Source organism: Cervus elaphus, chromosome 24 (genome assembly GCF_910594005.1).
Source record: "Cervus elaphus chromosome 24, mCerEla1.1, whole genome shotgun sequence".
Taxonomy (NCBI): Eukaryota; Metazoa; Chordata; class Mammalia; order Artiodactyla; family Cervidae; genus Cervus; species Cervus elaphus.
Window position 1 is genome coordinate 58,766,725 of NC_057838.1, and position 69,914 is coordinate 58,836,638.

Genomic DNA, 69,914 nt, shown 5'->3' on the forward strand with positions numbered 1-69,914 from the left:
GCTAAGCATAGTTAGGGGGTGGGAGGTGGGGTCAAGGTCTCTGAGTTGCCCTCCTGGCCTCTAGCTTCACTCTTGGCTCCACCCTCCCCAGGGAAGGTTTTATTTCTGGGTAATTTATCCCAACTTCATTGCCCTTTATACTGTGTCAGACTGCCTTTGGAAAATCATGGCTACCTGGGTTGAGGGCAGGAGATGGCCCCTGGAGGGGCAGAAAGCCTAAGCCCAGCTCTAGTCTTGGGCAAAAACCAGCCCCCCCCCAAAAAAAGGCAAAAAACCAGCCCGAGAACCTTGGGAGAAGCCCATCCTAGGAGGCACCTGCCCGCAACAGTGATCTTGGCCTTTAAGCCCCCTTGTGAGTGCTCATCTTCACCTGAAGCCTGCCTCTAGGGTGCTGCCTGCTGTGCATCACAGGTGGCCTCTCCAGCCCACCTCCTCTGAGCAGAAAGGTCTTCTCTCCCTCTGGCCCGCCCAGTGAGTCCCAGGGCTCCCCCAGCAGTCCTGGTTCAAGTTGGGGTAGAGAGAAGCGGATGCACCCCTGTGGTGGGTGGCTCCCACCCAGTGTGAGTAGTTAGCCCCCATGAACCTCACCGTTTTCTTCATGCCCTAATAACTCCTGATTGCCTGGATCTTATTGGTTAGACTGCTGTCTGGAGCTCTTTTCTGGGCAGCCAGTACTACTTTCTGGAGCTTCTGACAGTTTCCATCACAGCCCTTTCCTCACTGGGTGTGGACTTGGGTTTGGCACAGCTGTTGCATGTGCCAGAGGGAGAGGCCAGGGGCACAGGGACGGCCTCTAACCCGCCCCCCATCCACAGCTACCGGGTCTACTGCCTGCTGGGAGACGGGGAGCTGTCAGAGGGCTCCGTGTGGGAGGCCATGGCCTTCGCCAGCATCTACAAGCTGGACAACCTTGTCGCCATTCTTGACATCAACCGCCTGGGCCAGAGTGACCCTGCCCCGCTGCAGCACCAGATGGACGTCTACCAGAAGCGCTGCGAGGCCTTCGGGTATGTACGGGGCAGTGACCTGAAGACCCTCATAGCGAAGGAGACCTCTATGCCAGCAGCTTTGTAGGTGCAGGGGCTGAGCCGGAGGTTAAGCTGCGTTTTGATGCAGACTCACTTCAGGGTTTGACTCACATGGCATTTGGGCTTAAAGGGGCCGCCTTAGCCAGTGGCATGGATTTGTGGGCTGAGACGCAGCTCTGGGTTCCTGTATTTGCACATTGGTGTGATGGCTCTCAGAGCTTCCGCGTGATACGATCTCATACATCCTCACTTTGTTCTTGGGTGAGGAGGCAGGAGGTACACAGTGTAGACCAGGATCGCTCAGTACATCAGTCCACTGGTCACCAATGACCAGCCAGCCTGGGGAGGAGGAGTGTGCCCTTCTCCTAGGGAAATGGGAGATAGGCTTTCCAGATATCTCCCCTGGGCCTCGGATGGTTGTGAGTTCAGAGTCACCTGTTACAAAGCAAGGAGGTCTGTCTGGGTGGGTGGCATCCAGAGGGGCCCCCACCTTGATGTCCCTCCCCTGCCCCAGGTACAGGCTGCTCTGCAGTTGGGCTCAGAGCCCTGGGCCTCCACGGCCACCCTTCAGAGATGAACTGATGGCAGGGAAGGCAGGGGTGGAGTTGTAGTACCTGGTCACATAGATACAGGGCTGTTACCTCTTTTGTGACCTTACAGAGGGAGAAAATGAAGAGAGGAAAGATTTCTCTGGACGAAGAAAGAAACAGCTACAAAATGCTTCAGGGACAGACCTCCCCAAAAACCACATGGACGTGGGGACTTAGAGTATAACCCTGGCAGCGTCCTTGGGTCTGTGTCCATAACCTCGTGACTACAAAACCAGATTCCTTAAGTCCTGGCTCCATCACTTAACTTGGTTTTGTGATCTTGGGCAGGTTGCTCCACCTTCAGTATCTCAGTTTACTTGTCTATAAAATGGAAGCAATAATAGGCTTAAGTGAGTTAATAGGTGCTCAGCTCCGTGCTTTAGAGTGCGTGCTCAATAAGCGTGAGCTGCCACTTCTGTTACTATTAATCTGCCAAAAAGAATTCCAGAAGGGACTGGCTGAAAGAGAAAGTTTCCTTCTGGATGTTTGACAACATAGCTTATTTTATACAAGTTTCTAACACTGCGTCCAGCAGCCATGGAGAGGTCAGCTTAAATAAGAATTCATCAAAAATCTAATAGTAGATTCCAATCTCAGCGCATTGTCCCAAGAGCAGCTTTCAGTAGGAAATGAATAGCTCAGGAATGAAAGACAATAAGTACACTGGGCTTTGCTTTACTCAGAAGAGAGGAGGAAGGTCTGTCCAAAGGCAAACAAGAGGAAGTAAAACAATGTGAAAAAAGAAAATTAAACCCAAATTGGAAACAGGCAGGTTTGAGCCATCCCAGCTCCTCTAGGTCCTTTTTTGCAGTGAAAGGAGGGCAGGCCTTTCCCTAGGACCCTCGTCAGGGCCCTTGCCCCTCACACCCCTTCTCTGTTCCCAGTTGGAACGCTATCATCGTAGATGGACACAGCGTGGAGGAACTGTGCAAGGCCTTCGGGCAGGTGAAGAACCAGCCAACAGCCATCATCGCCAAGACCTTCAAGGGCCGAGGCATCACAGGTCTGTACATGAGCCTTCCACCCGCTGCCCTGCCCGGGACTGGGCCCTGCAGCTGACTTTAGAGCTGGAGGTTTCGGGGGTACCACTGGAGAGCCTGCCCCTTGCCCTGCTCAGCGGAGTGTACCCAGTCTGAGGAAGGAGATGTAGGAGACTCGGTGGGCAGGGTGGCTGAGCTGGGATTTAGGACCCTAGTTGGGTGGCCTATGGGGTCACGTATAGGCAGGAGGACTTTGAGAGGCCTCTGGGTAAGGAGAAAGGACACTTCCTGGCTGGCATTTGCAGAGAGACCTTGGCAGCTCCAGCTGTCTGCCCTGAGCCAAAGGGCTGATGCAGGGAGCCCCAGGAGAGCCTGGGGGGACCTAGATTCTCCCCTCAGAGGTGAGCAGGGTACCCCTCGTGCAATGGAAAAGTGATTCCAGAGGCTTGTGCAGGTGGGTCGCCCAGGAGGGTCTGTAAGATAGTTCCTGAGCCAGGCCTGAGAGCTCTACAGGCGTTAAGTCCCTCCCTAGCACCCAGCCATGGATTCCAGACCCTTGTTTGGGGCTAGGATGGCCACTGCCCATTGTAAAGAAGGGAAGATGGGGCTAGAAGTGGCCAGGAACTAGACTATGGAGTCTGGCATTAAGAGAGCTACCTGCGGATCCTGGGCGGGCTTCACTGTGGTCCCCAGCTGGTCCCCTACCCACCAGGGGTCACGTCCCTCTCTGCCTGCGTGGACTTGGGGCAATTGAGGACGTTTCACTGGAATCTGGGGAGAGCTGTACAGCCCTCTGAGCCTCTGGGAGAGGCCTCTGGGATACTCTCACAGAGCCTCAGTGCTGCTGACACTCACCCTTCAGGTGTTACCACTACAGCTTCTGTGGGCTGCCTGTGTCCTTGGCTTTCCCTGGGCTGTGGTGACATCTGAAGTGACCTCAGAGGAGAGGGGTACTAAGCCTCACTGGCCCTCCCACACAGCAAGGCACCATGGCAGGGGGTGACTTTCGGCAGTGCTGACCCTGCCCTGGTTCACAGCTTCCCTCCCAACTCCTTCAGCAGAGTGTGATTTCTGCAGCAGACCCCACTCTGCAAGCTTGGGGTGGGGAGGTGACGCAGAGAACGGGTTGGGCCAGCATGCCAGCAACATTCGTCCACCCACGCATGCCCCCTCCCACTGGGAGCTCCCCGAGGACTGGGCCCCCACTCAGTAGGGGCCTGCAGTTGAGCGCTGGTCAACACAGTCCTCTGTGGTGGTGGCCTGCCCTCACATGGAGGGCCGGGCCCCCCAAGCAGCTTCCTGGTCCCCTGGGAACTGTCACCTTATCTGTCCCTCTGTCTTCCTACATTGTACCTGTAGGGATAGAAGATAAGGAGTCTTGGCATGGGAAACCCCTCCCCAAAAATATGGCTGATCAGATCATCCAGGAAATCTACGGTCAGATCCAGAGCAAGAAGAAGATCCTGGCGACACCCCCACAAGAGGACGCCCCCTCAGTGGACATCACCAACATCCGAATGCCCACTCCACCCAGCTACAAAGTTGGGGACAAGGTACCCAATTGAGCCTCCAATTTTCTGGACTGGCTAGGCTGGGGTGGCAACAGTACTCTATTTTCCAGAGAGTGAGGCCAGGGGAGAGAAAAGAGATTAGTTCAAGTTGAGGAGGAACCCTGAGATGTTGCTCCTTGCAGTTCTTTCATGGGGACAGCCAGCTCTGGAGTTACTTACTTTTCTGTCCCTATATTTTTTCCTTTTCCTCCCTGGTGGAAGCTGTGGCCCAGGGGCTGAACAGGGCTCCAGGCCACATGCCTCCTAAGGTGCTCAGCCTACCCACTCTTTTCTCCCCCCAGATAGCTACCCGCAAGGCCTACGGACAGGCCCTGGCCAAGCTGGGCCATGCCAGTGACTGCATCATCGCCCTGGATGGGGACACCAAGAACTCCACCTTCTCAGAACTCTTCAAAAAGGAGCACCCGGACCGTTTCATTGAGTGTTACATTGCTGAGCAGAACATGGTAGGTAGAGCTGGGGTCTGTCGGGTGTGGGGGCAGGGCTGAAGCCCTCCCATTCCGTTGAGCAGCTGTATCGGCATGCTGGTCCTTGACCCAGCATGAACCCATGACCTCAAGTGACTGGTGGGAGAGGGGTGATGTGACACCCAAGGGCTGGATGAGTGGAAACAGGGGAGCTGAACAGGGGGTACTGCATGCCAGCCAGGCATTGTGGTGGATGGGCTTTCTCTGGGGGTAAAGGGCTCTGCGGATGGAAGGGAAGGCACGCCCAGGAGGCTGGTAGTTTTAGCAAAGGCTGCTGAACCTTTTTATGCACAAGGCTCTGGCCCCTGCCACCCTGCGGGATACAGAGATGAGAGAGTTTGGTGAACCTCTATCATGTGCATGGCTGTATTCACAACTCCATGTCAGGAACTGTGGTTGTTAAATAAGAAACAATGTTTTGTCCAGTGTTTCAAAATATCTGCTCCTCTCTGCAAAGGAGCCCAGCAGGGCCTGCAGGCCCCTAGGAGCTGGGAGCTTCCGCCCCCTGGTGGCCACTTGGCTCTATTGCACCCAACATTCTTCCTCTTAATACCTGAACTGGAAGTTGTCTCTGGCTTCTGGCCTTGGCAGCTGGAAGATCCAGACTAAACTGGTGAGGTGTGGAGAGGGTGGGGGCTGGGGAGGCCCCAGGTGTGCTGGGGAAGGAGGGCTCATGTCAGCTGGTGGATTTCATAGCTGGGGAGGTGGTGCCGATTTGGAACCGATGCCTGCACTCAGTGCTTCTAGGCCAGGATTTGGGGCCTGGAGCTTGCGGAGCTTAGGGTTGCAAGGGCTTGTCTTTGCAGAGGCCTTGGGGCAACAGGGAGATGGTGGAGGGGAACTTGCACAGGCCTGGGAAGGATGAATCATCCATGCCCAAGCTGACTAGCTTGCTCTGTGAAAGGCTTTACTGGCTGCTGGAAAAGTATTCCCCAGGAGAGTGATTTTTTTAAGAGAACTTTTGAAACAGTTATATCAGTTCAAAGGAGTCTGGAAAGAGACTGGAGTCCCTAGGTGCACAGGATCACTTGCATGAGAGAAGGAGAATTAATGGTTACTGGGATGATACAACCCTTGCCTCCCAGGAGGTGGTCCTGGGCTTCCTGGTCACCTCTCCCTAGGGGCTGACGCCGTCCGCTCTGTCCCCAGGTGAGCATTGCTGTGGGCTGTGCCACCCGCGACAGGACAGTGCCCTTCTGCAGCACCTTTGCAGCCTTCTTTACACGGGCCTTTGACCAGATTCGCATGGCAGCCATCTCCGAAAGCAACATCAACCTCTGCGGTTCCCACTGCGGCGTGTCCATCGGTGAGTGGAACTGGGGTGCTTACACCTGTGACGTCCTCAGACTTCTGGAGCAGGGTGTGGGGCCAGGATTCCATTACATGCGTGGGGTCTTACGTTGACATATCCTTTCCCACACCCTAGGAGAAGACGGGCCCTCCCAGATGGCCCTGGAAGATCTGGCCATGTTTCGGTCTATCCCCATGTCAACTGTCTTTTACCCAAGTGATGGGGTGGCTACGGAGAAGGCAGTAGAATTAGCAGCCAATACAAAGGTGGGTCATGTGACTTATTTCTTCAGCTGCAGCTAGTCCTTCCCTAGAGAGAGACAGGAGGGGAGGCCAGCATGCTGACCCAGAGCTGCTCATTTGCTGCCCCAGAATGGGTGTCTCCTGACTTTGCACTGGTGGTGTAGCTTGGAGGAGTTAGACCAGGAAAAATGAAATACACACCTCCCTTCCTGCTACATGGCAGACATTGCTAATTGATCACTGCACTCTTTGCCCATTGAGCATCCCAGCAGCTCCTGGGATACTCCAATCCAGCTCCCTGCCTCCATTCCAGCAGTTGAGGCTTATTTGCCCTCCCTGAGTTGGATTCTCCAAAACAGAATGAACTGAGTCCTGACCAAGAGCCACCTGCTGTTGACCAGACAGCCCCCACATGTTTCTGATTCCTCTGTCTGAGGACAGGGACCAAGGCACAGCGCTTGGGTAGGGGCAGCCCTTCCTTGAAGCTAGTCTACCTGACAGAGACTCTTCTGTCTAGGACTTGGGGCTGGCTCTCACAAAAGAGGAGAGGCACACGCTGCAGAGGACTCTGGTCCTTGAGATTAGATGTCCTACATCCTGAAATCCTTCATTATTCTGTTTCATTCCAGGGTATCTGCTTCATCCGAACCAGCCGCCCAGAAAATGCCATCATCTACAACAACAATGAAGATTTCCAAATCGGACAAGCCAAGGTTAGTTGCAGTTTATGCCCCAGTGAGGCCCCGTAGAGTGAACCCGAGGTCGGGACCCACCCCAGGCCCCCAGTCTCTGAGCCTCACTGGCCCCCATGTTGCCCTCAGGTGATCCTGAAGACCAAGGATGACCAGGTGACTGTGATTGGTGCTGGGGTGACCCTGCACGAGGCTTTGGCAGCTGCTGACCTGCTAAAGAGAGGTAAGGAGGGTGGGATGCACAAAGTCTTAGACACTGACTGCAGACCAGGCTTGGGGGTGAGGAAGAATCTCATCTAATTAAATGATGAGAATATCAATAAAAGCCAGACTTGGAGCCCTTATTGTGTGCCCAGCATGGTGACCAGATCAGAAGCTCTGGAGCCTGACCATAGGACTTGAATCTACTTAGCTGGCCTCTAAGTATGTTATTCAGCATCACTGTGCCTTACCTTACCTCAGGGCAGACTCTTGGAATGTCCCTCGGGCTTCCTCTTTAGCTTGAAAAGCATCTTTGATGGAGTTTCCTGACAGTTCAAATGCCAACATCCTGCAGCCCAGGGCAGGAGGGGGAGGGTGGGGTGCTCCTCATCTTCCTGGAGACCAGTTGATCCGAAATCAGGCCAGGGAGGCTCCCAGGTGGAGGGGTGGGTGTTGGAGGATATGGCATCACTGGTCAACAGCGGAGGGGGTGAGCTATTAGGGGTGGGTAGCTATGTGACAGGCTCCCTCCCAGGGTGCCCATCCAAGGCCCTTAAGGGCAGACCCACAGCACCCAGCTCCTTTGCCTTAGCCCACCCCTCTTCTTCTCCCCTCACAGAGAAGATCAACATTCGCGTGTTGGACCCTTTCACCATCAAGCCCCTGGATAAGAAGCTCATTCTTGACAGTGCCCGTGCTACCAAGGGCAGGATCCTCACTGTGGAGGACCACTACTATGAAGGTGAGAGCGCTCGGGGCACACGGCTGGACATCCAGCCCCAGGAGGGTAGCTGCAGCCCAGGAAACCCAGAGTAGCTGGCGCTTGGTTTCTTATTAGACCTCAGGCTTGGGCTGTGGACCAGTGAACTCAATGGCTGGAACGGCTCCTTGAATCCCTGCCCAATCCAGGAAAGCTGCAAGGGGGTTCCAGCCTTGCTAAGAGTACACGGTGGTTATTGTCCCCGAAGTTCTTGAACGTTAAGGCTGTTGTGGAGAATCAAACTGGGAAAGCAACACAAATATCAGACTTTTATGTGTGTGTGTTTGCTTTCAGTCGTGTCCGACTCTTTGCGAACCCAGGGACTGTAGCCCACCAGACTCCTCTGTTCATGGGGTTTTCCAGGCAGGAATACTGGAGTGGGTTGCCATTTCCTCCTTCAGGGGATCTTCCCGTCTTCACCCAGGTATCAAACCTGGGTCTCCTGCATTGTAGGCAGATTCTTCACCACTGAGCCACCTGGAGAAGGGAATGGCAACCCACTCCAGTCTTCTTGCCTGAAGAATTCAATGGACAGAGGAGCCTGGCGAGCTGCAGTCCCTGGGGTTGCAAAGAGTCGGACACGACTAAGTGACTAACACATCTGGGAAGCTTTCAGTAGTTCTTCACAAAGCCATCCTCCCCAAGTGTATGCTACCCTCTCCTCCGGGGCAGGCCCCTGGGGGAGAGACAGGCTTAGACCCTGAAGCCAAGTGCATACACTCATTGGTTGATGCCCAGAGAATGGTGTTAAAAGTGATTCAGAGGCCATATTTGGGCTTATGGGGAAAAAAAAAAAAGTGCTGTGATTGGTGACATCTGGTCTGGTTACAGGCGTGGGGCAGGGTGGAGTATATGCCCTTCCCCATCCTCAGGACTGATTTGGGGCTGGGCGGCAGCTAGGGGTGACCCGCCCACCACTCTCCCTGAGGCTGCGTCCCCTGACTTACCTCCTTTCCTCTGTCCAGGTGGCATAGGTGAGGCAGTGGCCTCCGCGGTCGTGGGAGAACCTGGCGTCACTGTCACCCGCCTGGCGGTCAGCCAGGTGCCGAGAAGCGGGAAACCGGCGGAGCTGCTGAAGATGTTCGGCATTGACAGGGACGCCATCGCACAGGCCGTGCGGGGCCTGGTGACCAGGGCCTAGGGAGAGCGTGGGGTATGGGGTGGGAGTGAGTTCTACACATTCCTGAGATCCTGGCCAAGGTGCTCAAAAGATGTACTGAGAGGAGTCATAAAATATATGTTTTGAGAAAAATGAATTGGCTCCTGAAATGTTTCTTCTTGGATGTGAATGCAGCCAGTGCTGGTTCGGAGGAAGAAGGGTAGAGAGAGAGGTGGGGAGCTTGGTTCTGGACCACGACCTGGGGAGGCCCCTCATCTGCCCCCCACTGTCAGCGCTGTTGCTGCCTCTCAGGCACCACCTTCCAGCCCAGAGGCAGAAACCCTCACCCTTGGCTGGCCTTACAATCCAAGCCCCGTCAACCCCAGAGAAGCAGAGGGATATAGGGCAGCTTGTCCTGGGGAAGAAGGTGCTTCTCAGGTTGGCATCAGAACTGCAGGTGGCAGAAAAAACAAAGAAGCTCTCACCCAGCCCCGCAGACCAGCTCTCCTCAATTCCAAGTGTGCAGAACTCCCTTCAACTTGTGAAAACGCCTTGCCTGTGGGGCTGGGGACTCTGCTGACCAGGAGCTTCTGCTCACACATAGCTCTGCAGGCCTGAGCTCCCAGGACCACCGCGGATTTCCCCCTTGCTCCCTGGGCTCAGCTGGGGTAGTCTTGGTTGTGCTTAGTCACTTGGTCATGCCCGACTCTTTGCGACCTTTTTGGGCTGTAGCTCACTAAGAGGGCTGGGTGCTCCCAGCCACTGGTGGGGTTCCCAGGAAATCCTTAGAGTCTTCAGGGAGATGAGACATCCGCAGGCATGTCCATTTGTCCACCCAACAATCTGGACAGTATGAACCAAGTCACACCCACATTGAGCAAGCTGCTGCTCACAGATACTCAGCCAGGTTTGGCTGGGCCAGGGCCTGTGTGGCTAGCTTTGATACCAATTCCAGAAGGTGCCAGGAAGAGCAGGGGTAGAGAAGAGCCCTGGGCCAGGGCTTGTCTGCCTGCTGGCACCAACTAGAGGTGAACACGAGAAGAAGCCAAAGTCAGGGTGAATACCAGGGAGGCGGGCACCAGGTACCATAGAAAGCCCACATGGGTAGAGCGAGGAGGGGAACAGACAAGCCCTCTCTCCCTGCCTGCCCAGTGGGGTGGGGGAAGAAGACAGTTCTCAGCCAGCACTCTGGATCCTGACGTAACCATGACGCCCCTTTTATTGAATATAAACCATAGAAGAAGAGTAAGGAAATCTATGGTAGTCTGCAAAGCTGAGCCTGGGGATAGGGAGCTAGAGGGGTGGGTGCCACCTGGTGGTCATCCCTGGTATTGTGATGCTTGGTAGGGGCTGAAAATGGGAGTGGGTCAAGGCTTTGTCCCAGGACTGGGAGAGCAGCCAGTCAGGAAGGGTGAGGAGTGGGCAGTGAAGGTGACATGGCCTAACACCTGCAAGCCAGTGCTTTATGTGTACACGTCTATTTAGCCCTTGCAACGGGATTATCCCCATCTTTCAGATGACGTTCGAACTAAGGCAGTTACCCCAGCACGGTGAGTAAAGGGCAGAGCTGGGACTGGAACCACATCTCTGACTCCAGAAGCCCCGACATCTGCACCCTACTACCCCTTGGCCCCCTGGAGAAGGGTCTTGGGTCCTCCTGCAGGACCATGACCATGGGGAATGTGGAGAGAGTTGACTGAAGCTCAGATTCTGTCATCTGTCAGGAAAGCCACCTGTGGTTCTTGGGGCCTAAGGCCCATGCAGAGAAGTTTCCAGAAGCAAACGATGAGATTTGCCTGGTGGTCCAGTGGTTAAGAATCAGCCTGCCAATGCAAGGGACACAGGTTCATTCCCTAGCCTGAGAAGATCCCACATGCTTCAGACCCACTAAGCCCATGTGCCACAACTACTGAAGCCCATGTACCTAAAGTCCATGCTCTGCAACCAGGGAAGACACCACAGCTAGAGAAAGCCCTCTCAGCCAAGAAGACCCACCACAGCCAAAAATAAATAAATAAATATAAATATATTTAAACAGAAGGGGGGGAACAGAAATTCATCCACAGGTCACTGACCATCCCCCAACACACACTCAGGCAAAGGGTGGTGGAAACCCAGAGCCCCCATTCTTTTTCCAGGTCTCACTGCAAAAAAAAAGAGTAACAGAGTTTCCAACACTGGCAAATGTTTTTCCCCAGAAAAGGTCTTTCTGCCTCAGTCCTCAAAATACCAAGGGTGAGTTTATTAGTACATAAGTCATACATGGCCCATTTTTATATTGCTTTTAGATCTTAACATGCTGTTTTTTTTCACATATTTTCACAGGGGTAGGAGACAGCCGATCAGAGTTTTAACAAAACGTCCTATCCGTATGCAGCACCTTAAATTCAAGACGTTTGCACCTCTGCTCTTCCATGCCCAAAAGACTAAGAAAACCACCACCCAGTTAAGAACTGGATAAGAAGTTTTTTGCTATTGTTTTATACTGTTGCTCGCTCTCTCTCTCATTTTATAAATTTAATTTATTTATTTGGTTGCACCAGGTCTTAGTTGAGGCATGTGGGATCTAGTTCCCTGATCAGGGATTGAACTCTGGCCCCCTGCACTGGGAGTGTGGATTCTTAGCCACTGGATTTCCAGGGAAGTCCCTGGATGAGCAGGTCTATCCCCACAAGAGGTATTTGGAGACAAGCCAGGGCCTCTACACCTGCATGAGCCCAGGTTCACCAGGCCAAGGATGAGGAGGGTTGAAGTTTAGGCTCACCAGGAATTCCATTTTAGCTGATCCCGGGAACACAGACCTCAGCAACTAGCCTGTCTCCCCATCACCTCAGAGGTCCAAGTCACATCACTTTGTGGGAAGCAGGGGCCCACGTGGAGGAGGAGCCTGCATTCCCAAGGACAGGGTCAGGGAGGGGCTGACTCACGGACCAAGACCCTGGGCTACAGCAATCGCTCCCAGTAGTCACCGGGCACTGAGGTTTCAAGATGCATCCTGGGACAAACAGGAAGGTTTTGGGCAATTACTCACCCGCAATCCTTCCTACCCTGCCACCCCTGCCCGTGGGCCTGGACGGAATTCTCTCCCAGTAACTTCAGGCCTCACTGACTTCGCTTACTGTGGCTCAGATGCGCAGCCGTGTCTGACTCTTTGTGACCCAATGGACTGTAGCCCACCAGGCTCCTCTGTCCATGAGATTCTCCCGGCAAGAATACTGGAGTGGGGTGCCATTTCCTCTGCCAGTGGATCTTCCCGACCCAGGGATTTAACTCAGGTCTTTTATGTCTCCCAAACATACCACCTTCTGTCTTCATCCTGCTCCAGACCTCCGTCATCTCTTCTTACACAGAGCACAGTCAGTGAGGGTGCCTTCTGACCTCGGCCCCTGCCCCCAGCTCATTCTCTACACAGCAACTCAAGAAAAACCTTCTCGAACCTAACACAAGCACTTACAGGTCAAGCACATCCCCTCCATTATGACTCCCACTGGATGAAGACCAGCCTCCGGCTGAGCCCCTGAATGACCTCCTCCTGCCCTGCTCCAGCCTCACTGCAAACCATCTCCCCCTGGCTCTCCAGCCCCAGCCCAGCTTCCGTCACTTCCGCCATGGTCTCTCCCACTTCCTCTTCTGCCTGCCCCCTGCCGCGCATGCGCGCCCCCACCCCGGGCTGCGTCGTGCTGGACCGCTTAGTGCTGAGGAAAACACGAGGCAGTTTGACAATAGGAAGGAAAGGGGGACCCAAGAAGAGGAAGAGAAAGCTTTGGGCCGGGGGCGGGAATCAGAAAAGACTTCTGGGAGGAGATGGCACCGAAGCCAAGCCAAGCCTTCTTCGGGCGGACTGCGGGAGGGGCGGGGGCGGGGATGGGGGCGAGGGCCTCTCAGGAGGATGGCACAGCCAATTTGGGTGACAGCCCAGGCCTGGTGTGACTAGAGGGCACACGTCGGGGGGTGGGGATTCGGTAGGGGATGTGGGTAGGGGAAGAATGCACCCTTGAATGCTAGCTTCTCTAATTTAGATCTCAACTCTGCCCGAAAAGACTTCCAGTTTTACTTTAACAGGAAGAGGAACTTGTTTCCTTCTCCAACCAATATTTTATTGAATGCTTTCCATGGCCCCGGTCTTGTACAGAGAATCCAAAGCTGGACTGGCCCTAAATTGTGTCCTCCAGACCAGTGATTCCCCAAACTTGGCTAATGAACAGAATGGGAGATTGCCACACAAATCAAGTCCTAGGCCCAGAAAATCACCTGTGTGTGACTTTCCTTAGCAAAGGCAAGATGGGCTGAAATTCTCATAAAAGGATCCACTAAACCAAGAGAAAGCAAAACGTGCATAGAGTAGTTGAAATACAATTTTTTTTTTTTCTTTTTGGCCATGCCACATGGCTTGTGGGATCTTAGTAGTGAAAGGATGAAGTCCTAACCACTGGATTGCCAGGGAATAAATCCCTTGGAGTATAATATTTTTTTTTTCTTTTTTTTTTTTTCCCCCACACCCTGCCCCCTGCACCAGGAGTATAATATTAATTACACTTTTCCGTAGATTCCAAACCAAAAGGTCATCTTTCTGTTCACACCCTCTACAACAGTCAGCCCTAAAGGAAATCAACCCTGAACATGCACTGGAAGGACTGATGCTCAAGCTCCAATACTTTGGCCACCTGATGTGAAGAGTTGACTCATTAAAAAAGACCCTGATGCTGGGAAAGATTGAAGGCAGGAGGAGAAGGGGACAACAGAGGATGAGATGGTTAGATGGCATTACTGACTCAATGGACGTGAATTTGAGCAAACTCCGGGAAGTGGTGAAGGACAGGGAAGCCTGGTATATTGCAGTCCATGGGGTTGCAAAGAGACACAACTGAGTGAACAACGGCTGAGAAATCTGCAAGCAAGCCCAAACAACAGTCATAATTTCCAAGTCCACTCACCCTCTTACCCACCACCTTTGAAGATAATCAAGATATTCTGGTGGTGAAAACTATGTTCCTCCACGTTGTTGCCTCACCATCCATTATCTGTGCATTCTCTCCTCATCTCTCTTCCCTTCCACGCCCCTCCAGTTTCAAACATAGTAGAGTAACAGAAGGTCAGAGCATGAAGCAAGAGGAGAAGTTTTATATTTTATATTCTAAGCATTTAATATTTTAATCAGCAGTTGCCAGTAAATGACAGATAAGGTGCAGCCTTTCTTAAGTAAATATTTCTAAATTCTCATGCTTTGGAGGGTTACCTAGGAAATAGCCTTTGTTAGATCTCTGGTTGGGAGAAATCCCTCCTGGCCTCTTCTGTATTTCTTCCTTTTATAAAGCAATTATATTTATTACCTTCTCTCATGGTGATTTATTCTAGATTGTGAAATCCTTAAAACCTGGGTAATTTTCTGGCTCATCTTTTTCTCTGCATAGCCAGTAGCATGCTGTGTTGTGTACAGGGCAGATGTCACATGAATGGCTGTCCACCAAAGTGGGTAAATGAGAAATGAGTATCTGGGACTTCCCTGGCAGTCCAGTGGTTAATACAGGAGGTCCAACGTAGGGGGCGTGGGTTTGATCCCTAGTTGGGGAACTAAGGTCCCACATGCCATGGGATGTGGCCAAATTTTTTTTTAAAAATAAATAAATAGAAATGAATAGCAAAAGAGTACAAGTAACCTGAGAAAATTTCATTGAGGTGGTTGAGAAAGGTGCATGCAGATGCATTGCTAATTTCCTATAGTTCATTGTCTACAGAAGCAGTTTTCTTGCCTTGAATCCACCCTTATAGCAATAGTGACATTTTTATAAAGCAGTGTTAAATCACGTGACCTCTGGAACTAAGATGGCCTCCATTTGCAATTCTAGAAAACAGTTCACCAAAACTTCATTACTATACCAGGTCATCCATTCTGTTGTGCTTGGGATTCACTGAACTTCTTGGATCTTGTTTTCATCAAGTTTAGAAATTTTTCTGCCATTATTTCCTCCAATATTTTTTCTGTACCATCATCTCCTTATACTTCAGAGATTCCACTTATATACACATTAGATTGCTTGAAATTGTACCACGACCTACTGGTGCTATTAATTCCACCACCACCACCCCCCATCTCCCAGGTTTCATTTTGGATATTTTCTATTGGTATGTCTTCAGGTTTTTAACTATAATGTCTAATCTGCAGTGAATCCCAGCCAGCGTATTTTAAAATCTCAGACATCATTGTGTCATTGGGATCTTTTTAAATATCAAATATATATTCTGTTTATTTATTTTTTTTTTTTTGAACACAGGCTTTATTTTTTAAAAGCAGTTTTAGGTTCACAGCAAAACTTAGTGGAAGGGAGAGTTCCTATATACCCCCTGCCCCCACATGTGCATAGCCTCCTCTGCTGTTGACATTCCTGATCAGAGTGGTACATCTGTCACAACTGATGAGCCTATATTGACAAATCATTATCACCCAAAGTCCATGTTCACATTAAAATTCACTCTTGGTGTTATATATTCTATGAGTTTGAGTAAATGTATAATGACATGTATTAATATTAGTTTTTTATTCATTGCTTAAAAAATCCTCTGTCCTTTGCCTTTTCATCCTCTACTTCTTTTTTTTTTTTCATCCTCTACTTCTTGAAATATGAAAGAGTTATGATAATTGTTTCAGTGTCCTCGTCTGCAAATTCTAACATTTGTGTTGATCCTGGGTCCATTTCAATTGACTGATATTTTTCCTGTTTATTTTCATGCCTGGTCACTTTTGATTGGATGCCAGACATTGGGGGTTTTACCTGGTTGGGGGTTGGATGTTTTTACATTCCCATAATTATTCATAGGCTTTGTTCTAGGTACCTTCTGACTACTCCACATAATGACCCTGAATCATGAGGATTTCCAGTCTGGCTGCTGGGGAACAGGTACTGTTCCTGACAACAAGTGAGTTCTGAGGATTGCTCCCTCTCACCCACTCAGATGAGCCTTTCCTGCCTTGGGGTGTTTCTCACACGCATGTACTGCTGAGTACTCCAGAAGAATTTTCTGCAAACCTCCAGGCTTTTCTGTCTCATCTCCCATGGACTACATTGTGAATTCTAGCCACCTTGGCTTCCCTGAACTCCCAGTTTCATCTTCCCAGCTTGGGGACCCCACAGGGCACTCCCTTGGTTCCCCTCCTGGAGCCTCGGCCTGAGGACTGTCTTGAGGCAGTAAAGCTGGGCAACCATGGGGTTCACATCCCGTGTTTCACGTCTCTCGGGGAACACTGCCCTTTGTTGCCTCATGTCCAGAATCTTGAGAACTGATCTTATCTTGTTTTGATCTTATCTTGAATTGATCTTATCTTGTTTATGTTTTTAGGGTTTTTTTTCCTTCCTGCTCAGGCAGGAAAGAAGGTAAACACAGTCCCTTTTACTCTATCTTGGAAGGATAAAAGCAGGGTTCTACATCATTTATTTGTATGAAGTGTGGTCATTATATAAGATAGAATATCACACAGCCCTGAGAGGAATGCCTTAACCAGTCACAAGAGACTACATATTGCATGATTCTATTTATATGACGCATCCTGAAATAGGCAAATCTATATAGTCAGAAAGTAGATTAGTGGTTGCCAACAGCTGAGGATATGGGGGAAATGGGAGGCTGATGGCTAAAGGGTATGGGGTTTCTTTTTTGGGTGATGAAAGTGTTCTAAAATCAACTGTGGTAATGATTGTGTAACACTATGTGCATACTGAAAACCATTAAATTGTACACTTTGAGTGGAGGAATTGTATGGTGTATGAATTATATCTCAAAGCTCTCACAAGAAGGAAGGAAATACACTTGAACTACAGGGCTTAGTAAAGGTCAATTTTAAAAGTATGCGTGGGTGGGGGGGGGGTTAGAGGGGAAATCTGGGGGCAGAAGGATCCTCTGTGCATGGACTCTATTTATAATGACGTTTAAAAACATGCAAAACAATTGCCTGGGCGATGTTCAGGGTCGCCTATGGTACAGAGAAACGGTCCACACACCAAAACCAGCTGCTGGTTCCCTCTGGAAGAATGCAGAGGAAATGAGGAAGTTACCAGGGGCGATGTGCTACCCTTTTCTTTAAGAGCTTTCTTAAGAAGATGGCTTGTCAGATAAATCAGCCTCATTTGCACTGACTGTGCCCCTCCATCCCTGGGCAGGCCCAGCACCCCACCGGGAACACCAGCCCCATAGAGCCCGATTTCCTATCGCTGATGCAGAAAGAATGCCAGAGAGTTTTAAAAACAACTCTTGAGCTTGTTTCTGGCTTCCCTTGGGAAAACTCAACTAGCCCATCACTCTCGCCCATTCCGTGTCTGCCTAAACCTTCCCAAAGCCGCAGAAAAGCCTACCGAGCTGGTGCAGGTGGCCATCAGCAGAACCTCGGGAGCCCAGGGGGGTCGCTGCTACTGCGTCCAGGGTCCTCAGCCCTCTTTCTGCAGCCCGTCAAGCCGCCAAACCCTGGCCACGAGTTCTTGCATTAGCTCAGCTTCTGCCTCCAATGAGAAACGCCAGCATCATGATAAGCCCCACCTGGGAACCTCACACCCGCCGCTACCACACCAGGAGGGGCTTAAACCACTTCATCAAGCCCATCTTCTCACTCCAGCCAGCGCCCCTGCATGAGCCCTCACTTTCTATCCAGCCTCGCGCAGGAATCAGCCCTGCCGGTCCCCCAGTGCAGAGAGACAGACCACCTGCGGCCCAGGGCTGGGTGCAGGGCTGTGCTCAGGGGACCCCACTCAGCCTCGGGCTGGGGCTCCCAGGGCCCTGCCTGGCACCCAGGCCTTTGCCCTGCTAGTTCCCCTGCCTTGGACGGCTTCCCCGAACCCAGCCTGTCACCTACTCATTCTTTTTAACTTTTAAAAAACTGTGAATTATCACCTCTGTAAAGAAAAGTGCAAATGTACAGCGTAAAAAAGTCATGCAAAAGGGACAGCTGGGTAACCAGCAGTCAGGTCAAGAAACAGAACGCCTACCTGTTCTCTTAAAAAAAAAAAAAACTTAAAAAAATTATGAAACATTTTGAGCATGAAGCACAGAGAATAAAATAAGCATCTGCAGATCCTCCACTAAGCTCTGTGAACCTTTAATGGGCTTTTTGTACATGCCTCAGATGTTTTTAGTGAGGTAAAGCCTTACAGACAGAAAAGCCCAGCCCTTGGGTAGCCTCTGGAGTCTAGGCCTCCCCCACCTATTTCAGAGGAGCCAGCACCCCGGCCCCTGGGGGTCTGAGGATGCTTCACACAAAAGCTTGTTTTCCCGAGGTCATACAGCTCTGCGCTTTCCCATTTCATCACCCCACATGTATCCTTCCACATTTCCCCTTAATGTGGGCTTGAGGCTCTATCAGCGTTGAAGCTGGCAGCTCTGTCCACTGCGAAGGAAGATGAGCTATACCCACTGCGTGAACTCACTTCCATTTCTCCATTTAGTATTCTGTGTGGACATTCAGCTGTTTCCAACTTTGCACTTTACAATGTGCCCAGGAAAAATCTTGCCTGTGTGGTCATCAATACTGCGACCAAGACTTTCTCCAGCTAGAAGAAGGCTGGATCTTCAGCAGTCCCCAAAGGTGTCAAGTTGCCTTCTGGAGGAATGTGGCCAATTTCATTCCCACTCCTTGCTAACAGGGACCCACAGCTTCGCATCTCTGCAATACTCTATATTAGCAGACTTTATTTATTTATTTTTTTTACATTTTTAAAAAAGTTTTAATTGAAGTATAAATGACTTAAAATACTATGTTAGTTTCAGGTGTATAGAATAGTGGTTTGATATTTTTATACCTTACAAAATGGTCACCATGATAAATCTAGTTACCATCTGTCACCATGCAAAGTTATTATAGTATTACTGATTGTATTCCCTATACTGTACACTATATCCCCAGGTCTTACTTCCTTTAGAGCTGGAAGTTTGTTCTTCTTAATCCTCTTCATCTCTTTTGCCAAACCCTCTACCTGCTTCCATCCAGAGACCACTGGTTTGTTATCTGTCTCCATGGGTCTATTTATGTTTTCTGTTTGTTTGCCAGATACTCTGCCACAGGTAGAAAGCATGTAGTTCTCATCTTCTCAAAGTGGCTTCTTCCAGTGGAGGAGGAGGTTCTTTCCCTGGCTCACTCCACCCCCACAAGCAAAGGGAGTGTAACTTTGTTTCTTCACTCACTAGTCCCGCCTCCCCAGCCTGGGATGGAGATGCTAGAGCCAGCTGAGCTGAAGTCGCTCAGTCGTGTCCGACTCTTTGCGACCCCATGGACTGTAGCCCCCCAGGCTCCTTGGTCAGTGGGATTTTCCGGGCATGAATACTGGAGTGGGTTGCCATTTCCTTCTCCATATATCAGCAGACTTTAAAAGTGTTGCTGGTCCAACGACCAGACCGACTCTTTCTTTGGACCTCAGGATTAAACGTCTCCTCTTCCAGGAGGTCTTCCCAGTCCCTGCTGCCTTCGCAGGAAGAGCCGGCACCTCCTCTGTACACCCACAGCCCCAGCGGGCACCCTGACCGCCCCCCCTTCCCTAGTATTGTAATTGCTTACAGACCTGCCTCCCCCAGGAAACCACGAATCTGTTCCTCATTTGCACAGTTTTCCACCATCCTGCAGAATCCCTGATATACAGTCAGCGCTTACTAAATGCTCACAGAGTGAACTGATGAGTCTGGCCTTCATTTCAGAGTCCTGACCACAAATGTATTAAAGAAGCCTCCGGTGCAGGATCTGACCTTAGTAGCTGTTCGAGAAACATCAACCAAGCCTGTGTATGTCTGCATCTCAGATGCTATTTGGGGTCCCCCAGGAGACTCCAGCTCTGCCTCAGAAACATGCTGGGGAAGGTCATGAGGGTCAAGGGAAAGGTTTTCATGTGGCCCTGAGATGAAACAAGAGGAGGCGGAGAAGGGGTGCCCTCCAGGCATCGGCCGCTCTTCCTGCTGCTGTGGCAACTTTCAATGGAATTTTGTGACAGTGGGAATTACTACCTTTCATGTCACTTGGTTTTAGTTTGTGCCAAGAACTGGGGGTATTCTAATTTTCTTTTTCATAATTTAAAACCGCATGAAACCTACCTGCCACTCATGTCAGTTTTAGACTCTCATTTTCCTACTATAGAGCTGGCTGATGGCCCAAAGTCCAAGGTGAGGGAGGAGGGGATGGACCCTGTTGGAACCCACTCCTGACTCAAAATCCAGGGCTCTTCACTCCACTCCCATCCAGGAAATTTGTGTCACCTTTCTATAAGATTCCTGAACACTAGCCTGGGCCCAGCCATGCCTTGTACTTACAGCACTGTTGTGAGGCAGATGTGCTTGGAAACATGGAAGATGTTCATGGAGTTAAGAACAACATTCTTAGATTTCCTGAGCATTCACTGGGTGCCGGGCTGCAAGAAGAGTTTTCCAAGCTTTGGCCTGATAACAACCCTATAAAGCAGGTATGATTATGCACAATGATGAGGGAGGAAACTGAGGCTCAGAGAGGCCAAGTAACAGCGGAGGATGGGGCAGGCAGGCATAGAACCAGATCTGACTCCAAGTCTCCATCTCACAGTTTGTCAACAGCACCTCCACTTCCTGTCCCGTGCTAGGCTGAGTCTGAGTATGGGTCCAATATAAACAGGGGCATCTGCTATCCAGCCATTACAAACTTGAGCCAGGGTTTAAAGGCAATCTTTTTTTTTTTTCCTTTAAAAAAAAAATACCTTGTTTCCAGAGTACTCAAGAACAGTTAAGCTAACTAGACCCATTTTTAATAGAATGCAAGCATTTTGTGAAGTGAGTTACTTTTTAACTTGTCATTGATGCAAAATGCATCTAATTCGCTTAATTTTTTCTCAGCTCATGATTTAAACCCAGGAAATGGCTCAGAGAGGTTTTGCCGATACTATTGATGGCAAGTTTCCAATGGGCTGTGGCTGGCTACAGCTGTCTTGCTCTTGAGCCAGGTCCCAACCCTCAGCTGGGGCAGTGGACCAATGCCACCTGCCACCTGGAAGACATTGATTGCTGAGTTCCTGGGGTTTGGTCACCTGCTGCTGCTAATGCCACAAAGCAAGACTGGCAGCCACCCCCTGTTTTTACCTACTCTTTACTGTGTCCCCAGAGCAGGGGCAAGGGAACTCATATTAGTCATTCACACCTTAGTAAGGAATAAATTGGGGGAAATGGGATTCTAATTGGGTGATGGATGCTAGGGAATGGGGTTGAGGTTTGGGGCAGTCCAGAGACCCTCTTTATGCCAGGGGAGCTGTCTAGATGTGTAATCTCCCCATCTCTGACTCTCTGCAAAATGGTCCTCAAGCACCTTGTTGCTGGAATATTTCCTCAGAGTAATGATAGTAGGTGGGTTATAGCACTGAATATGTGTCTAGCACAAAATGGTCCTCCCTGGGCCTGAGAGCCTGCCTCCCACCAGAGGGCGCTATAGCCACCCCAGCTGCTGCAGGCTCCCTCCCCTGTGCCTCTTTGACCCACCAATCTTCTGCCTATGGTGGGCACTCCCACGGGGGTGCCAGGGTCCAGCAGTGGAACCTTCCTCACACAGGGGCTGAAAGGTACTGGTTGGTGACTTTGCCTTCCAGGGTGTGGCCGGCTCACAGCAGCATCTCCCTGCTCCAACAGGATGACCGGGCAAAATGTAGATTCCTGAATCTCAACCAAGTGACTCTCAGTCCTGGTGCCCATTGGATTGTGGGGCGATTTAGCAATACTGATGTGGGGTCCCCTCCAGAGACCACCTAGAACTAGACCCAGGGCGGCCTGGGCATCACGTTCCGGTGCACAGTCAGGGCTGATACCTGTTGGTTAGAATCTGGCATAAAGGACGTATCTTAGCAGGATGCGTTGCATGCTGTGAGAGCCACTGCCATGAAGGGATTGTGATCTGCGCAGCCCATTCATTCATCCTTCACTTTTGGGTGACCACATAAGCTGGCACATGGAACCACAGAGTGGAATCACTCTGAAATTATGGTTCTCTAACTTGCTTGTCTCGATCCCCTTGTCCTGTACCACTTTCCACATCAGGGAAGTATTTAACCACCACCCCACCCACCCCTAGCTGTTGAGGGTCCTGCTTGCTTCTGGTTTTCCCCAATTAATCCATGAGGTGGTGGGTATCCTGATCAGTTTCCAAGGGCCTCTAGGTGAGTCTCCTTTGGGTAACTGCTTGGGAAGGGGGACTGCTGAGTCATGGGGTGGGTGCATTTTAGGTTTTAACTGAAACTGCCAAGGTGTCCTCCTGCAATCTGGTCAGAAGGCCCAGGGGTTCCAATGTGCAACTGACAGGCTGCTGTCCTAAGCAACTTTCATCCCCTTGAAGGGAAGGGGTCACCAAGGCTGCTATTTACTAAGCATCTACTGTGTCTGGAGCCCACGGGATGCACTTACAGAAATCATCCTAGTCCACAAGCAGCATCATAGTTACAGGCATAACTTGGCGATATTACAAGTTTGGTTCCAGGACACCAAAATAAAGCATGAGTCACACAAAGGTTTTGGCTTCCCAGTGCACATAGAAGTTGTGTTTAGATTATCCTGTAGCCTATTAAGTATGCAATAGCATTCGGTCTGAAAAAAGTGTACAGTGGTGGTCCGGTGGTTAAGACTCCACACTTCCACTACAGGGGGCATGGGTTCTATCCCTTGTTGTGGAAGTAAGATCCCCCATGCCGTGCTTCAAGGCCAGAAGGTAAAATAATAACAAAATAATTTAAAAATTTAAAAATGTATATACCTCACTTACACAGTACTTTATTGCTAAAAAATGCTAGCCATCATCTGAGCCTTCAGCAACTCATAATCTTTTTGCTGGTGGAGGGTCTTGCCTCAATGTTGGTGGTCACTGACAGATCAAGGTGTTGGCAGCTTGAAGACTGAGGAAGCTGTGGCAATTTTTTTTTCAGCTGATCCCTTTTATTTAGAAACCCTGCACCTCTTTGCTTTGATGAAGTCACATAGCTTTTCTTCAACTTATTAAAAAAAAATTCTACCTAAAATAGCTGTATTTTTTAAATAACAAATATACTGCCAGCTTGTAGAGCTGGGGAACTGGGTGCTGTGTATCAACTTCCATTATCATTTCTCCCCAAATGCTGCTGCTACTGCCATTGGTGTCCATATGCTTCCTCTTGCTGAAGCTGTCAGTTCCTCAATTTCAGCATTTAATTTACGCATTACCCACTCCATTTCTTCTTGGCCTTTATTAGCATTTGATGATATCATACTTGCCATCAGCCCTTCAAGGTAATGGCTGAGACTGACTCCTTTCACGGTAATTATGGCTTTATGAGTCAAAATAGTTTTTCTGAGTCTTGAGGATGTGGTTTGTATGTAAGTCTCCCATCTATTCAAACCATATTTGTAAGTGAAATATTTGTAGATTTAAATTCCTTTGTTTTCTCTACAGGATCCACTACAGAATATTCTTGCACAGATGTTTTGGTCCTTGCTGCACCAATAATAGATTTCACAATGGAAGGCAGTCCCCACTCTGTGCTGAGAAGTCTATGACTGTGCAACTTTCCAGAGGGATCTATGTGTCTGTCCAGTACATCAACTCCAACCACACTCAGGTTCAAAGGGTTTGAACTGCAGCTGTTGTAACAGTTTCCCATGGGTGGTCAAAGTTGTGCTCCGAAGTCCAGATCGTCATGGTACTGGTGGCCAGCATGGTGTCAGGGCGGCCTAGTGGCAATTTCTTACAATAAGACAGCAATGAAGTTTGCTGTATCAAATGACTCTTCTGTTCATGAGCAATTTTTCTGTAGTACACAGTGCTGTTTGATAGCATTTTACTCACAGTAGAACTTCTTGCAAACTTGGAGTCGGTTCTCTCAAGCCCTGCCACTGCTTTATCAACTTCGTTTATGTAATATCATTCTAAATCCTTTCAACAATCTTCACAGCATCCTCACCAGGAGTAGATTCTGTTCCAAGAAACCACTTTTCTTTGCTTGTCCATAAGAAGTAATTCCTTGTTCATTTAAAGTTTTGTCATGAGATTACAGCAATTCAGTTACGTGTTCAGGCTCTACTTCTGGGGCTTCTGTGATTTCCACATTTGCAATGACTTCCTCCAGGGAAATCCTGAACCACTCAAAGTCATCCATGAGGGTTGGAATCAAATTCTTCCAAACTCCTGTTAATGTTGATGTTTTCTGACCTCTTCCCATGGATCACATGGCATCTAGAATGGTAAATCTTTTCCAGCAGGTTTTCAATTTTCAGATCCATCAGAGGAATCACTATCTGTGGCAGCTATAGCCTTATGAAAGGTATTTCTTTTTCCCTTTTAAATTTTATTTTGGTTGTGCTGGGTCCTTGTTGCTTAGTTGCAGTGCGCAGGGGCTTCTCTTTCACTGAGGTGTACAGGCTTCCCACTGCAGTCACTTTTCTTGTTGTGGAACACCGGCTCCAGGTACACGGGCTTCAGTAGTTGGAGCACACGGACTCAGTAATTGTGGCATGTGGGCTTAGTTGCTCCATGGCTTGTGGAATCTTCCTGGACCAGGGATTGAACCTGTGTCCCCTGCACTGGCAGGTGGATTCTTATCCTCTGTACCACCAGAGAAGTCCCTGAAAGGTAATTTTTAATAAGATAAGACTTGAAAGTCAAAATTACTCTTTGGTTCATAGGTGGGATGTTGTTTCAGTGGGAATGAAAGCAACATCAATCTCGTACATATCTATCAGAAGCCTTGAGTGACTAGGTACATTGTCAATAAGCAGTAATATTTTGAAAGGAATCTTTTTTTCTGAGCAGTAGGTTTCAACAATATGCTTCAAGTGTTCAGTAAACCATGTTGTAAATAGATGTGCTATCATCCAAGCTTTATTGTTCCATTTACAAAGTACAGGCAGAGTAGATTTAGCATCATTCTTACGGGCCCTAGGATTTTTGCAAACGTAAATGAGCACTGGCTTTGGCTTAATCTCACCAGCTGCAATAGCCCCTAATAAGAGTCAGCTTGTCCTTTGAAACTTTGAGGCCAGCCAACGACTTCTCTCTAGCTATGAATGTTCTCGATGGGATTTTCTTCCAAGATAAGGCTGTTTTATCTACAATGAAAACCAGTTGTTTAATGTAATCACTTTCAGTAATTATCTTGGTTCTCTTCTGGATAACTTGCAGCTTCTACAGCAGCCCTTGCTACTTCTCCTTGCACTTCTTTGGAGAAAGTTCTTTCCTGAAACCTTGTAAACCAACCTCTGCTAGTTTCAACCTTTTCTTTTGCAGCTTGCTCACCTCTGTCAGCCTTCACAGATCTGAAGACAGGACCTTACTCTGGGTTTCCCTGGCGGCTCAGATGGTAAAGAATCTGCCTGCAATGCAGGAGACCCGAGAATCCCATGGGCAGAGGAGCCAGGCAGGCTACAGTCTATGGAGTCCCAAAGAATCGGACATGACTGAACGACTGACTGTGAAAGTCGCTGCCGTGTCCGACTCTTTGCGACCCCATGGACTAGACAGTCCTTGGAATTCTTCAGACCAGAATACTAGAGTGGGTAGCCTTTCCCTTCTCTTGTGGATCTTTCCAACCCAGGGATCAAACCCAGGCCTCCTGCATTGCAGGAGGATTCTTTACCAGCTGAGCCACAAGGGAAGCAACTAACACTTTCCCTTTTTTTTCAGGGCCTTACTCTAGATTGGACTTCCCTGGTGGCTCAGATGGTAAAGCGTCTATCTACAATGCGGGAGACCCAGGTTGGATCCCAGGGTCAGGAAGATTCCCTGGAGGAGGAAATGGTAGCCCACTCCAATACTATTATCTGGAAAATCCCATGGACAGAGGAGCCTGGTAGGCTACAGTCCATGGGGTCTCAAAGAGTCGGACACGACTGAGCGACTCCACTTTACTTTACTTTACTGTAGATTAGGCTTTGGCTTAAAGGAATGCTATGGCTAGTTTGATGTTCTTTCCAGACCACTAACACTTTCTCCACATCAGCAGTAAGACTGTTTCACTTTATCATTTGTACAGTCACGGGATTAACACTTTTAATTTCCTTCAAGAACTCCTTTACATTCCCAACTTGGCTAACTGGCCAGAGGCCCAACTTTCAGCCTGTCTCAGCTTTCCACATGCCTTCCTCACTGACCTTAATCACTTCTAGCTTTAGATTTAAAGGAATGTGTGACTCTTTCCTTTCACTTGAACATTTAGAAGTGACTGAAGGGTTGTTAATTGGACTAATTTCAAAACTGTTGTGTCCTGGGACTTTCCTGGTGGTCCACTGGTTAAGAATCTGCCGTCCGATGCAGAGGACATGGGTTTGATCCCTGGCAGAGAACTAAGATCCCACATACCTGCAACGAAGCCTGCACGCTACAGCTACTGAGCCCGTGCAATGCAAAAAAACATCCTGAGTGTTGCAACCAAGACCCAGCGCAGCCAAAAATAAATAATATTTTTTTAAAAGAAAATATGTTTAAAAAACAACAACAACACAATTCTGTTGTGTCTCAGAGAATAGCGAGGCCAAGAAAAGGAAGAGAGATGGGGGAATAGCCAGTCAGTGGAGCAGTCAGAACACACATAGCATTACAGGTTAAGTTCTTATATGGGTGCAGTTTGTGGTACTGCAAAACAATTACGATAGTAACATCAGAGATCACTGATCACCATAACAGATATAATAATTATCTAAAAATCTGAAATATCCAGAACATCACCAAAATGTGACACAGAAACACAAAGTGAGCAACTGCCATTGGAGAAACAGCACTGATGGACTTGCTCCATGCACGGTTGCTGCAGACCTTACATTTGTAAAGAACATGATGTCACAGAGTGCACTAAAGTGAGGCGCAACCAAACACAGTCTGCCTCTATCCCCGATTTACAGGAGAGGAAACTGGAGCTCCAGGAGGCCGTCACATACTGAGGTCACACAGCTAGGGACGTGCAGGGTTTGAAACCAGGGGCATGTGACAGAGCCCTGCCCCTGCCCCCAGGACCTCCTGCATCTGTGTTAGTCTGCTCGGCATGAGTGTGAGGCCTGCTACACATTTGAGGTGGGACCAGAGCTTGCTGCTCTGCCAGCAAACCTACTTGACAAGTGGAGGGCTGTCTGCCTGTTTCCAGACCCCCGATCCCAGTGAAAGTGTGACTCTGGGCCCAGCCACTATAGGCATTTCTTGGGCCTCCAGGCAGGCCTGATGCCTGCCCAACTCTGGGAACAGGTCTGGAGCTGCACGGCTTTCCAGGCAGTTCTGCAGCATCTCCAGTAGCTTGCTCTTCTGTCTCCTAGGCTTCGCCCAGGACCACCGGGTACTCAGCATCAGTCTCCAGGGGGTCCCTCAGAGCCAGGATCTCCACGAGGCAGCAGGGAGTAATAGTGCCATTTTACAGATGAGGAACTGAGGCCCACCGAAGAAACTCATGGCCGTTACAGTGTGTGGGTGGCGGACTAAACACACACTCCCATTCTTCCTGCCACCCTCCACTGCCTCTGGCTGAAAAACTACTTATTCCCCCAGCCCACGCTGGAGGAAATGGGGTCTGGGTGCACGGCCCCACCTTGGAGCTACAGAAAGGTGGTGAGAGGCTCTGAATTCACACACCAACTGTATTTCTGTTCTAAACTCACTCTGAACCAACCCAAGGCTGTCTGGGGCCTGGGCAGCAGGGGTCCCTAGGCTCCTCCTCTGGGCCCTCGTAGCCCCAGCGTGCCCCAGCACAGCCCCTGTCACCCAATGTCTCCCCGACCTGATTGTGAGCCCAAGGGGACAAAGCCCCACTTCTGGACGCACAGCAGGGACTCAAGCGTTTCCTGAGAAGATGGCAGGTGGGGGGAGGGGGGAAGGGGACGCTTGGTCTCTCCAGGGAAGGTTCGACACCCCCCAGCCCCCTCCCTGGCCAGCACCAGCCCCCCTCCATATCCGACTCCTCTCCAGCTGTGGAAACTTGTACCTCAGCTCAGAAAATAAACTTGCTGGAAGCCAGCTGCTTGGCTGCCGGGGCCAGCCAATCAGGCTCTGGGGGGACCTCACCTACCACCAGGGACCAGGGCTGGGGGCGCTGGACCTGAAGGACTGGAGGGCGGGCCCTCCCCAAGGCCTGTGCCCAGAGAGAGACAGACGGGAAGAAACAGGAAGCCGAGAGCAGGCCACTGAGGTGGTGGGGACACAGGCCTGCAGGCTCGGGGGCAGCAGCCACCCCCCGTTTCCTGGCTGCACGAGGGCACACTGGGGCAAGGCTCTCGACCCCGACCCAGCCACTCGGCATTTTCTCACTTTTTTCACCTACCTGGCTCCCCTCCCTGTCCCCAGGGCTCCTGGGGAATAGATTCTAGAACTCAGACACAGACTCCTCTGTGGCAAGGGTGGGGACAAACTTGAGGAGTTAAACTGAATAACTCAGGCCCATTGTACAGATGAGGAAACGGAGATTTTGGATGATTAAGTGACATCTGAAAAGCCACATCTTTTGGCTCCTCTGCGATTTGAATCCACATCTGCCTGAAGTCTGAGCTGTATTTCCTTCCTCTCCCCTCTTCTCCTCCCCAGTCTAGGCTGGCCTCGCCACCTTTGCTCACGTCTTCTGGCTGGCCCTTGCACTGTCCTGCTCTTCCACGCTTGCCCCTCATTCTTCTGAGATGGACTTTCTGCAGCTGGTCCCATCACCCCAAAGAGACAACTGGGGCTCCCTCAGCCACCCAGAAAAGTTTTCTGCTTTTGGCCCCCAGCTTTGGAGCCAGAGGAAACCCATAAATACAAACACATTTGCATGAAAGCCCAGGGGTTCTGCATCTGCAGTTAACAGCTAGGTTTAGCGTCCACGACAGCTGCCGGAAGTGGAAGCAGCAGCCACCAGCTTCCTGGGACAAATGTGTCCCATCAGCCAGGTTGGTACCACTTGGTGTTTATTTAGACAGACAAATCAAAGCACCTGGTGGTTCAAACACTTTGTGCTCCTTTTTCTTCTGGAGAGGGGGTAGGAGGTCGGGAGGGTGTGTGTCATATATATATAATATATATATTTTAAAAGATCAACATATCACCAGTCCCCCACATTTCTTCTCTACTGAGCAATATATACAGCCTATATATATATATATATATGTATGTGCATATATATATATAATATATATATAATATATATATTTTTCAATAGATAACTACATTCAAGTCATGAAACAGGATTTACAATTTCCCTCTGAGGGCAGAGGAAAAGCAAATTCACACACAATTCACAGAGGAAGTACCATGAAAGCCCAGCTGGACAGGAGCTGAGGCCCCTCTGGGGGATACGGGGGGCGGGCAGCAGCAGAAATCACGACAACTGCACAGTTGCTTATCGTGGGGGGCAGGCAGGTGCCGATGAAGTGTGGGCCCCACCTGCGCTGCCGGGTCGGCAGGCGGTGCTGGCTGACCCAGGCTCCCAGGCTGGGATGGGTTTCTGGGGCACACGTTCGGGAACCTCAGTTTTCCAGGAGCCTCTCAAATTTGGGGTTCACGAAGGAGAAGCCAGCAAATGCTGTTTGGTCCATGGAGTCGATGAGGTTCTTGTCGCTGTAGGAGAGGCGCGGCTTCTCATTTAGGAACTCCTGGTCGAAGTTGCTGTAGTCTCCGGGTGACTTCTGCAAGCAGAGGGCAGGGGTGTGTAAGCAGGACTCAAAGGGCGTAGGTTCCTGAGGTTCCAGGGACCCACCCCTGGGGCCAGAATCCCTGCTGGGCTGGGCCAAGCAGAGCCATCTTTATTGAGAACAGAAAAGGGAGCCTCTCTGCTGGAAGGGGGATGCTGTCACCCAAGGGGCTGAGGGAAGCCAGCAGGGGGCCTGGAGGAGGAAAGGTGGGCATTTGCCCAAGCAGGCAATACAGCCCTGGGCCAAACCCCTCCCACTGACTGTTTCTGTAGGTCCCACAAGCTCAGACTGGATTTTGCATTTTTAAATGTTCAGGAAAAAAAACAAAAGGAGAATAAAATTTCATGACATGTGAAAATTAAATGAAATTCAATGGTTCAGCATCAATAAATAAAGTTTTATTAGTACACAACCATGCCTATTAACTGATATGCTGCTGTGTCTATGGCAACATCTATGGCCACTTTGAGACTATCTGGCCTGCAAAGCCTACAGTATTTTCTATCAGGCTGTTCACAGGAAAAGTCTGCCAACTCTGCTTCTCAGGGTACAGTGAAAGTGTGATAGAAAGAGGTCTCAAGCTGGTGGCCCTCAGGCCAAACTGAGTTGCAGGTACAACCATTTTGACTAGCCATTAGTTTCAATAGCATTTGAGCCAATTTTTTTTTTTGGCCGCACCACGTGGCTTGTGGAATCTTAGTTCCCTAGCCAGGGATTGAACCTGGGCCCTAGGCAGTGAAAGCTCAGAGTCCTAACCATTGGACTGCCAGGAAATTCCTGAGCCAATATTTTTAAATTAGGCAATATGACATCAAAATCAAGTTTTTGGGACTTCTCAAAACCACAGGTTCAATCCCTGGTTGGGAAAGTAAGATCCCATGTGCTGTGTGGTTCAGCCAATAAAAAAAAAAAAAAAAAAATCCAGGTTCCTGGCTTCTTTGAAAAACTGACAGAGCAGAGCAGTTTAGGCCAGTTTCCTGGCAGGTCTGTCCACTCTTGGTGCTGAAACCCCTTGGCCAGCTCATCACAGGCCCCACCTCTTCCCTCCGAGAGGGATTGCTGCTGATTAGCACATATGCCTGGTGTTGTTTAAAATCAGTCCATCCCTCTTTCTGTCAAAAGCATGACACTAAACGCAGGCTGTGGGATATTCCTGCCTTGCCTGGTAGTAATGTGCCCAGTGCAGGAGGCGGCGAGTTTGAGGTCCCTGGAGTTGGGGGAGTTCTCTGCGGTCTTAAGACACAAACACTGGAGCACGTTACACAGGCTGCCAGGTGGGAACAGTGTCCTCAAGGAGCGAGGAGGAGGAAAGGAGAGACAAAGGAAGGGAGGGAAGAGCTGTGATCAGAGAAGGGCCTTGGCGTCCGACTTCTGAGAAGCCCAGCCTGCCTCTGCTCTCCTGCTTGCTCCTGGCGGCTTCTCTAGATTCTAGGCTGTTATGTACAGCAACCCTGCTTTCCTTGGAAAGCATCTGGCCCCAGCCTGGCCGAGCCTCCTCAGCCCTGCCCACATCCCATTTCCTCTCAGACCTACTCCAAACTCGGGACCCTGGCTCCTGCCGCCAGATCCTCATGGCAACTGATCGTGTGTGGCCTTGTGACATCTCTCATACTGATGTCTTTTATCATAAATGATCACCAGCATGCAAGTTCTTATCTCTCTGAGGAGCTGGGGTCCTCCAGTTCTGGGGCTGGGCCTCCCACTCGGCTGTGCATGCAGCCCAGCTCAGTGCTCTGCACTCAGAAGGCACTCAGCATTTTCAATATTTATGGCAAAATGGATTGAATGGGTGGATGAATAGATGGAGGGAGGGAGGCCTTAACTCTGATTACCAAAGCATACTCCCCTGCACACAGTGGGTGTTAAAGAATGTATGGTTGGATTTCCCTGGTGGCGAAGTGGATAAAAATCCACCTGCCAAGGCAGGGGACATGGGTTCAATCCCTAGTCTGGGAAGATTCCACAATGCCTCAGAGCAACTAAGCCTGTGTACCACAACTACTGAGGTCTGTGTGCCTGGAGCCTGTGCTTCTCAGCGAGAAGCCACCACTATGAAGAGGCCAGGCCCCACAACAAAGAACAGCCCCCCGTTGCTGCAACTTGAGAAAGCCTGCGTGACGCAACAAAGACTCAGTGTAACCGTAAATAAATAAATAAAAGAGAATGTATGGTAAAGGGTGCTGGATCCACTGTTACCAAATGTTTGTTGAATGACTGACTGACCGAGGAGAGACCATGAGAACACAGGGGTAGAGGCTGTGACTCAGCCTGCCAGAAGGGTTGGGAAAGCAGATTCATCAGAAGAAGGGAGAGGCGGAGAGCATGTAAATGATGCAGGAGGGAGGAAGGGCAAAGCAGGAGGAGCCCACCCAGGAAGGCAGTAGGGGGCAATGTGGAGTGGCAGCCCCCACTGGAGTGGGATCACGTACCACTTTGGGCTTGAAGGGCGGCTCCACTGCACGTTTCTCCAGCAGAACCCAGTTGATGGTCTTGAAGAAGGGGTGGATTTTGATGTTCCCTGTCACTCCCAGCCTCTTGTTTATGTCCCGTTCAAGCAGCTGCAACCCAGCAAAGGAACCTGGTTAGCACCCAAGGGCTGCAGGAAACGGGTTCCTCAGAAAACCCCCAAGCAGGCCCACGGGTACCCGGGCCAGTCTGGCCCAGCCTGGCATCACACCCCAGAGCCTCTGGGGTGGAGGAGTCCTCTCTGGTCTCTGCTCCCAAGTCTGCACGGATGGGGGCTGCTGGGACTCCGGCTGGTGGGATTTGTGAGTAAAAGCAGTGGTCATTTACTGGGTGTTTACCGTCTGCCTGGCACAGGCCTGAGCATCACACATTTATGTTTCCCCCCTGCCAGAAGTCTGTGAGAAAGGTTCTCTCCTAGCCTCATTTTGTAGATAAGGAGACAGACTCAGAGTTTAGCCTAGGGTCCGTCTATCTCCTGACCCCAAGCCTGTCACTTCCATGCCAGACTGACTCAGCGCAGGGAACCCAGACAGGAGGTCCTGGGATCGCAGCAGGAGGGTGACTCCCCTGGGTGGGTGAGGACCAGAGCATCAGTGAGGCCACCATCCCTGAGACAGGGGGCTTCTGGCACTCCCAAGACCTGGTATCTGCCAGCCCCCACCCTGGCCAGCCCCGCCCAGGGCCTCCCACCTTCTCCAGGATGTCCTTGGACTCCCTGGTGATCCAGCGAGGATAGTACGGTGAGTCAACCCGGATGGACTCGAAGAGTTCGTCCTCATCATCACCATGGAAGGGGGACTGACCAATGAGCATCTCGTACAGAAGGACTCCGAAGGACCACCAGTCCACGGAGAACGAGTATTTCAGGCCCTGAAGGATCTGGAGCAGACAAAGTGTCGGAGCTGAGGGGGCCCCGGAATACAAGCCCCGGCCGGATCTCCTCAGCCTCCCAGTTGCGGCTCAGACATCACCAGTCACGCCCGCCCTGTGGAGGCAAGGTGTTGGCCGGGGCTGGGAGGGTGCCGCTCACCTCGGGGGCGATGTAGTCAGGGGTGCCGCAGAAGGTGCTGGCCTGTTTGTCCCCGGACATGTTCTCCTTGCACATGCCGAAGTCGGCAATCTTGATGTGGCCGGTGTGGTCCAGCAACACATTGTCCAGCTTGAGGTCCCTGCGGGGAAAGGACAGGAGGACTAGTCATTAGGGCCCACTCCCCTCCTCCAGGCAGCTCCCTCCCATGTCCCCACTGGTAGTCTAGCATTCTCCCACAGGGATGGGGGAATGAGGAAGAGGAGGGCAAAGAAGTGCTAAATACAAGTGCTTCCTGCAAGCTGACTACTGTGTGTTCGACACATACCATCCTACTTCCCTAGAGTGAGTCTAGGCATGGACTGCATGTTATAATGTGCATCTCACACCACCTTTTAAAACCTGGACCCTAGTACTCAGCACACACTGTCCCATGGATTGGTTTTCCACTTGACGACATCCCGTGGCATCATCCCACAACAGCACAGAGTCCGGCCTCATCCTTTGGCATAGATACATATGAATGGCAGGATAGGACTGTCATTTGTTGGGTGAGAATTTATGAAACCAGTCCCTATGGGTGGAAGTTCAGAGTGCTCGGATGGGGCTTTAGAGGGAGACTCCATAGTGAGGGAGACACCATACCAGTCAGTGCTGCGCTCCCTGCCTGGCACTGAGTATGCTTGGGGAGTTCCCAGTCCCTGGAGCTGTGCCAGCCTCAGCTAAGGGGCCACAAGGAATTCTAGCAATGGAGTAGGTGGTTTAGGCAAATACCCAACTAAAAGACCGACTCCATGCAGAGATGGGGCCACAGCTGGACCGGGCCCCATTCAGAGCACTTCAGAGGATATGATGGGGTTGGGGCCTCCCCTCCTAAACACCCCCCATCTCCCGATCCCCGCACCTGTAAATGATCCCTTTCTGGTGCAGAAACTGTAGTCCACAGACTATCTCAGCCGCATAAAACCTGGATGAGACAACACACACACATACAGTGTCCTGAGATTTCTGTGAGCAGCCCCTGCTTCTCCCTAGGTCTTCTTCTGTCCCCCCAGGGACAGGAAATGCTGCGCATAACTTCACAGACAACCTGGGCCTCATCAAGTACATCTTGTGTCGGGCAAGTAGGGGCTGGTAGCCAAGACAGGAAAAAAAATTAAGAAGGAAAAAGCTCCAAAGGAGACCATTCTCTGTCCTAAGAGTGTATGCATTTATACAGATATGCCTATGTGCACACACACAGTTTAGCGGTGCATGCAGGTTTAAGGGCCACCCACCTGGGTCCTGCCTTGAACAAGATCCCCACCTGGCTGAGGCCCAAGGAGGGGACAGGATCTGGCATATGACCAGGCTGGGTTCCCAGCCACAGCTCACCCACCACCCCTGGCTTCCCACACCGGGCGGGGGATGGCCCTGGCCACCCCAAGTCTCTCCAACCCCAGCTCCAGCCCAGCCTAGCTTCTCCAGGGGCCAAGGAGAAGGAATGGAAGGCAGGCGGGCAGAGGGCTCTTCCCCCCATGGGGCCTCACGTACGTGGCACGGGAGAGCTCGAAGCGGCCTTTGTCCTGGATGTGGTACATCAGGTCGCCCCCATTGAGGAACTCCATCACAAAGAACAGGTGGTCCTGCAGTGGGGACAGTGGGGTGAGTGGGGGTGAGTGGGGGGAGGATGGTGAGCAGAGGGACAGAAAGCAAAGGCAGGCACCCTAACAGGATCACCAGGGGCAGGCCCTAACAGGAAGCAGGGAACAACTCTGCCCTGGGGGACCTGCGGGGGGAAGAATGGCCCTGCCCGGAGACATCTGAGGACGGGGGAACTCAGCCCTGCCTTAAGTGATCTGAGGAAGAAGAAGGGGCCCTGTTCTGGCGAGTCTCAACGGGAGATGCGGCCCTGAGCTGAGCAACTGAGGAGGGCTGTGGGCCAGGGGCATTGACAGTGGGTGGGCCAGGCACCTTGGTCTGGAAGGTGCAGAAGAGATGGGTGAGAAATGGATGATCCCCGGCGAGCGCCAGCACACGCTTCTCCACCATGGTGCACTCCACGTCGTCATCGATCAAGACCACGTCTTTCTTGAGAGCCTTGATGGCGAAGAATTCCTTTTTGCCCTTCAGCTCTGCGAGCAGCACCTGATGGATGTAACAGGGGTGCTGAGCGGGGGAGGGCCAGAACCAAGTCCAGGGTGCGTGGCCCCACCCCACCGGGAAGCAGACAGGGAGGGTGGGAAGCAGGCGTCCCCGGGATTCTGGGCTCAGGTGGCTCAGGCTGCCTGCCCCGGGGCCATGGGGCTCTCACCTTCCCGAAGCTGCCTTTGCCCAGGACCTTGATGAAGGTGAAGTTGTCAATGCTGCACTTGGTGCTGCTCTCCCAGATCTTGCCGTAGGTCCCAGTTTCTGCCGAGACATGGCCGCTTCCGACTCTGGTCTCTGCCCGGAGGCCCAGAGGGTGGCCCTGCCCTGCTGGATCCCTCCCAACGGAGGGGCCTCCTCTACAGGCACGTTCGACTGTGTGGGGAGACAGGGTCCCATGCTGGCGGGGGAGGGGAGGGGCCTTCTTGGAAGGCATGGGCATAGCTTTACCTGCGACATCATCTCCAGAGACTCCTGGCTTTTTCTCAAAATTCTGGTAGATCCCAACAGTCTCTTGGGCCTCTGATTCCTTCTTTAAAGATCTCTGGAGGAGGAGGTGGGGGTTGGGGGGGAGGCACCCAGAGGTCATAGCATGGTCAGAACTCCCAACCCAGAGGGAGGACCCCAACCATCCATAACTCCACCCTCAATACCAATGGGGGACAGCGAGGGGCAGAGCCCAGGACGCCTAGGTGGTGCATGTGAGCAAGAGAGTACACACAGAGACACACATACACACACTTCTAGCACAGAGATGCCTTGGAGGTCTGAAAGGCACTGGTTACAAACAAAAGTTTTGGAAATTGAATCCTACCCACCCAACCACTTAATAGAACCTAGACTTATTTTTTGTTGTGGTGGTTGTTTTCCTTCACTTGTGATAGATTCTACAATTTTAAAGTTTTGTGACATCCTTCAAGCTTCACCCACATACCCAAACACACACACACAAAACATAAACATATAAAGGCTTTAGTTCCAAGAGTTCCAAACTTGCAGTCCTCCAGGTTCACCCTCAGAGCACTGCTTGAATAACTAATATCTTAAGAGAACAAGCCCACCACTTTCTAATGGCCAGACCTTGAAATGGGTCTTTCAGAAGTGGGGTCTTAGGTATAAATGCCCCTCACTGCAGTTCACCCCCCAGGAGTGAGCATGAGCCTGGACTGGTCCCCAACCCCAAGACCCTCTGTCCAAGCTCCCCACAGTGCCTGCCCACCTGGCTAACTTGGTTCAAGGCCTCGGCCAAGAGCTTTTGGTTGATGCCACAGAGGTTGGCTACTTTCGTCTGGCACTTGTGATGCACGTTCATGCCACAGTCTGTGGTGGGAAGAGAAGCAGACCATCAGGGCTCTGGCCCAGGCTGGCAGCCAGTAGGGCGGGGAGGGACGGAGGAGAAAGGAGGGCAAGGTCTGCTGGGTTTCCTGCCTTTAGAAAAAGATGTATCTGAAATCATCACCACAAATCTTTTCTTACTTAAAAAATAAAAAACAAATGTCTGGGACAAACTAGAGAAGTCCCTTTTCCTCCAGAGGTCTCTTGCTACAGTGAAGCTGGAGGTCAGGAGAGGGCCAGTGAGGAGCGTGTTTTAAGCTGCTGAGACAGGCCCCTCCAACTGAGCACCTTCAGCACCGTTCTTCTAAGTGACTGGGGCCAACTTGACTCTAAGCCCCGTTTTATAATGGAAGACATGGAGCTTAGAGCAGTGGGGCCACCTTCTGATGGTCTCACAGCAGTAAAGGGTAGTCGGTTGGGCCAGTGGGGAAGGGCCAGGAGGCCTCACCCACGTGAGATTCCCCAAGTGAGGCAGCAAAGGCAACCTCAGCTGGTCATGGTTCCCACCCTTCCCACCCCCGCCCCCGCCGCATGCACCTTCACACTTTAATCCCTGCTTCACCAGCCCCCAGAGCAGGCTGCCACAGTGGTCACAGAAGGTGGGGCTCATGTAGTTATAAACCTTGAACCGGTGCGGCATGTCGATGTTGAAACGTTCTTTCTGGAACTGGGATGCAGGGTCACAGGTCAAAGCTCACATGCCAGCTCCAGCCCCTTCCTCCCCACTAACTCTCCCCAACCCAACCCCACACATGGTAGATTTCCCAAGAGGGCCCCATAGGGAATGGGAAATCCAGGGATCCCAGGGGTCAACCCAGGAGAAGGAAGGATGAAGGAAAACAGGGAGGAAGGGAGACCCGACAGGGAAGGGGTGGGGACAGCTTGGATCCCCGCCACCCCCCGACCCCTGCCCTGGGCCCAGCCTCACTATGGTGTCCCGACTGTTGGCTGCAGTGCCTGTACACCGGCCGATGATCTTGTCGATGCATTTCTTGTGGATGGCAGCATTACATTCTTGAGGAGGCACAGGCCCAGGAGGGGGACGGGAAGGCCCAGGAAGGGCAGAGTCTGTGAGCTGGCGCCCGCCGGCCCAGTCCTGCCCTCTACACAAAGCCACCGTTCTCCCCGACCACCCACACCCTCACTCCACAGAGGCCTCGGCCCCGGAGCTTGATTTTTCTCTCCTCCCGCCAGTCCCTGTGGGAGGAGCCTGGGAAGGATGGGGCAAGGAGGACAGGCTGATCTGGGGTGGGGAGTCCTCAGAGATTAGGGAAGGCTCAAGGAGTCTCGGTGGGCAGGGAGTGGGGCAGAAGGGAAGGATGGGGTGGGGCTGGCACTGCGAACTGGAAGCAGGGGAGTCCTTGTTGTGGTCCAGGACGGCACACAGCTCCTAAGCTCTCTCACCCTCTAACCCCGCCTCCCACACACACACAGATGCACCCCTACACAGAGACCCTCAGGCACACATGCACAGCAGCGGAGGAAGGACAAGACTTCTTACACGGGATGCTTACAGTGCACCACTCACACTCAGAACACAGCTTTATGTATTTTATCCCATCTGGTCTTCACAATGACTCTACTATCCCCATTTCACAGATGAAGAAACTGAGGCACAGAGAGGTTAAGTAACTGTACCTAAGGTCTGACAGCAAGGAAGTGGCAGAGCTGGGGTTCAGACCCAGGCAGGCTGGCTCCAGAGTCTCTGCTCACCATCAGTGGCCCACACCATCTTATGCACGCACCGTCATGGTGTGCTGGTTACACATGTACCCAGATGTACACAGGTCTAAAGAGGAGCACATGTGTAGCCAGGGATGCACTGGCAAAGCTCTGATAGCCTCTCGGGGTGGGGGGAAAGAGCCCTGATGTGCAGTGCTGGCAGGTTCTGTGTGGGTACTCCACTGGGGCCTCTTTCAGGCCACCAACGTGACATCACTGAATACGAAACGCTGGGAAGAGACACTCCAGCTCTGGCACTCACTGATGCAGTTACCGTCCACACACGCCCACCCGCCTGGAACACCACACACGCAAACACACACACAGGCTTCATGCAGACACACCATCCCAACACAGGGACACAGACTTTGCTGTGAATGCACGCAGGCACACATGTGCACACACATGCGCATACACACCGGGCCGTGGAGACACTTACGCCTGCACTTGTAGCCTTGCTTGTTGAGACCCCTGAAAGGCAAGTGGCCAGTCTGGGTGAGTATGGGAAAGGCCAGGGATGGGGGCCCTCCTTCCCCGCTGCCCCACCCCGGTGGGCACAACCAGTCTCACCAAACAAACTCTCTGCACACGGAGCAGAACGTGGGCTGCCCAAAGAAGGTGGCGATGAACTCGTGGTTCCTGATATAGTGAATTTTGGCCTGTTTGATAGCTCCACGGCGGTTCATCGTTGGGAACTTGGCCTCGTCTTCACCCCGCATAGACTGCTTGCAATCTGGGGGCCAGTGAGTAGAGAAGTCAACCCTGGCCCTTGGGAGGGGCCTTACCCTTTCAGTCCCTCCCGGGGCAGTCCCAGCCAGACCACTGATGGAAGGTGCTTCCCTAAACCTCCATTCTGGCCTCTGAACCTCCATCCCCAGCCCAGGTAGGGAGGGGCTTACCTACGTCTTCCAGGAAATACTGCACTGACATCAACACCTTGGCCTGGGGTTGCAAGTCCAGCTGCAGGGGTGAGGGTGGGGGAGTCAATGAGGGCGGGCCTGGGCCAAGCCAGACTCAGAACCCGCCCCCATGGTTGGTCCCTCAAGGCCCAGGGAGTCCTGGCCTCCGGCCGGCCACCTGTCTGCCCAGAGTGGGCAGGGCCCCACCCCTGAGCCCCGCCCCGACCCTCATCCTGGGGTATTATTACATTTGGGGAAGTGAAAGGATCCAGCCCACACCCAGCTTGGCCACATGGCCCTGGGAACAGAGTGGGAAGGGAAACTCCCCACCCTCAACCCCGGCCACCCCCTTCACAAGGATCTTAGAATGTAGGTACCCCTCCCCGCCCCCCCAGATATACATAGGCACACGCGCACTGAAACAGTGCTGGTTCTCTCTGTGGCCAGTCTCCTCACACAGACTGGCTGGTCCTCAGGGCAGGGCCCTCAGCTTCCCCAGACCTGGAGCCCGACTGTGTCCGCTGGGGCACTGGACAGACACACGAGGTGTCTCTGCCTGATTATTCAAGACTGGGTGCAGCCCCAGGTCAACCTCTGTCCTGGCCAGTTCCTTCACCCCTCACTGGAGGCTGAGCAGAGTCTCCATGGTCACAGGGTCTTTCCTGGGGGGGGGGGGGTGCATCTTGGCTGCAGGAGCCCACGTGTAACCCCAGGGGGTAGGGATGCTCTGCCAGCATGGGGATCCTGTGGCCACAAGGGACACACGGCCACATGTAGGTGCAAAGTCCAGGTTTGGGTAGGTGAGTGGCAGGCTATGATCCTGCTCCCCACTCCTTTGCTGTGGAAGATCGTAACTGGTGTTCCCCAGTGCCTGCCTGGCCCTGGAATATCTGCGAAGATTCCAAACAGAACTGGGAACAATGGGGGCCTCTGGGAAGTGGGGCCTGGGGCCTGGTGTTGGAGCCAGGAGCTGCCCTTTTGGACAGCTTGAGATGTTTAACTCTGTACATCCTGCCTTTGCAAAATTAAAAGGGAAAAAATCAGCCACAACATCAGGAGGGCTCTCTTGAGAGCTGTCTGGGGGCCAGGTGCTGCAGTAAGCCCTTCACCCTCAGCTTTTCATTCCTTCGAACAACTGACCCCAAGGTAGGTCTCTTTAGCAGCTTCTCCTTTTACAGATTCAGAAACGGACTCAGAGAAGCTAAGGATCTGATGACTCGCAGGACCAGGATTCAAACCCAGGTTGTTGGTGGCTGGAGCCTGGGGTGCCCTTGGCCCTCCCCGCTCCCTTTGCCCACCCATGTTGTGCTGCGCTCCTCACCCAGAACTCGGCTTTGCCATTGTTCTTCTTGCAGCGCTCGGCCAGCACGGACACACCCACTGTCGCCTCGGACAGCGGCTCTTCGGCGGCCCGCATCAGCACGACCTGGATGACGCGGCCCTCGTAGACGTGGGCGTCGAACGTGGACCTCCACTCGGGGTACATCGTGGGTTTCTTCTGCACCAGCGTCTTCCCGCGCTCTGCAGTGGGCCGGCAGGAGAGGTCGGGCGAGGGCCCCTCCGCCCCTCCCTCCCTGACCTCCCCATGGCCTTGCATCCTGCGGAATCTGCCTGCTCTCTCCCCAAGGGCCCAGGTCGCCATGCCTCAGCCCTCACGACTGTGCTCTGCACGCCTCACCATCTCACTCATGATCTATTCCAGAACACAGAAACACTGGCCGTTCCCTGAGGGCGCCCCTGGGCCTTTGTTCTTGCTATTTCCTTTTCCTGTGACCCTCTTCCTCCAGCCCCTCTTAGATGTCGCCTTCCCTTATGCATTCACTCAGTGAATACTGCTGTGGGCTCCCACACACCAGCCATGATACTGGACATGTCATGTGCCTGTCCTAGAGCCCCAGTTCTAGGCAGAGACATGAATCAGTTCACCCCTCAAGTGAATATTAAATCATAGCTGTGAAAAGACTGAAGAGAGTAATGTCAGTGGGTCTAGACCTACCCATGGTCAGGTGGCCTGCCCCAGCCTAAGGGTCAGGGAAGGCTTCCTAAAGGAAGAGACAGCTTAGCTGAGACCTAAAGGATGAGCCAGGGTTCACCAGGCAAGGACAGAAGCAAGCAGGAATGATGTGAGATGTCTGCTTCTTCCAGGAAGCCCTTCCTGACTGCAGCCTGGGATGGTACCTCGTCTGGATTTCCTTATCACAAGATTCACTGTCTGGCTCCCCCACCTGACTGTGAGCCCCATGAGGGCAGAGCCTGGTCAGCCTTGGAGCATGGCAGTGTCCTCTGTTCCCAGCACAGGGCCTGGCACAGATGGACACATGGAGCTCCTGCAAGGAGCCCATTCTTGGCAAAACAACCAATGGGGAGGAACCAGAAGCTCTGGACTCCAGAGAAGGTTCCATGTAGCCAGTGCAGGAGGTCCTATAGGCAGTGAGTAGTTTCTACTGTCCTGCACTGCCAGGTGAGCTGGGCAGGGAGATGAGGACAAGGAAGAGAAGGATCCCTCAAACGTTCTAGAACAAGATAATTCCTTCCACTGCCGTTGCCTCCTGGCTCTGAATTCCCTGCCCCACTGGCAATTCCCTGTTGCCAGTGACTGCAAAATGGGTGGGGTCCAGCCTCCAGCCCTACCTGTGCTGAGAGCCTCCTTCATCTTCACAGCACAGAAGGGCTGGCTTGCCTCGTCCGCGGCTTTCAGGGAGCCCAGCTCGTAGGAGTTGAAGGAGATGCGCAGGAACGGTGCCATGTTGGGGCCTGCAGTGGGGCTGCGGAGACAGAAGACCTGAGGCAGGCTGTAGGCACAGCCCAGGGAGGGTGGTCAGGTTCCCACTCCCCTCAGAGCTTCCACATGGTCCTTAAAAGCACTAGTCCTAGTTGCCAATATTAAAACTAAGTTTTACGTAAGACGACATTTGTGACTTCCCTGATGAAACTGGAAGGTGTAACATCAGGCCCACTGGGCAATATCTGGCTGGCACCGCCCCCTTGGTTGAGCACCCCTGCCAGTTCACTCTAGTTCAAAGCCCTGCTTACACTTCTCTCCAAATCCTACCTGGGCCCTGGAGACATGTGAGCCTGTGACTTCCACCTTATTTATTTGGAGAGTCAGTCATTCAATGCCTTCTTTAATAGTCAATGGCTAGGCACCTACTATGTGCAGGTACCGAGTATATGCTGGGCTCCAGCACCTCAGTGGCAGCCAAGATGGGAAGGACAGTACCCCATCCTCCTTGCCCCCTGCAGCCCTGCTTGGTTTTCATAGTTTGGTGTTTGCTCATAACTACCTAGGCAGACAGGGCTTCCCTGATGGCTCAGTGGTAAAGAATCTACCTACAGTGCAGGAAACACAAGTTGATCCCTGGGTCATAAAGATCCCCTGGAGAAGCAAATGGCAACCCACTCCAGTATTCTTGCCTGGGAAATCCCATGGACAGAGGAGCCTGGTGAGCTACAGACCATGGAGTCACAAAGAGTCCAACACAACTTAGCGACTGAGCATAGCACCCAAGTAGACAGCCAGGGTCAAGATGATCACCCCCACCTTCCCTACAGGAAACTGAAATTCTGAGGATGAAGCAGAACCTAAAGATGGGATTCTACTAATTAAGTCCCCATTTCGTCTGGGACCAGGGTAGTGAAAAGCCCCACCCAGATCGGTATGCCTGACACTTCTGAACCCAAGCCCCTTGGGTTCAGGCGCCTCTCGCCTACCTGGAAAGTTGCCTGCACTCTTAAACTAAATTTTTCCCAAATATAAAACTATTTTAATATTAAACATAATGTGAATTTGCTTATGATACCACACACATTGGCCCCACATGCCCCCATTCCTCACACTCAAATCAATGGTCATGACAGGTGACCCTGAGGGTCTTTTGGCTTGTCATCGTGGAGGATGCTCAGCTGTGCAAGCCCACAGGTGCACACTCATACACCTGCCCAGACACTGGCTCAGGGTCCAGGGTCCGTAGAGGGGAGCTCCACCACCGTGGCTGCAGGAATGCTCCCTCGTGTATATCCACATATACACAGCCTTGCTCCATCCTGAACATAAGATGGCACAGAGGCAGACTAAGACATGTACCCCTATCCCCCCGCCACACATGCCTGTCTGCATAGACAACACCACCTTGGCCCCGGGACGTCTCCCCCAGCTCCTCCACATGGCCGCAGAGCAGCAGCCAGGTCCGCTGGGAGTTCCAAGCCCAGATGAGCTCACAGGAAACTCTGACCTCAGCCTGCAGCCCAGCCCAATGGTCCAGCCAGTCCTCTGAAGCCAGCCACCAGAATACAGAAGAGGGGCCAGGCAGGGCAGACTCCACCATGTCCCTTGCCCGGGCCTGGCTCCTACTTAGAAGGAGTGAGCGTGGGTGTGTGAGCTCACGTCTGAGACCAGCCGCACTGACCACTTAGCAGGCAGGGAGGGAAAGCCATCTGTGGGCTGCTGCCGCCTCCTCCCTGCGCCCCAAGCACGCATGAGTATGCAAGCTGGTGTTAGGGGAAGGGGGGGCGGCCATACATGTGGGTGTGACTCCACGGCCATGATGCGTGTGCCTGTGAGGACGTGTGAGTGGGTGGCAGGCGGTGGGTACACAGTCAGTGTTGCAGTGGACGGTGAGCTGCACAGGCCTGGCTGGGAGTGCATGTCGGAGCCCGGGTGAGGGTCTCAAATTTCTAAGCAAAAGGCTATTGCGCTCCTCCTGTCACCCTGTGTGGTCTGGGGTTCCGGAAGGATCAGCATGACCTCAACACAGCACACACTTGCCTCGTGTCTGCAACCACATTCCAGGGCCTGACCCTCAGCAGACATGGCTCAGCCTCAGGCTTCCCAACAGTCCTGGCGGGGGCACTCTGAGAGTCACCTGGCCCAAGTCTCGGTCACCCCCATCCCCCAGATGAGGCACAGTGCCTTGCTGGAGGGCTGCTGCGTTGATGCGAACTTGTATAGCCAACACCAACCCCACAAGACTCAGGGTGGGGGCCTCTTCCCACTATCACTTCTTCTTGCTAATAGCAGCCCTCTTTCCTCTGTGCACCATCCTTCACAGCTTACAAAGTACACTAACATCCTCACCACATCCAGGTCTTCAGGCCCCTAGTAGCCCGGGAAGACAGTCCTGATAACTGACCCTACCTCTCAGAGAGGAAAACTGAAGTCTCCAAGAATGGAGCTGCTCATCCTGAAGGGGCCAATGGCTCAGCGCCTGCAGGCTGGCTCCTCCTCTCCCCCACCCACACCCCACTCCCCTCAGGGCCCAGTCCAGGTGGCCCATGGGCTCTGGGTCCCCTAGCAGGAGCCAGCCGTCCACAGGACCACAGCAGAGACAGTTATCAGCCTGCCCTCCAGTTCTGCAGCACTCAGAACAGCTGGTGCTTGCAGTCAGTTAGAAGCCACTGGAGGGAAAACCACAACCACAGTGGGCCCTGTCCTGGCCCCAAACCTGCACAGCCCGACCGCAGCGTCATGAGGAAGAGGACCACGGGCTGCCCTGGGGCTACCTGGCCGTAACCCAGGGTGATGTCACCTAGCCCCAGCTACCTAGGACTAAAACTAGAGCACAGGCCCCAGCCAGGTTCCAACACCATCTCCACCCCAACCGCACTGTGTGGATCCCCGGAGGAAGAGAGACACTGTAAGCAGACATCACCTTCCATCGATCACCATGAGACCCTAAGAGAGGTCTTGGGCCCTGGCACATGGGGCTCCCTGCACAGCGGAGCTAGAGTCACTCACCCACCTTGCAGAGCATCTGAACACTGGTGGGAAGGCCAGGGGGTGGAGTGATGGCACAAAAAACAAGGTGAGCCAACTATTTATAGCCCTCATGCAAATTGGCTCAGGTCCACAGGCCCCAGAGGAAGGCTGCTGGCTCAACCTCATCCCTGGTCTGCAGGCCCCCGGAGGCAGCAGGGGGTGGACTCCACACAGGCCTCCATGGGGACCAGCTCCTTGGAGCCAGCCGAAGCCAGCCAGGCCCTTCCCGACCACCTGTCTCTACTCTCCTGCTTCTCTAGCCCACAACAGAGGCAGCCCTTTGAAGCAGAGAGCACTGGACTTGGGGTCAAAGGTCCTGGGTGTGAATCAGTGCCCTCACTTAGAAAAAAAAAGATCATCTTTCCATACAGATGGCTAATAGACACATGAAAAAATGCTCAATATCACATATTAGAGAAACGCAAATCAAAACTACAATGAGGTATCACCCCACATTGGTCAGAACGGCCATCATCAAAAAATCCACAAACAATAAATGCTGGGCAGGGTGTGAAGAAAAGGGAACCCTCTTATACTGTTGGTGGGAATATAAATTGATGAAATCATTATGGAAAACAATATGGAGATTTCTTTAAAAACTAGGAATAAAACTACCATGTGACCCAACTCCACAACTAGGCATGTATCCTGAGAAAACCATTCTAAAAGACACATGTACCACAATGTTCACTGCAGCAGTACTTACAACAGTCAGGATGTGGAAGCAACCTAGATGTCCATTGACAGGTGAATGGGTAAAGAAGTTGTATACATATATACAATGGAATATTACTCAGCCATAAGAAGGAATGAATCTGAGTCAGATCTAGTGAGGTGGATGAACCCAGAGCCTGTTTAACAGAGTGAAATAATACAAAAAGAGAAAAACAAATATTGTATATTAATGCATATGTACCGAATCTAGAAAAATGGTACTGATGAACCTATTTGTACGGCAGCAATAGAAACACAAACATAGAGAACAGACTTGTGGACACTGGGGAAAGGAGAGTGGGACGAATTGAGAAAGTAGCATTGAAACATATACATTACCACATGTAACGTAGATAGCCAGTGGGAATCTGGTATACAACACAGGGAACTCAACCTGGTGCTCTGTGACAACCAAGAGGGGTGGCCTGGAATGGGATGGGATGGGAGGTGGGAGGGAGGGTTCAAGAGGGAGGGGATATATGCATGGCTGATTGATGTTAATGTATGGCGGAAACCAATGCAACACTGTAAAGTGATTATTCTTCAATTAAGAATTTTTTAAAAAGGGTCTAAAAAAAAGATAAAATTAAAAAAAAAAAAAAGTCATCCTTCTCTGAGGCCAACACACACCAGATCAAGCTTCTAATGGAATTAACTCATTTTATCCTTGTGTAGATCCCAGAGGTGGGTAATTTACTGATGAAGAAACAGGCTCAGAGAGGCTAAGTGATTTGCCCAAGATCACACTACTAGTAAGTGCTAGAAGGAGGATCTGAATCCAGGCCTATCTGATGTTGCAGCCCACATTCTTCCTGGTCTGCCATGTCAGGAAGAGGAGATGAAAGGCAAGAGGGGACAAAGGTAGAGATAGATAAATGTGCTGGGAGCAGTGTAGAGAAACACATCTGTGAGGGTAGAGTAAATAAGGGGGTGAGGGGACCAGAAGACAAGTCTCCTATGCTTGACCACCCAACCCCCTCCAGGCCTTACCTTGGGGACCCTCCCACTACTGTACAAAGAAGGTGGGTACAGACTCCTGAACTGCGACTACTTCTCCTGTCCCAGACACTTGGCCCAAACTCCAGTTCTCAAAACCTGGGGAAGACCTAACTGGATCCCAGCCTCAAGGGATGAGGGCTTGCTGGCCCTGCTCCCCACCCTGCCCTAGACTGCAGCCCACAGGTAAGGAAAGGTGGTACTGGGCCAGGCCAGAGCAGGCAGCCCGCCTACTCCAGGGCAGTGGAAATCTGCTCCCAGCCAGTCAGGGGCAGTGGGCAAGGCTGACCTCAAGGTAACCAGAGTGACTACGCCAGCCGAAGTTACTGGTGCATGGAGAACGATTATGCACATTGTACATCCCTGTGTGTGTGTGTGTGTGAGTGTGAGTGTGTTCCAGTAAGCAAAGGGGGTAAATGGGAACACGGCCCGAAGGGCATTCTCAGGAACAAGGATGAGCTTTCTCATTTTTCTACAACAATCACATGTAACCATTTTGTTAGAGGTAAAAAATAAAACCTATCAAACCAAAATATCTCCCAAGAGATGGGCCTTCAGAAACTGACCTGTCCATCTCCTCATTATACACAGGGGGAAACTGAGGACGGGGTCCTGCCATAAAGGTTCCCTGGTCCCTAGATTCAGCTGGTTCCCTTCCACCCTAGTCCTTCCCTGGCATTTGGTTCTGCCTCTCAGGCCACAGGGGGATGCCTGCTGGACCAAGGAGCAAAGCAGAGCCCGAGAAGAGAGGCCTCGGGCAGACTTTTAGGGGATAGTGTGAAACATAAAGGGAGGGTCCCTCTCCATGTCAGCCAGGGGAACAAGAGGAGGCAGGCTAAGGTCAAGCAAAGCCAGGGTGAGCAGGATCAGATGAGGCTCTGGTGAGTCTAGGCTCTGGCTCCCTTGAACGGACCCCTGAGGAGTAAGAAATACTCTCCTCCCATGCCACCCTCCCTCCCCTCACACACCTGCCCAGCTCGGGCGGCCCCTGCCACCTTCCCACGAAAGGCACCACCTGCTGACAGTCAAGGCCGGTGGTGGCAGGAGCAAAGCAAAGTGGAGCAGTATTGGCCTAGGACCTCTGGGGATGCAAACCCTGCCTGGGGGGAGCTCAGAGTCCAGGCCACATCAGTCCTGAGGGGTGACCAGAGGGAGGAGGACCCAGGAAGCCCAGGTAGTGGAAGGGAAGGAATGAGAGAGGCAGTGTGATGGCAGCAGGGAGCAGGGCTGGCCCTGGTAGGGTTGCAACAGAGCGACGGGCCTGGGCGTGGCAGAAGCTGCCGGGCAGGGCAGGCAGGCGGGCGGGCAGGCAGGCCGGCAGGCAGGGCAGGCAGGCAGGCAGACAGCAGTTCAGCTGGGAGGCTGGCTTCCCCAGATGGCCTTCCCAGACGGAAGCAAGTTTAAGAGGCCACAGGGGTTTCACAACCCAGGAAATGGGCTCAGCAAGAAAAGGAGGTGGGGGAGGGAAGGGCTAGCAAAGCTCTTCCAAGGGCCTTCCCCTTGGGCCTGTGCCCCCAGCCCCCACATCCTGGAAGGAGGACGAGCCACAGTCTCAGGTCATGGGCAAGTCCCAGAGCAGGAGACATGCTCCCCCTACCGCAGGTCAGGACTAGCACCTTATCCCCCAGCTGAGACCCCAATCACTGTGGACTGTCCTCCTCTTCCCCAGTGACCTTCCTGCCTGTCACCATTCCCGGTCCCTCCTTGTTCCATTCTTCTCGCAGCTCGGAACCTCCTGGAGAACGCCCACCTCTCAGCCTGGCCCTGGCCTGCTCGCCACCTCAAATCTTACCCCCTGGCTACTCTGTGAACATATGCCTCCCTCTGCAGCTCCCCTGTGCTTTTGCACAAACTGTTCCCTCAGCCAGAATGTCCCCCTGAATTCCTACATATCTTTACAGATTGCTCTAAAGTCCAGTCCTTTCTTCCCGGCTTTCGAGGAGGTCAGCAGCTCCTCGACCTCACGGGCCCCGGGAGGTTCCCTGGGCAGGTGTCTGGGATCACACTCAGTGGAGGACCTGGGCGTCTGCCTGGAGCTCAGCCTTCCCAGCTCCGGCCACACATCTGACTGCCCTGAGGACACTAAACCCCTCCACTGCTGGCCAACCTGGCCCGCAGACAAGAATCAGAGGAGGGGCCGGGGCAGCACAACTCAACCTTTTGCCATTGTTGTTCCCTCAGAACCAATGAAAGACCTGGCTTTCCCCGGCAGGAAAACCCATGCCTGGGGACACAAGATTCTGCACATGATAGCCTGCTGGCTCTAGGGCTCCAACGGCCCAGCCTGGCCCCAGGTCACCCTCAGCTCTCCTTAGACCCAGCCAGTGGGCCACAGTGACAAGACGCACCAGACCCACGGAACTCACAGCCTGACAGAGGACATGCAGACACACATTCTAGAGAAGGATGTGACCGCAGGCAGGGAGAGGGGCTGGGCTGGAACGGGGGCCAAAGGGGCCTGTTGGTGGGAGGACGTCAGGAAGGGCTTCAGAGGGAAAGACGCCCAGCGTGCCATGGGGCCACCTAGCCAGAGGGTCTGGAAGGGTTAGAGGGGCAGGTCTTGGGACACTGGCTATTACCGGCTCACACTCACCCCTGCCGGCGTGTATGGCTTGTAGGACCTGTGTGGTACAGGCCTGAATCATTCAACTGGCCCTAGGTTTGGGGAAGCCCTGGGTTCAGCCATAGGGAGGGCCCCAGGTACCCCTGAGGGAGAAACAAGCGCCCCTTCACAGCCAGACTGAGAACAAGGGGGCCTCTGTGCGGAGCCGGGGAGGGGGGTATGTCTGGGCCTTTCTCGGAATAACGTCACATGCGCACACATGGGCACACCCACCAAAGCAAACACACTGTTAGATGTGGGGAGCCCTGCTTGCAGCTGAACCCACCCTCACCCGCACACAGGCACAGCTGTAAGCATAGGCACTCACACACTCCCGTGACAGCCGAGTAGCACAAACACTGAGAAACACACCCCCATGCAGCGGCTCTCACGTGTTGACAGGCATCCAGGCCCACACAGATCACACGGGACGTTCACACCCTCATTCACCAGCACCGAGAGATCTGCGCACACACAGGTACACACGGGAATGGAGACACTCCAGGCAGGCAGAGATCAACTCACAAGCTGGGAAGGACCCACACGTGCCTGACGACGGGCTGCCACCAGAAAGTCCCAACGCGGCTTTTTCTACTGCAGTCGCTGGGGCCCAGTGGCAGGGGACAGGGGAGGGAAGGGCCGCTGGATGTCAGGCGGGCTGGGTTTCCCCCGCTGAGGGAGGTGGAGAAAGTCCCTCCCGGCCCCGGGCGAAGTCCAAAGTGCACAGAGGAAGGAGTGGGCCGGTCAGGCTCCTCCCTGGGTAGCCTTCCTCCTTTTAAGAGTGGAGGTCCTTGGAGGCTGGGAACAGGTGGGGGTCACAGGGGCAGATACAGGGGTGGTGCACAGAAGGAGGGGCCGGTGCTCCTTTGTAGGTGGAGCAGCTGTGCGGGCACCCTGTCCAGGACCTCCAGACTCACTGGGAAGAAACTGACAAGGATACAGTCGGTAATTCACCCAAAGCCATGAACTCAACGGGGTGGTCCCCGGGGGAAAGGAGAGGGGACTCTCTGTTTCCAGCTCCAGAACTGCGAGTCTGGCTTTGAGGGAGACAGGGCCAGTGCTAAATGGAGGGAATGGCTCCTCTGCCAGTCCCCAGAGACCACTCCCCAGCCCTCTCTCCGTGTACCTTTTCCTAGAATCCCTATGGTTTTCCTGGTTGTCAACTGTAGCCTTTGTGTTCGGGAGAAGGAGAGATGGCCATCTAAGGCTTTTGCCTCCATCTCTTCCCTGGTGGCTCAGATGGTGAAGAATCCGCCTGCAATGTGGGAGACCTGAGTTCTATCCCTGGGGTGGGAAGATCCCCTGGAGAAGGGCATGGCAACCCACTCCAGTATTCTCGCCTGGAGAATTCCATAGACAAAGGAGCCTGGTGGGCTGCAGTCCATGGGGTCCTAAAGAGTTGGACGTGACTGAGCGACTAAGCACAGCAGAGCACCAGGAGGCGAGCAGGGCCCCGAGGATGCCTTCCCACTTTAGTGATGGGGAGCAAGCTGGAGGGAGGCAGGACTGTGGTGTGCCATCCCATGGCGGGCAGTGAACAGAGGAAGTAGAGAGCAGGGGCTGGGTGTGGGCTGGGTTAGGCTGGGCAAGTCTAGTTCAGGACGTGTCTGCCCTGGGTGCCCTGTGACCTTGGTCAAGGTGCTCTGGCATTATCTGTGAAGGGGGTGATCGTGGCCTGCCCACGGTTCAGCATGGGCTGCAGCGGCATCCTTGTCAGCACCGTCATCCGCACACCATGTCCCCTCCCCACCTGCCCCACCACCCCTTTCCAGCTGTCCTATAGTCTCAGGGGCCTCCAAACTTCCTTGGATCAGTGGGGAAAGGGGCTCTCTAGAGCCACACAGCCCCATGATGCCCTGCTCTGCGGCTCTGAGAAGAGACCAGGCTGGGCAAAGGTAGCTGAGTCCACTGGCAGACCCCAGGCCAGCTACTGTCTCTCTCAGGACCTCAGTCTCCTGTCTTGACAATGGACACCTCTCAGCTTTCTCCAGCTCTGACAATGAACGACCCTGAAATTCTCCTCCTGTCTCCCCCCGATCCCAGCCCTGACAGCCTGCCTCTAGCAGATATTTGCTCCAGCCTCGGGCCTTGGCGACTGGCTATTCCAGTGTGCCTGTTTACCCAACACAGCCACAGACATGATCCAAAGCTTCCGGGGCTGTTGTGAAAACAGTGGCTCAGCCACCACAACCTACCCTCATGGGCACCTTGGCAGGGACCTTCGAGGGACAGGCATCCCAGTCCTATAACCAGGGCCTCTCGGACTTGCCCACTGAAGGCCTGCTGAACTCTCTCCTCCCCTCAGTCCCAGCTTTACGTGCTACATCTCGACTCTCAAGTCTCCACTTTCAGCCCAGACCCTCCCAAACTGTAATATCCCCAACTCCACCATGCTCTGGAAGTGCTCAAATACATCCAAACACCTTCCCCATACAAGTGCCCTGGTCTCCTAGCAGCATCAGCACTCAGGTCAGACACCTGGGGGTCGTTTCCACCCTCCCCTTCCTCCCCCCACAGCAAGGCTATCACTTTTGCCTCCTATCTGTCCCAAAGTCCTCTCTTCTCTCCATCACCACCCCATCCCAGCACCATCGCCTTCCCCAGGCCTGCACCAGCCTGCTCACTGCCCTCCAGCCTCTGCTCTAACCCCCAAGGTCCCTCTGCCCCAGTGACTAGAGAGATCTCCTAAGACAGTACAGCAGATCTTGTCACCCCTTGTTCAAGGCCCCGGTTTTTCCCAGACCCCTCTCCCTGACCTTCTGGCCATACCCCAACCCTGCTCCTCAGCCCCAACCCCAGCAAACCATTTTTGGTTCCCTAAACAACCACGTTCCTTTCTGCTCAGGAGCCTCCAAACTCACTGTTTCGTCTCCCTGCTCCTCTCCCAAAACGCACACTGGCTCTTTCTCATCATTCAGATCTCTGATGCACACCCCTAGATCTGCCCATTTCACAGATGGGATGACTGAGCCTTCAAGCAGCCTAGTCCCTAGCTTTAGTACACAGCCAGTAAATATCAAGCAAGGATTTGAAGTCAGATTTCTCGACGCCTGCAGAAGTCTTGCTCCTAAACCTTCAGGAGACCCTTACTTACACTCCCAGCCCAGGCCTCTGCCCCTTTCCACCCTCTAGGCTTCTGACCTCTGCCTACTACAATGTCATCATTACCCCTCAACACCTGAGGCCCCCAGCCCCTTGGCCCTGGTTAGCAAAAGCCGAAGCTCAGCAACCCCCTCACAGGGCTGACTTTTGCGTGTCCCTGGGACAGGCAGGGTCCTGCCACCAGCTGCCACCTGGTGAGGATGTGTGCATGAATGTGTGTGAGAGGATCTCCGGCTCTCCCCACCCCTCCAGGCTCCATCAGCCCCCATGTCCGCCTCCTTCCCGAGCCCAAAGACCGACTTCAAGGGTCCCAAGTGGAGGCAGGCTGGCAGGAGGGCTCAGCAGCCACTCCCACACCACCAGCCTCAGCTTTTCCAAGCCCCATGTCCCGCAGGGGGCCAGAGCAGGGGAGGGGGCTGGGGGAGGCCTGTGGGGGCAGCAGGCAGCTGCGCCTGCCTTTCCCTTCCCTGCATCCATTTGTCAGGAGATCTGTTTTTCTCCTTTTGAAAGGGAGTGAGGGGGAGAAGAGCAGGAGAGGGCTGGGCCGTTGAGTGGGCACAGCTGCTGCATCCTGGTGTTCTTCTCCTTGGAGGACCCAGAACAGATTGAAACAACAGAACCCTCCCTCCCCACCCTGCAGCGTTGCCACCGGAGGCAGAATTGAGATCTGGCTTCTCAGTCAGGCTCCGCAGCTACTCGGCCCTGTGACACCGGGCCCGTGCCCAGGCCATCAGCCGATAATAATCCCATCATCAGTACCACTTGCTGTTCTTCAAACAGTTACCAAAAACCGGGAGCTGCATGCTTTATATAACTACAGTTTCTACTTCTTCATGGAGAAGGAAATGACCACCCACTCCAGTATTCTTGCCTGGGAAATCCCATGGACAGAGGAGCCTGGCGGGCTACTGTCCATGAGGTTGCAAAGACTCAGACATGACTTGGCAACTAAACCACTGCTACTCCTTAAACATGAACAGTGTGCCAGTCACAGTGCTGGCTACTTTGCATAAATCATCTGTTGTTTCCAGCACAACCCAGTAAAGGTGGATGCTGTCGTGGTCTGAGGTGTCAGAGGGGGGACACTGAGGCACTGGGAGTCAAAGCCACTTGCCCAGGTCCATTCATACAGCCACTTAGAGCTGCCTAATCCCAGAGATGCAGCCCAGCATCTCTCACACACAAGGTGCCCTTCCTGCCAGAGCTTGTGCTCTGAGCCTCGGCTTACAGCTTGGAGGAAAGGAGGAGCTGGGGTCATGGGGGCTGCGGGGGACTCCATGGCCTCAGCATCCCCACTCCCCTCCTTGTGTCTCCATCATGGGCTGGCCAACCCTGGCAGTGGAAAGCCCGATCGGTCGACCTAATCCACTGTCCAGACACTGTTCCCCTCGGGGGCCAGGCTGGGGCGGAGCGAGCCGCAGATGGAGAGCTGGTCAGTCCCACTTTAAAACCACTTCCTGGGCAGCCCAGAGGAAGTGGGCCTCCGGAAACACCTCAGACGGTTTCTCCTTGGGCCCAGGCCGTGGAAAGTGCACAGACTGCCCCGGGAGAAGTCTCCTGCCTGCCTCCCAGTCCCCGGGGCCCAGCAACTCCGCGTGTACCAGGCGTGGACACTGCAGGGGACAGACAAGCTGATAGAACCGCCCACCCGCCTGTGAGCACCTTGGGCCCATGACCACAGACAGCCCACTTCCTCCTCTGTGGCAGCAGCCACAAACGGCCCAGCTGACAAGGCTCCTCCCCGGCACTCATCCCCCCTCCCCCTCAATGCCAGGCCCGGTCAGCCTGGGGGCCTGGCCCAGGTGGGATAGCTGGTAAATGTCCGGGCAAAGCTCACCTCCCAGGGTGGCGCTGTCCCCTGGAGTGCCTGTGGTCACGGTTACACCTCAAACCTCACCCTCAGTGCCAGATGCAGGCTGAGCTGTGACCCTGACCAAGGATCCCCCGCCCCTTCCTGACCCAGAATGGGCACAGTGTGGTATGTGTGGGCAGGCGTCTGAGTGCACGGATGACTGGGTGAGCGGGTGAGCGTCTGTGTGCGTGTTTGAGCGTGCCTGCGAGTGAGTGCATGTGAACACCTGTGTACGTGTGTGCGCATGTGTGGTGTGTGTGCAGGCACTCGTGGGTTTGTGGGTATCGGGGCAGAGTGCAGCTCAGCTTCTGTACCCCTGTGTGTGTTTATATGCCTATGCCGGCAAGGTAGGTGACCTCTGAGAGCAGAAAGTAGGCTGGCTTCAAGGTTAATTAATTGGACTTCTTAGGAAATGAGGCTCAGTGGTGGGCAGGAATGGACCCCTGACCTCACATAGCAGAGTTCCCCAGCCAACCAAGGACACATCACTCCCTGCCCACCAAGTTTGGGGAGAGACTGAATAAACAGAAAACCCAGCATAGACCCTGCCCTTGTTCAGCCCCCACTCCCACTCCAAGAGCCAGAGCCCTGATGTCCTGCCCTCCCTCCAAGGGGGACCCCAGCCCCCACCATCTCTTCACCCTCAAGATCTGTAGGTGCCTGAGAGCCAGGAGGGGTGGGACTGAGGGGTTGATCTGGAAGGACTTTAGGCAGAAAGAACATCTTTGCCACCCTCAGCAGCCCCCAGTGCCCCCCAGGATCCTGTTCAGTGGACTCTGGACACCCAAAGGGTAACTTTCACTTCTTACTGTCATGCAGGTGGAAGGAGGCAAGTGTGACCCAAAGGAGGGAACTTTGAGCTTTATAAGGCACCTGAGAGAGTACAGCCTCCCAGCGCACCCTGAAACTGGGGATTTTGGGTCTCTCCTCTGGCTCCAAAAAGGCCAGGGAAACAGGAGGAACTGGGGATGTGGCAAAGAGTTTGGTTGTGCCAGGAGCTGGGAGACCTTGTGTCCAACTCCTAGAAGGCCCAGGGCAAACGTCAGTTTCCCTGTGTGATGATGAGGACAGCCTGAGGCAGAGAAAGAGGCCATGGAAAAGCTGATATCCACTCTCACTCTGGCTCAAACACCACCTCCTCTCTGACTGACCAGCACGTGTCACCACTCTTGGCACCCAAACACCGGTGGGCCCCAGGTCTCTGAGCTCCAAGGCCAAAGCCTTCCCTGGGCCAGAAGCCACTTTCAGGCAGGGAGCTTCCAGGGGGAGAGCAGACTGCTACCCTCCCTGGGCGCCCACACCCCACACCCAGACTAAGGACTCTGTGTGCACCAACCCCCAACCCCATACCGACTCCAGGCCCAGGGCAGAAGGGGAGAAGCCCAAAGCGGAAGGCCATCCCTGTACACTGTCCATCTGTCCACCTGCCTAAAAGGACCCAGTCTTACCTGAGGCTCCCAGATCCCCTTGGCCTCTAGTCCTGGCTGCCACCGCTGCCACACAACCACCACCAGAAGCAGGCCTGTGTCCTCACCTGGGCCAGTTCCCGGCAGACCTGCAAGAACAAGAGAAAACAGCTGAGCTGGTAGGCGCCACCAAACAGGCTCTCCCCATCTGTCAGCCCCAGCAAGGCTGACACAGGCCTGGGTCAGCCTCGTCTGGTTCTGAGACCTTGGCCTCTTTGGGCCTGGCTGTCTCTTCTGTGAAGTGGGGCATTGGGGCCATCTTTTCCAGGGCACCAGCTATGTGTCTACTTCATGCTAGGGGTCAGAAGACTATGTCTTAGCCCTTGGAGCATTTCCAGGTTACAGACACAGCAAAACAGCTGTCCCCAGTCCTCTCGTCTTCAAGAGCCTGCCCTGTGGGCTTGGAGGCCTACGGTGCAATCAGGGACCACTGCTTTGTGGCCTGGGGCAATTCCTCTGAGCCTCAGTTTGTCTCCTCTCTGAAGTGGGGAGATGTCTCAAGTGGTTGCAAGGTTCCAATGATGTGGTGTGCCGGCTGCTGTACTGAACTCACTGGCGTGCCAAACGAACAATGACACTTTCATTTTTTGTTTTGTACCTTCTAGTTCAGATGATTTTCTCATTACCATTGTGCCCATTATACAGCTTTAAAAACAGACGCCCAGAGAGATCCTAGAAGGAAGGAACAGCAAAAGCAGCAGGATACCCCAGGTCTCCTGGCTGAAAGGCCTAAGCACTTTCTCTGCAGGCCAGGCCAGGTCTCCACAAAAGATTCTCCTTCACAGATGCAAGCCCCTCCTCCCACTGAAGACCCCCATCACCACTCCCTCCGGGCCAAGGCATCCTCGAGCTTTATCTTTTTGTCTGCACTTTATTTCTAATTTTAAACTCCAATTAGCTGTGCCAGTTAAACGGTGTCAGTGCCCTGCGGTCACAGCTCCGAATCACCTCCACCAGCACCATTGCTGCTGCTGAGACTGGTGGAGGGTATCATCTGGGCTGGCCTCAACAGGGCTGGATGCAGGTAGGGTCTCTGTCAGCCATCTTCCCTCCAAGCGGATGGGAGGGGGCAAGAGCTACATCACGGGCAGGAAGTTGGGTTGGGGCTACCTTGGCTTTTAGCAGCTCCAGCTCCCAGGAGAATGGGGACTCTACAGTTCAGAGGGGCTTCCCTGGCGGCTCAGTTGTAAAGAATCGACCTACTAATGCAGGAGACACGGGTTCGATCCCTGGGGGGGGGAGATCCTCTGGAGAAGGAAATGGCAACCCACTCCAGTATTCTTGCTTGGGAAATCACATGGACAGAGGAGACTGGCGGGCTACAGTTTATGGGGTCGCATGAGTCGGACATGACTTAGTGACTAAACAATAACAATGATGATGATGACGACAACAACAACATTTGAGGGGAGGTAAGTGTTCACCAAACAAGACTTAGCATCTGCTGAGCTTTCACTATGGACGAAGGCTAAAGGACCTCTGGTCCTCACAACTTTGTCCACTCTGCAGATAAGGAAACCGCCTTAGAGAGGCCTAGTTCCTGGCTCTTGTTCTTAAAAGGCACAGTATTTGAGCTTAAATCTTTCTTGGATCAAGCCCAAGGTCTTGCTCACAACACTGTGACCTGGGGTGTCTGTGAACTTGAGAGAGTGGAGGAAGGTGAGAGATGGAGGGTTTTCCCCATCTTCCCAGGAGTCAGCGCTGGGCTTGAGTGTGTCACATGCACATCCACAACCTCATGACCTCCCACATGTACATACACACGTGAGCGCACACACACAAGGGCTCTTACTTTCCCTCCCAGCACTGCCACCTCAGGGCACAGGCAACACACACCTTGTTGCACCTCCTTCTGCAACTGACACCCACGCCCAAGCACTCTCGGTTCCCCACAATCACAGTGACTCCCCAAGCACACATCCGCACAATTTCATATAGTCACAGTGTGAGTCTCCCACCAGTCATTCGCTTAGCCTCGCCCCCAGCCAAACTCCTGTCATACGCCAGATCCCTCATACCACCCTACAGTCAAGTACAACTGTCCAAACACCTCCACATCTCTCTCTCACACACACACACACACACACACACACACGCGCACAACTGCCCTCTATTGGCTTGTCCACCACACCCCAGCTCAATCCACAGCAGGAACAAGGAAACCCAAGGGACCAGTCACCTCTCTCAGTGACCAGGTCAGCCTGCTCACAGTGGCTCAGCGCGGAGAACATGTAAGTGCGCGTGCACACCCACCCCCACACCCACGAGCCTGGGGGGCTGACACTAACACTGAAGGCTGTATGTATTCATGGTTAGCGGGTCACCATGACATAGCCAGTGTGCAACACAGGACCCTCCAGGCACATGGGCACACATCCCAACACATAGAGGGGAGTCTGGTGACAAAACACCTAGTCCATACATAGCTGCAAAGAGCACAAAGAGCTTCAGGACCCCCAAACAGACATACACACAGGCAAGTCACACATGTTTAAAAGGACACACAGGAGCAAGTCCCAGACCCGGGAAAAAAACATACAAGGAGACACAGATATACAACATACCTACGTGACAGGTACAGGCAACCGAGCACAAGACGACAAGGTCCAGGCGCATAGCGTAGGGGCCAGAAGGGAGAGGAATGTCCCCCTACTCACTCCAAATCCTTCTCACCGGGTTCAAGTGGGGGCTCAGTGGGCTCTGCCCTCCCTGACAAGGACGAAGAGGGGAGTTGGGGAAGCGGGGCAATTCTGTCTCTTGCCTCTTCACCTCTCCTCTCCTCCACCCCTTCCCCTCTCCTGGCTGGGCCCCTAAAGGGGAAGCATCTGGACTGGGAAGGGACCACCGGAGGAGGGGGCGCAGGGGTAGGACGGAAGAGGGGGGATGGTGGAGTCTGGAGCCACGCCCAGCCCGGAGACAGATGGGGAGAAAGACACAGAGAGTGAAAGAAGAGAGCAAGCGACGAGGAGGCGCCGCGGCGGCTGGGCCGGACAGGGTTCCAAGGCGCGGGAGGCGAGGCCCAGTGGATAGCCTGGTCTCAGCCCCGTGGTAGAAAAGAGGCGGCGGCAGGGGGCGGCGAGCGTGGGCCGGGGGCGCAGCTCCCAGAGGACAGGATCTAGGGGGTGGCGGGAGGCAGGGTTGGATGGGGTGATGGGGAGCCAGGAGGGCGAAGGGCAGACAGATAGGGACCAGGGAGAGGCGGACGGGGAACACTAAGGGAGTGGGGACGGATGGACTGATAGAGAGCTCGAGAAATTTGGAACTGAGGAGCGGACCCTCAGAGGCGCTGGGGACATTTAGCGTAGAGAGGGGCCGAGAGCAGAAGGATGAGAGCCCCTCGGCCCCCACCACTGGACAAAGGGCCAGACAGACGGACAGGGTTACGGAGGCACCGGCGGGACTTTCGTCGGCCGGAGCTCAGTTTCTTAGTTTTGGAAACGAGAACCGGAGCGGGGAGGGGAAGGGAGGGACGGCGCGCCCTCGGGGCAGCCCGATCCTACGGCGGCCCGCACTCACCTCCGGGCGCAGGGCCAGGCGCCTGGGGTCGCGGTGGCTGGGGTCCGGCTCTCGGCGCCGCTCGCGGGAGCGCTCCCGGAGAGGGGTCGGTGGGCGCCAGACCCAGACGGGCCCGGCGGCCGGTGAGTTACCACCCGGGCCTCGGCGCAGCGGGCGAACGCCGGGGGTCGCTCAAGAGATCCCAGGTCCGCCGCCTCCCGCTCCCGCGCAGCGGCACACGGAAGTGCAAGGGGGCGGGGCGGTGCGACCTCACCCAGGTGCCGGCCCCAGTCTCGGCCCGCCCCCGCCCTGGGCCCGCCCCCACGTAGGCCCGCCCCCCCGAGGCCCCGCCTCCGCCGGCCGCCCCCGGGGGTCCAGCCGCTCTGCTTCCCCAGGCCAGCCACTCAGTGTCTGTGCCTCTCCGCTGGCTCGAGCACCCCGCACCCACTAAGGGCACGAACGGGCCCTCAGAAGGGGCCTCACTTTACTGAGGGCGCAGAGGCCCGGGGGGCGCTTTCCCCACCCTACGCCCCGCACAAGGAGCCGGGGAGGCGACGGCGGGGGTTCCCCAGTTCCTAGCGCTGGCGCCCGGGACTCCCTGCCCGCCAGCTGGCCCGCCTCACCGGGCCTTCGCTCTTTCTCTTCCTGTTGGCTGGAGTGCGGACGCGGTCGGGCTCGGTGCCCGCCGCCAGGCCAGCTAGTCCCGGCTCTGTGCCCGGAGACGAATGGGAAGACTCCAGGGCCGGAGGCTCTAGTCGGTCCGCCGGTGCTGGTCAAACGATTCTGAGAGCAGCTCCTGCCCTGATTCATGAGTATTCCTCCCCCCGCCCCTGCTTTTCAGAGTTTCCCATCGCCTCTGGGAGGCTCCTGAGCTTCCTTTCAAGTTCTAGACTTAGAACTTGATTATCTGGCATAACTCATTCATTCATTCATTGAGTATCCTCTGGGCCTCAAGTCTGGAGAGAAAGGCCCAGGGAATCCATTCCTTTGCCCCCAAATATCAGAAAACATTCCATAACGATTCCATACTTCCAAAGAAATGTCAGTTTCCAGAGGAAAAGAAAAGGGTTCCAGTTCCAGACCTATCCTCCTGGGGAATCACCTAGAGGTCATGCGGACAGCCTGGACAGCTCTTTCTAGCTGAGACCTAAGGGATGAAAATGGGAGACAATCCCTGAGGAGGCCTGAGCTGATCAAGGGGTCCATGGCCAACACAGGCCATGGCCAAGACATTAGTCTTCTCAAGGAGCAAGTGCTGGCAGCTGTTAGAATGGAATGGGCTTGTGGAGGAAATGGATGGGACATAGTGGCTGATGAGAAGAGAAGGGCTGGATAGGGCCAGAAGAGCTGTCATGTTGCTCAGGTGGGAGGACCCTAGGTTGGGGAAGATGGGTGGGAAGAAGGGGCCAGACCTTCTGGGTTACAGGGCTGTGGGGATGGTGGGGGGAAGGGTTGTCTAATGACACCTCCAGGGATGCAGAGCCCTGGCCAAGATGTGAATCTGAACTGTGTGTGTGTGTGGCAGGGGTGTGTCTGAGCTGGAAAGAAAACTACTATTGATACAATGATTTTTCCCACACATGGCAGGGTGGGGATGAGTGCTATTCTACATTCCAGAAGGAAGACCTAGTTTGAAAACTGCTTAATGTCTAAGTTCCCAGCTCTGATGCCTGTCCCTTACCCACTGGGGTAGGCTCTGTTCACCAAGATGGACCCTTCAGGTTGCACTGGACCATCATTTAGGAAAGAAATCTTATACCTTACTGCTTACAACCAATTTTTTGTACACACTGTTCCCTGGGCCTGAATGTCATTTCGCACTCACTCCCAAATCTCTACCTGTCTTGGTTGTGTCCATTCAAATGTCACTCCTCCCTGATGTCCAGCGGTGAATCCATGGGACTTCGTTGAGCTAAAGGACTCTACTCATCAGTGTTTTTTGTGTCCTAGTCCCCACCCCCACCACATGACTTACTTGGGCTTGAGCTAAAGAAAAGGTGAGCAAGATGAGCTTCAGGTGACTTTTGCTCACCTGGAATCAAGTTTCCTCTCTGGCTCCTCCCTCCAGGTCCACAGTGGCCAGCTGAGCCTCTCCCTCAATGTCAACAATAGGCCCAGCTGGTGCCAGGGACCACTGGAAGGAGGGCAATGAGGGCTGCCACTTGGAGATTTCTAGGTCCAGCCACCAGACCTTTGCTCCCACACTCTGAGGTTCACCTTGGAAAATGGAAAAGAAGAATAATGGCCAACACTGACAGAGCTGCCCCAGTGACAGGTCGTGTGCTGGGTACTGGATCTGGGCAACCTGATCAGACCTTAAGACCCTTCACAGTGAAGGCCACTATTAGTGCCACTTCTGGTGATGAGTAAACTGAGTCTCAAATCCACCTGCCCAAGGAGACACAGCTAGTAAATGGCAGAAGTGAGATTCAAACCAAGGTCTGCCAGGCTCCAAAGTCCATGTTTTACATCAGGGGTTCTCAGTCTCAGTGCTAACCTTTGGGTCAGATCATTCTTTGCTGTGGGGGCTGTTCTCTGCACTGGAGGATGTTTAGCAGCATCCCTGACCTCTACCCACTAAAAATGTCTCCAAAAAAGGGAACCCTCCTACACTGTTGGTGGAAACGTAAATTGGTGCAGCCACTGTGGAAAACAGTATGGAGGTTTCTTAAAAAAAAAAAAAAAAACTAAACTAAAAATGAAATAAAGTTGCTATATGACCCAGCAATCCCACTCCTGGGCATATACCCAGATAAAACTATAATGTGAAAAGACACACACACCCCTATGTTCAGAGCAGTACTATTCATAATAGCCAAGACATGGAAAAAACCTAAATGTCAGTCAACAGATGAATGGACAAAGAAGATGTGGTACTTATGGAATACCATTTCTGCTTAGTTGCTAAGTCGTGTCCAGCTACAGTCGTGTCAAGGACTGTAGCCAGCCCAGCTCTTCTATCCATGGGATTTCCCAGGCAAGAATACTGGAGTGGGTTACCATTTCCTTCTCCAGGGAAACTTCCCGACCCAGGGATCGAACCCATGTGTCTTGCACTGGCAGGCAGGTTCTTTACCACTGAGCCATCAGGGAAACCCACATATGGAATACTACTCAGCCATAAAAAAAGAATGAAATAATACCACTGCAGCAACAAGGAGACGGACCTAGAGATAATCATACTAAGTGAAGTAAGTCAGAAAGAGAAAAACAAATACCATATGATACCACTTACACAAGGAAATCTAAAATATGGCAAAAATGAACCTATCTACAAAAGAGAAACAGACTCAACAGACATAAAGAACAGATTTGTGGTTGCTGAGGAAGAAGAGGGATGAGGGAAGGATGGATTGGGAGTTTGGGATTAGCAGGTGCAAAGTATTATATACAGGATGGATAAACAGCAAGGTATATAGCACAGGGAACTATATTTGATGTCCTGTGATAAACTATGATGGAAAAGAATATGAAAAAGAATATACATACATACATGTGTGTATATATATATACAACTTATATATATATATATATATAAGCTGTACAGCAGAAATTAACACAACATTGTAAATCAACTATCCTTCAATAAAATAACATTTGAAAAAAAATGTCTCCGTCTACAGTCAAATGACCCCTGCGGGCAAAACCACCCTTTGTTGAGAACCACTACTTTAGAGCAGGGTTAGTGTTTCAGGAACAAGGATTTACAAAGTAGACATCAGGAAGCACTATCCTTGCCCTCAAGATTATGCAGACTCGGGAACTCAGGGGCTGCAAGCATACACTGGCCTCAGCCAACCTTTCCCCCCTGGAGACTCCAAGGGAAGGCAAGATGTCCTCAGAGAAGGTGGAGGGGCTGAAGCTCTGCAGGTCACACTGTGGTCAAGGCAGAGATGGGATGCAAGTGGGCTCCCGTCTACGCCCTGGGATCTAGGACCCAGGGAATCCAGGCCAGGCTGGGCTGGAGTGGCTCTGCACGTTGGAGTTGCCCTCTGGTGCCACACTGGATGCGCAAGGGCATGGTCCAGATGAGCTTGCTTCTATGCCCCCATAACCTGACTGGTACTGACTTTAGTAGGGCCTGCTGAGGCTTGGGAGCAAGCCTGGGCTGTGTCACATGCTAACTGTATGACTCTGACAGGTGACCACACCTCTCGGATCCTGAGGTCTCACCTGTGAAATGGGCTGATGACAAACCACCACTTTGGGGGCTAAGTGTTGTGTGAGAAGATGTGCGTGGAGTCTCAGCCAGGGTGGACACCTGGTGAGGCTCAGCTCACCTTGGCCACAGCACAGGTAAGGTCACTTTGCCAAGTCACAGGCTGTCAGGCTTGGAAGAGTCCTCGATACCCTCTCATGACATGGGGCATAAATCCCCAAGAACGGCTGGGTCCACAGCAGCCACCCAGAAGTGGTACTTTCCCTTGTTCCCTCTCTAGGTTTGCAGCCAAGGAAACAGGCCCATCAGAGGCAGCACTGAGCAGCCAGCCACCAGACTCCCACCCCCAGCATCCACCCTGTTCCCCTGAAGGCTCCCGGAGGGTTAGTCCAGAGGAAGGGCAGCCTGACCCCTGCAACCACTACGCCACGGAGGCCACGAACCCTGGAGGCCCTCAGACCCCTCCACAGAAAGTCCAGGACTCAGCCAAGCAACCTGGAAAGGACCTGGACATCCCTCAATCTCTGGGGGCGGACTGTCCACCTGAACTGGCAGGAAGGGGTCCCTCACTTGAGCCCTGCCAAGAGATGGTCCTTGATCTAGCCTCTCTGCCTCTGCTCCCTCTCTGCCCTCTCTGTATCACCATCCCTCTCCCTGGGGCTTTGGCTGCCAGCACCACCCCCATCACACCCAGAGCACTAGGCTGGCCAAGGGAGAGTGGGGCTCATGTTTCAGGGTTAAGGAGGCCAGGCTAGCAGAGATGGTGCTCCTGCAACTTTTAGGGATGGCAGAACCTGGATGGATCCTGCTGGGTCTAGTCCAAGTGAGAAGGAAACTTGGAACATAGTCCAACATGTAGCAGTGCCTCAGGTCACCGAGATGATTGTGGCGGATTTCTGCCTCAGACACTGGGTAGTAAGGGCAGAGGCCTTGGGGGTAGTACCAAATGGCAGGAAGTGCCACATTAGGGGCCTGGAGGGGCCAAGTTTACACCCTAACTCCACCCTGGCCCTATGTCTTAACTGTGCCTCAGTTTTCTCAACTGTGGAATGGGCAAGATAACAGTAATACTGGCCTGGTGGGTGGCTGAGAAGATGGACAAGATCAAGCTTGCCGGGTACTCGGGGAGCAGAGCTCAATCCATACTGGTGTTAACCGGGAAAGAGTTAGTGAGGCCAGCTAATGGTCCACAAGTTCTGTCCTCAATACATCTGTGTTTGGGTGGAACTCGCAGACAAGGCGAAGGTGCTTTCTGGGAGTTCAGGGCTCAGGGCTTTCCTGGGGTCCTTACAGGGTAAGCAGCCCCTGGACTACCCCGGTCCTGCTCTGACCACCGCATAGCCGCTGCTCTTCTGGGTCTGCTCTTCCGCCTCCTCTACCCCTCTGCCCACCAAAGGGGCGTGGGTGGGTGTTGATGTTGTCAGGGGCAGCCACAGAGTAACAGATATTCCCTGGCAAGGAGACCCAGAGGAACTCCCAGCTTTCCAGCACCACCCCTACCTCTCCCATCACCCGCACACAGCAGTACCCTCGGCCGCTAAGATCTGCCAGGTCTCACTCTAGGCTCTGACACTGGACGAGTCGGGGGTGGTAGGGGGGTCCGTCACCACAGGGCGTGAAGGGCCGCGGGCTTCATCAGCTCCCTGGCTTGCTCACCTGCCTCAGTCTCCCTCCGCAGCGGGCAGCTCACCAAGCCCGGTGTGGCGGGTGGGAAACAGGGACCGCGGGTAGGAGCGGCCCTGAGCTGACAGGGTGCCAGAGCGACCGCCAGGCACACCCCCGACCCCACCCCGACAGTTTCGCCCCCAGCAGCGGCCGCCGCGCACCCGGCCCCGCCCCGCCTGGCCCCCGGGAGGCCTTTCTCGGCCGCGGGCAGAGGCTTCCGCCCCGTCACGTGACTCAGGCCCGGCTATAAAAGACCCGGCTCTATTCCCGGGTCGGGCCGCCACCTGGAGGCTGGGCTGGCGCCGCCTCCTGGGCCGAGGCGGCGCCCTCTCGCCCGTAGCTGCTGGCTCGGTCCTGGAGAGTCAGAGAGACTCGGACACGCCCATTTCATGGATGGCGTAACCGAGAGCCTGGGCGAGAGTGTTGTCCAAGGCACCTCAGCCTGCTGCCTGGCTGGGAGGACAGGGGGCTGGATGTGGGATGCCAGGTGGGGACGGGGAGTCACAGAAACCTAGAAAAGAAATGAATGACACGTATTGGCTGTTCTGATGAAAAATAGAGCAAGTTAAGGAAAATAAAGACAAGTTTACAGAGATAAGTAAAAATTTGTCGTTATTGCACGGATAATTTCATCTCTTCAGACAGACCTACACTCCACACTGTCGTTGCATCTTAAAAATTGTCTTACTGGAAGGCACAATCAGGGCAGGCTTCCTGGAGAAGGTGGCTGTGTGGTGGTGGCAGAGCAGTCTGGGGCTCAAGACCCCTTGTTCATTTTACCTTGATACCAGGATGAGGGATCCCAGTCTCCTGACTAAGCTTCACCCAGGGTTTGCCAATAGCGCTTGGCAAGGCTGTAAGCAGGGGCAATGAGCAGTGCCTGGAGAGAAGTGGTTAGGCCAGTTGGACCAGCAGAGCCTGAGCAAGGTGCCTGCACAGCCAGCACCTTCCATTCTGACTCCTCCAGGAATCTGAGAGGCACTGGGGCGCCAGGACACCCCTTGCAACTCACCCGCCATCCCCCACCCCCCACGCTCCTCCTCAAGGCCACTGCTCAGGTTGTACTTTGCACTTAAAATACCATTCCATTAAGCTCTTAACCATCTAACAAGACCCCATCCAAGAGGTCCTCCTCTAGATTCCTGTCTCTAACTGAGGAGGGTCTCTGCTTCCTATGAGCTCTGCCCTCACCTCCATCCCACTACTGGCGCAGTCCAGGGTCTTTCCTGGGGCACTGACCACATGTACAGAGGGTCCACAGTAGGAAGAACTCACATGCCGTTTCCACACTAACTGGCTGTGTGACCTTGAGCAAATGTCAGCTATCTCTGAGCCTCAGTTTCCTCATTTGTAAAATTTGGAGTCCTTGAGGCTGCTCTGAGGATGGATTGAAATGTTGGTTGCAGAGGGTCCAGACCTGCGCCCAGCACTGGAAACAGGCAGCTGGGCTGTTCGCGTCTGTCTCCCCAGGCTCTTAGCTCCCTAGGCAGACACATGCCTCCTCGTCAATGTCCAGCAGCCTGCAGTGGAAAGAGACAGGTTGGCAGGGAGGAGCCTCCCCAGGAAGCTGAGTCTCACCCTTAGGCTACTTGCCCACCCTACCACTTTCACATGCCTTGTCCTTGCCTCTGCCCATAGGCTTCTGCAGGCACAGGCTGAGGCCATCTTGGCCACTGTGGCTGGGCAGGTGGCCAGGCTATTGGACAGGACTTAGACAGCAGGATGGTGAGCCACTGGGGCTAGAAACACCGCCGGTTCCCAGGCCAGCCCCTCAGGGTCTGTGGGCACCAGGCGGTCATCCCAGGGCAATAGAAGGAGGAGATCCAGAAGAAGGCTGAAATTTCCAGATGGGGGTGACATTTGGGTCAAAGGCTGGGATATATAATTTAAACCCTCAGGTTCAGGCCATGTGGGACCCCTTACACCCTCACTCTAGACAGGAAGAAGGGGGCATGAGGACCCAGGCTAGCTGTATCCAGGTGCACCAAGTTGCCCCAGGTGGGCACTGGAATAGGGGCCTCGAATCACAGGGAGATCTGAGGACCCTGCTTGGGAGCCTTGCAAAGAAGATGAACTAGACTTTCAACTTCAGGAAGAAGATCTGGTGGCTTCAGACGCAGGGGCACCTGGTGGTTAAATCTGGGCCACAGGCTTCTGGGTTCCCCTCCCAGCTCAGCCTTCTCTGCTTGTGTGACAGCTGGGCAGGTGGCTCAGCTTCTCTGAAACAAGATGAAGGATGTTAACAGCTCCAGCTCTCAGTGGCCATGAGGGTTAACTGACCCAGTGAGGGTAAGGAGGAGGCCACAGGCTTCCCTGTCACATCTCTCCCCACTCCTCAGGTCTGCAGGCAGACCTGCTGGAAGCATGGACAGGCTCCCACAGTCGTAAGGTTCTGCCCTGATACTTTCCTCTCTTTATCCCTTGGCCAGGAGCCTCACTCAGGCACCATGGTGAGTCCCCTGATTGCTGTCTAATTGCTTCCACCTGGAGAGACTAAGCATTCTGAGCCCATCCCACAGATGAGAAAACTAAGGCTCTGGTGCATCCCTGGCCAAGGCCACACAAGGCCAGGGTTGTTGGAAGAGACTGAGGCATCAGTCCAAGGCCTTGCCTGTCCGCATGTCCTATAAAAAGGTTCCTGACCCTTCCCTAGACAAAGGCTGGATGTTGTGGTGGGAGACAGCTCTGCTGCCCTCCAGTTGGTTCTGAGAGGGGCAGATTCAGGACAATTTCTCAGGACACTGGAACAGGGGTAGCTGTTTTGTCTGGCCCGGCTGAGCCCAGAGGGCATCTGGGACTTTGGCCAGTATCCCCACCAGAGAAAGAGATGGAGTCCAGGATGACTGGGGGTGCTGGGCACCTGTTTTTCTCTGCCTGGCCCGGATGCTGGATGTGAGAGGTCACATTCTTGGGTGACTGCCCTTCAGGGTTCCCTCTTCCCTCCCACGTGCCTGTGGGGTTCCAGTCCACAGTGCAGCCCAGGCCCCTGAGCCTGAGCTCCCTGAAAAGGGCCTATCCTTATAGGTGGTTTTGGAAGGCAGTGGCTGAGCTCAGGAGGCCCAAATCTGAGACCAGGAGTCTCCTGGCCACTGGGGGCTGGTTTCTTGCAGTGTGACCTTGGGCAAGTCATTTCCCCTCTCTGGTTTCATCTTCCTTATCTCTCACTGGGGTTGTTAATACCCCTCAGAGGCTCAGGGAATGTAGACAGAGGAGGTCTAGCACTGGGCCTAGATCAGAGTGAGCTCTCAGTAGATTACTGCTATTTTTGTTATATGATTTAATATTATCAGGATGTGTTTAGGGGTGGGAGGGGAAGCTTACACGGCCTGAAGTCCTCTGCATAAAACCTAAGGCTCTGGGACTTCCCCAGTGGTCCAGTGGCTAAGAGTCTGCACCTCCAATTCGGGGGGCCCAGGTTCAATCCCTTGTCAGGGAACTAGATCCCACACACCACAACTAAAAGTTCCCACATGCCGCAACCAAGACCCAGTGCAGCCAAATAAATAAACAAATTAAAGTGAAAGTGTTAGTCGCTCCATCGTGTCCGACTCTGTGACCCCATGGACTGTAGCCTGCCAGGCTTCTTTGTCCACAGAATTCTCCAGACAAGCATGCTAGAGTGGGATGCCATTTCCCACTCCAGGGGATCTTCCCAACCCAGGGATCGAACCTGAGTCTCCTGCACTGTGGGCAGATTCTTTACCATCATAAACAAGTAAAAAAAAAAAAAAATATATATATATATATATATAAAACTTAAGGCTCTTAGAAGCTTAATACAACCATCTCATTTAACTCCCCATTAACTTCCCATCGTATAGATGGGAAACTAAGGTCCCAAGAGGCCAAGTAACTTGCCTAGGTAACCAGCACAGACTCCAACAGAGCCTGGAATAGAACCGAATTCATTCATTCTCTCCAGCAGTCGTTTAGCAAGCACCTACTGTGTCCCTGAGCCTGTACTAGAGCTGAGGAAGCAAGGATGGCTCCACCACAGGGTGCCCCTGGCCTGGGCCAGAAAGGACAAGGAGGGATTCCTTCTCGGACAGTGGTGAGGAGGCAGAAGAGGCACTCACAGCTGAAGCAAAGACAATGTCCAAGACCAATCCTAGGAACATCGCGGTGAGCCTGGAAGGCTAGAGCAGGGGGTGCACAGGGGACTCTAGGGGTCAGTGGGGGATTCACATTCTCAGGGGTTGTGGATGCCATGCAACGGGTGGACCTGCATTTGGGCCCTGTGCTAAAGACAATGGGAAATGAAGATTTGGGAAAGGCACTTTCCGGACAGAAACTGGAGGTGAGAAGATTGGGAAGACAGGCATTCTAGGTAGAGAAGAGGGCAGGGATGTGGAGGCAGGCCCGGCTGCAGAAAGCACCTTTAAATGATTGAATAAGTGCAGCATGGACTTTATCACTCATGCTGCCCTGTGGGTCCAAAACGGTAAGGATCGGAGTACCCTGCGCCGTCCTGCTGATGGCACCTGTAGGGCAGGGGTGGACACATAGAACCAATGCAGAGCCCTCCGCCCACCCACCACACGCCCCTCGCCCACTGCTGCCAGGCTGATGACAGCCTGCTCCCTGAGGACAAGGTTTGCCACATGAAAGGGCACACAGGTGTGGGTCCAGGGACACTTCTCTGATCCTTGCCCTTCTGCCCTTTGCTCTGTGAGCTTGGAGGCGCAGCCCTGGGACTCTGAGCAACAGACTCAGGGGTGAGAGTGTGGGTATGTGTATGGGGTTCCTGCACCACCTCAAACACCCTTCCTTTCTTTCACTATTTGTTTTGGAACCTTTGCCTATGGGTCTCTGGGCTCCCTGGTGTCATGGTTCTGGCACGTGACCTTGTTGGTGCCTGTAGGGTTGAGCTTGTATGTCTTTGTTCTTTCCCTAGCTGTAGGGCCACATCCCCTTGAACCCATGTCCTCTCCTCCTGACCCCTCCTCATGCCTCCACACACATGACTGCCATACCATGAGGGTCAGGCACACTGTAGGTGCTTAGTGAAGACTGGCTTTCCCGGGGTGGCAC

At 53.3% G+C, this 69,914-nt stretch overlaps 2 protein-coding genes and 1 pseudogene across 4 annotated transcripts in view; 1 reads left to right on the top strand and 2 right to left on the bottom strand.

Annotated features, from left to right (window-relative positions):
- Positions 1-9,078, top strand: part of TKT (transketolase) — a 23,379-nt gene extending 14,301 nt beyond the window's left edge. The window contains exons 5-14 of the mRNA XM_043885251.1: positions 816-1,007; positions 2,503-2,621; positions 3,958-4,151; positions 4,451-4,615; positions 5,786-5,942; positions 6,063-6,193; positions 6,799-6,882; positions 6,991-7,084; positions 7,682-7,804; positions 8,788-9,078. Coding sequence (XP_043741186.1) covers positions 816-1,007; positions 2,503-2,621; positions 3,958-4,151; positions 4,451-4,615; positions 5,786-5,942; positions 6,063-6,193; positions 6,799-6,882; positions 6,991-7,084; positions 7,682-7,804; positions 8,788-8,963 — 1,435 coding nt within the window. The 3' untranslated portion in view covers positions 8,964-9,078. The remainder of the gene's footprint in view (positions 1-815; positions 1,008-2,502; positions 2,622-3,957; positions 4,152-4,450; positions 4,616-5,785; positions 5,943-6,062; positions 6,194-6,798; positions 6,883-6,990; positions 7,085-7,681; positions 7,805-8,787) is intronic.
- A 13,601-nt stretch (positions 9,079-22,679) lies between these two features.
- Positions 22,680-24,342, bottom strand: LOC122682917 (annotated as a pseudogene).
- Positions 24,343-28,872: 4,530 nt separating this feature from the next.
- On the bottom strand, positions 28,873-59,360 carry PRKCD (protein kinase C delta). Of its 3 annotated transcripts, none has more exons than XM_043886433.1 (19): positions 59,081-59,360; positions 55,547-55,653; positions 41,709-41,869; positions 40,399-40,598; positions 39,078-39,138; positions 38,749-38,911; positions 38,618-38,649; positions 37,385-37,470; positions 36,994-37,123; positions 36,341-36,441; positions 35,572-35,665; positions 35,288-35,385; positions 34,948-35,121; positions 34,528-34,619; positions 33,899-33,961; positions 32,998-33,136; positions 32,658-32,846; positions 31,931-32,059; positions 28,873-29,495 (listed from the first exon to the last, which is right to left on the bottom strand). In XM_043886433.1, the coding sequence occupies exons 3-19, from the start codon at positions 41,821-41,823 to the stop codon at positions 29,337-29,339; spliced, it is 2,025 nt and encodes a 674-aa protein (XP_043742368.1). In that variant the 5' UTR covers positions 41,824-41,869; positions 55,547-55,653; positions 59,081-59,360; the 3' UTR covers positions 28,873-29,336. The 3 variants fall into 3 exon arrangements, with proteins under 3 accessions (XP_043742368.1, XP_043742367.1, XP_043742369.1); XM_043886432.1 differs by having other exon boundaries at positions 41,709-41,842; positions 59,081-59,359; XM_043886434.1 differs by lacking the exons at positions 55,547-55,653; positions 59,081-59,360 and adding an exon at positions 49,670-49,799 and having other exon boundaries at positions 41,709-41,842.
- Between the last annotated feature and the right edge of the window lie 10,554 nt (positions 59,361-69,914).

Coding starts and splice junctions, on each gene's coding strand:
- PRKCD (XM_043886433.1), bottom strand. CDS start 41,823: ATGGCACCGTTCCTGCGCATCTCCTTCAACTCCTACGAGCTGGGCTCC. Junction 35,386..35,571: donor CTCTGGAGATGATGTCGCAG/GTAAAGCTATGC, acceptor ATGTCTCGGCAG/AAACTGGGACCTACGGCAAG. Junction 35,122..35,287: donor GCAAAGGCAGCTTCGGGAAG/GTGAGAGCCCCA, acceptor TACATCCATCAG/GTGCTGCTCGCAGAGCTGAA.